General features: G+C 40.3%; 2 protein-coding genes, 1 long non-coding RNA gene, 9 other non-coding genes and 1 pseudogene across 13 annotated transcripts in view; 5 read left to right on the forward strand and 8 right to left on the reverse strand.

The window, feature by feature from the left end:
- Positions 1–9,960: 9,960 nt before the first annotated feature.
- On the reverse strand, positions 9,961–10,799 carry LOC109761954 (subtilisin-like protease SBT3.11; annotated as a pseudogene).
- Positions 10,800–11,325: 526 nt separating this feature from the next.
- LOC141039175 (subtilisin-like protease SBT1.7) lies at positions 11,326–12,096 on the reverse strand. Its single transcript, XM_073506490.1, has 2 exons — positions 12,069–12,096; positions 11,326–11,732 (listed from the first exon to the last, which is right to left on the reverse strand). Exons 1-2 carry the CDS (start codon positions 12,094–12,096, stop codon positions 11,326–11,328), a joined length of 435 nt encoding a protein of 144 aa, XP_073362591.1.
- Positions 12,097–17,264: 5,168 nt separating this feature from the next.
- On the forward strand, positions 17,265–21,243 carry LOC123494318 (uncharacterized). Its single transcript, XR_006664987.1, has 4 exons — positions 17,265–17,714; positions 19,385–19,488; positions 19,861–20,040; positions 21,081–21,243. It is a non-coding gene; the product is annotated as an uncharacterized lncRNA (long non-coding RNA).
- Positions 21,244–23,544: 2,301 nt separating this feature from the next.
- On the reverse strand, positions 23,545–23,632 carry TRNAS-GCU (transfer RNA serine (anticodon GCU)). Its single transcript has one exon. It is a non-coding gene; the product is annotated as a tRNA-Ser (tRNA).
- Positions 23,633–27,220: 3,588 nt separating this feature from the next.
- Positions 27,221–27,308, reverse strand: TRNAS-UGA (transfer RNA serine (anticodon UGA)). Its single transcript has one exon. It is a non-coding gene; the product is annotated as a tRNA-Ser (tRNA).
- Positions 27,309–28,132: 824 nt separating this feature from the next.
- TRNAG-GCC (transfer RNA glycine (anticodon GCC)) lies at positions 28,133–28,203 on the forward strand. The gene has a single exon. It is a non-coding gene; the product is annotated as a tRNA-Gly (tRNA).
- Positions 28,204–28,651: 448 nt separating this feature from the next.
- On the reverse strand, positions 28,652–28,725 carry TRNAM-CAU (transfer RNA methionine (anticodon CAU)). Its single transcript has one exon. It is a non-coding gene; the product is annotated as a tRNA-Met (tRNA).
- Positions 28,726–30,685: 1,960 nt separating this feature from the next.
- Positions 30,686–30,757, forward strand: TRNAT-GGU (transfer RNA threonine (anticodon GGU)). The gene has a single exon. It is a non-coding gene; the product is annotated as a tRNA-Thr (tRNA).
- Positions 30,758–31,264: 507 nt separating this feature from the next.
- On the forward strand, positions 31,265–31,346 carry TRNAY-GUA (transfer RNA tyrosine (anticodon GUA)). Its single transcript has one exon. It is a non-coding gene; the product is annotated as a tRNA-Tyr (tRNA).
- A 357-nt stretch (positions 31,347–31,703) lies between these two features.
- On the forward strand, positions 31,704–31,777 carry TRNAD-GUC (transfer RNA aspartic acid (anticodon GUC)). Its single transcript has one exon. It is a non-coding gene; the product is annotated as a tRNA-Asp (tRNA).
- Positions 31,778–34,374: 2,597 nt separating this feature from the next.
- TRNAC-GCA (transfer RNA cysteine (anticodon GCA)) lies at positions 34,375–34,445 on the reverse strand. Its single transcript has one exon. It is a non-coding gene; the product is annotated as a tRNA-Cys (tRNA).
- A 17,369-nt stretch (positions 34,446–51,814) lies between these two features.
- On the reverse strand, positions 51,815–51,886 carry TRNAR-UCU (transfer RNA arginine (anticodon UCU)). The gene has a single exon. It is a non-coding gene; the product is annotated as a tRNA-Arg (tRNA).
- Positions 51,887–67,744: 15,858 nt separating this feature from the next.
- LOC109761963 (subtilisin-like protease SBT3.6) overlaps positions 67,745–71,524 on the reverse strand; it is a 6,521-nt gene continuing 2,741 nt past the window's right edge. The window contains exons 1-10 of one of the 2 annotated variants that reach the window (XM_020320771.4): positions 71,355–71,524; positions 71,170–71,261; positions 70,943–71,040; positions 70,532–70,699; positions 69,819–70,438; positions 69,655–69,731; positions 69,174–69,416; positions 68,912–69,029; positions 68,649–68,820; positions 67,745–68,513 (exon numbers count right to left, since the gene is read on the reverse strand). The exon at positions 71,355–71,524 is cut by the window's right edge and continues 24 nt beyond it. In XM_020320771.4, the coding sequence (XP_020176360.1) occupies positions 67,972–68,513; positions 68,649–68,820; positions 68,912–69,029; positions 69,174–69,416; positions 69,655–69,731; positions 69,819–70,438; positions 70,532–70,699; positions 70,943–71,040; positions 71,170–71,261; positions 71,355–71,480 (2,256 nt within the window). In that variant the 5' untranslated portion in view covers positions 71,481–71,524 and the 3' untranslated portion in view covers positions 67,745–67,971. The remainder of the gene's footprint in view (positions 68,514–68,648; positions 68,821–68,911; positions 69,030–69,173; positions 69,417–69,654; positions 69,732–69,818; positions 70,439–70,531; positions 70,700–70,942; positions 71,041–71,169; positions 71,262–71,354) is intronic. The other variant, XM_073502117.1, reaches the window with a different exon arrangement.

Below are 71,524 nucleotides of genomic sequence, written 5' to 3' on the forward strand. Positions count from 1 at the left end.
GTATAATTATCTTACCCGTATGTTGTTTGTTATACATAGTGCCATGGTTTTGATATCCGTCCCCGTCGGCCCTCGTCCGTGTTATGATTCGGATGTGGTATATTCTCTTTTAAAACTATTTGTTGCATTTCGTGTTTATGACAAATTATGCAAATCAAGTTGACATAGATATTTTTAGCTAGAAGGTATGTGAACCGGAAATTCCAAAATAAGTTCGTCAGTTCAGGTTAGTTCCATTCAAATCATGCAAGTTAGAGTCCAAAATAAGGGCAAAAGTGTTTGGAAAAGTAGATACGTTGGAGACGTATCAAGTAATTACACATGTGCATGCCAAAGGAAAGGAATCAATACCACTACAGAATTACCAACGTCAACAAAAACAAGTTTGTTGTTTACAGAATTCAATGATATGGTTCCATCTTCCCTATCCACAATGCAGATATGAGCATTTTATTCAAAGGAATTTATAAAACATTGAATTATAAATCTCATGAGATTATAATAGAGACTGTTTGATATATAAGATTAGAAATCTTACAATGTTATTCTATATATCCTTTAATTTGAATGGAAAAGGTTTTTTCTCTCATCTAAAGTTGTGGAAAGTTAAATGGTCATGTATGGTTTCTTATGTTATTTCTATATTGCACTCAAGCATGCTTTTATGTGAATTTAAGAGGTGTCAACACAACCATGCAGTAAAATTGATAATATTGATTAAGACTTGGGAATCATGGTGTCCAAGCCTATGTAGTCATGTTATATGACACAAATAGGTGATAGATTTAAACAATGTATATATATAATAATACATTTCTTTCCAAATAGACGATGTTCTAGGAAACTTTCTGTAGAGTTTCTCTAAATTCTACAGTGACTTCTAACCACGGGGTTCTTGACAGCAAGGGCGTGCCCGTCGCCGAGGCGTCCGGAATGTGGGATCTCATCTCCGTCAATGATGAGCATGACTTCTCCAGCACTAAGGTATCAAACATCCAAAACCCTGCCATTCTATTTTTTTTAAAAGACATCTGCTAACGATGTTCCATACACATTGCTATAAATGCAGATCATTTAACAACCATAAAAAAGGCAATTTTATCAACTGAATCAACAGTGTAGCTTTAATGATGCATTAATAATACAATTCCAGGGCCTAACGGTTCATATATGATGTGAAACCAATTGGCATTGACATGGATAGTTGCAATAATACCCTGCATTATTTCATGAAATAAATAACACCATGCATATATTTGGCATCACAAATGCATCGCTTGACTACATATCATGACATTTTTGTTGTTGTCGAAAGAACCCTCAGAAATAGCATGAATGATGTTTGCTCAAGGAGAGAGACATCAAATCTATGCTTTGGGGAGATGATGTGTCGAGTTCGCTCAATGCAACGGTACTATAATGATCATTTTGTAAATGTACCAGTAGACCATCTTGTTGGCGGATCTTGTCTCCCCATTCCCCATCGAAGACGAGTCTTACTGCAGCAGATGCACGAATTTCCTTATTGCACATGATACATTCTAAGTTATTTAAATGTCGCACGCTATAGATGCAGGTCCACCTAAAAGCGTATACTATGCAGCAACACAACTAGTGGACCAGGAGCACCATCTGCTTATGGGGCATTGGATTAAAACTTAGGGGCAAGATCCATCTCAGAGGTGGTATGATGGCATATTTGCAAAATAAACCACATAGTGCAACAGCCCAACATGTAGTTGCATACATTCTTCCACACGAGAGCTTATCCTATGCAACGACACAACTGGTGCACTAGGAGCACCAACAACTTATGGGCCGTTGGATTTTATAATGAATGGGCAAGATTCAACGCAGATGTGGTGTGATGGCATATTTGTAAAATAAACCCCATAGTTCATTTAAATTGAGCGAACTCGTCGAACAACATCCCCAAACATAGTTATTTCTCTACCTTGCCATCTCCTGTAAGGTTGTACCACATGAGATAGGGTGAAAGGAATTCGTCCATGTTGTCTCTGTCCCTCTCAGAAATAGTAATAACACAATAATGATGTTTGTTGTTACCCAACAATACAAAAGCATCACAACAATTAGCAGGTCATGGTTATTCACATATGTGCTTATAAGATAATCAAATTAGGAAGGAAAGCGTCATCTACATAATTCTCCTAAAGATAAGCCTGGCTACGCTCTTTAAATATATTGACATTGTCTGACTCTTGTATATGCAGCCGTTCTCCACACATACATTTCGAGACAAGAGAGCAATTCCTTTCAAATCTATTTTTATTTCTAGAAACGAGTCCACACCACAAGATGCAAGAGGATGAACAAAAACTAAAACCATCTAATTGCGGACGTATATCCAAAAATAAATCAACTACATGATATGGTTGGATAAGATTATTTTATATATTCAGTAACATTCTCCCAGATGCAGAGGCCGGGGGTCATCCTCCTTAAAAAAATAAAAATAAAAAATTATATTCAGTAACATTGATGAAGAATTATGTACAAGATCGTGGTCTTTACCCCTAAAATCATTCCGAGTGTTTGATTTGAAGAGCTTGTTCTCACTTGCTGGCGTTCATCTATTGATGCAGAGGCCGGAGATCTCAACCTTCTTTCTGAAAAAAAAAACTTGCTGACAATCATTCAATTTTTTTGTTTGCATCCTTACAGTTTTCTGTTTACTACTTTAAGCTGATATGCTACAAGTAATTGACAAACTTGTAGCATGTCAGGTTATAGGAGTGAAGAAAAGGACCCTATAAAGGATAAAACCCTAGCCGTCAGACTTCCTCACCGATTCCCCACCCATCGCGTCGCTCGAGATCGCCGCTGGCGAAGCCTTGCGACTACCAAGGGCGGCGGCGGCGAAGCATTGTCGTTGAGCTCGGTTTTGGCCGTCTCGAGATTCTACTTTGGTCGTGGATGCAGGGGCCTCCGGCGTCAGCGGTGCCACCGGTGATGGTCATCTTTGGCGTGCCGTCGCCCTTCTTTGTCGTCCCTGCCATTGTTGGGACAAACCCACCAGCAACATACGCCGAACCGCCCTCCGGCGACGAACGCCGGAGGAAGGTAGAAGAAGATGAACAGAATTTTCCGGGGACGAACGCCCCGGCCGCCGAACGACCTGTATGTTGGTTTCTATTCAACTCAACTACTCAAACACACATACATGGAGGTACACACACGCAGCACAACCCCGAAAGAACTCTCACATCGATCGGGCGCGTACCACGGTCCCGACGGAGACTACATCTTTCTTAGACCTTTCCCACTCGGCTCGGCACATACTTTTACCGTGGCGCGGCAACGGACCGGCGCCCTTACATCAGTACACAATGGAAGGTTTTATACCCAGGCTAGCACACACGCGACTCGGCCACCAACTCCACGCACGCACGTCCAACACTAATCTTACTAACTAACGACATGACCCGGATTTTGCCGGCCCGGCCCTGATCAGGTGCACGCATGCTCATTGTTGTGCCGTATATATTTTCGTGCTTGGCGTTCAGCCTGTCATAGTGTGATGTCACTATCGGCGTGCTCCACGCCTCTCTTGTCATCGACCGCCGCTGTCGGTCGATGTTGAGCACGGGAAATAAACTGCCAAAGCTTTCAGCATGTCCTACACTCATAGTTGGCGTACGTGAGTCTGATTTGAAAACCAGGACGTACACACACATGAGGGTGCATACGGTTGCAGCCAGCGTCTCAGGTTCACGACCGGCCACCATTCGCCGGCCTCTTGCCGCGAAAAGACTGCATGCAGAAATCATGTGCCACCGCCGTGGCCGCAGCAGCAGCAGACGGTGAGCGTGAGATGTGGACGAGCACCGGCGTGCTCACCGCTCGTTAAGCAAAACAGGCTGAACATCCAGCTATGTGGGCTCACAATATATGCATTTGTCATCTTTCATCTCGTTCATAGTTGAATCTCCACCTCGATCTTCTCCGGCTGCTCGGTGCCCGTACGCACCTGTTCGGGGAGCACAGAAATCATGTGACACCGCTGACGGCTACTATGTTGGCAGTGCCGCAGTCGACCTGCTTTTCTTCTGGCAAGATTGGCCTAGCGGAACTATGAGATGTTGGGCGTATCAACTCGAAACTAAACCTAAGCAACGACCTCAGCGACAATTATGTAACTGAGGTGAGGTTCCTAGAAAAAGATTTATCTTTTCAGGGGTAATAATATGAAAACATCCAGGCAAGCCCCAAAAAAACTGACAAACGTTTGAAACAAAATTTGTAACGCAAACATTGAAATCATCTGTCTTGAGTCGAAATAGAAACACATAGAAAATATGAAGCTTGATGGACTAAATCCCATCAATTCTGTCTCTTTTTTTTAGATCACTCTCCCCCTTTTCCATTTCTTCCTACACCCTCCATTACCGAATGGGCCAAAGACCATCTTTCCTTTTTGCTTGTCCTTTATTTCTTATATTTTCACCGAGCGGGCGCCTAATAAACAAACAGACACCAAATCTCCCCTCCTTGTTTCTCCTCTTTACATTTTTTCAGTAAATCATTTAAAATATCTCAGTCTTGTAAAAATTATAGGTAATTCGCATGAACTCGTTCCATCTTATTATTTCATGGAAATGCTCAAAATATTACCACCTATATTTTTTATTTCATTTGCATGCATATTAACAGTAGGATTTAATCTATTATTCCCAATTAACTATTAACTTCTCATAGGAGTATATTTGGCTTTATATATCTTGAGCATTCAGGATTCAATTAAAATGATTCCACTAGTATTGCTCTTATTTTTAGTGTATGCCATGAATTTCATATCATGATCATGTTGATACCTTGGTCATAGTTGTAAATGTCTTTGCACAAACTATGTAGTCTGATGTGAAGTTTATGCTATTGTTGTCTGAAGTAGGAAAATCAAGAAGTTCATCTAGATGTTAGGAATACCTACACCAAATAACTTGACCCAAATTTGAGCTAGACCAACTTTAGTCAAATATAGATAATTTAATTCTTTTAGCAGTGTAGAGCTTTTATTCGAGAATAATTTATGTCAAGTTTATTTATTCGAGAATAATTTATGTCAAATTTCAAGTTTAACAGAGTGCAGAGCTTTTAGCAGTTCTGCGAACCTGTTTCAAGCAGGGCTGGCATGGACTTCCATTTACATAGCCTTTTTTTTTCTTTTGAGAATCCCATAACATAGCCTTGTAGGAGTCAGGAAGTGCCAAGTAGTATTCTTTCCGTTCGGGGCTCATACGGTCATGACAACTATTTATTGCATTAAGCGATGATGTGGTCGTTACTGTGCTGGCCCACTTTCACGCCCCGAACAGGCAGTATGACTAGCCACTGCGCCATGACAACAGTTCGTGACAATAGGAAGAGCGCCACCTAGTTGTACCAAGACGTGCCGGTTTCTTTTTCTTTTCTTTTTTTTGTTTTTTTCTTTGGTTATTATGTTTTTTTTGCAATATTCTATTGTTTGTTTGGTTTTCTTTTTCTTCTCCATTTTTTGTTTTCTTTTCTGTTTGTTTTTGTTTTCACTCTAAATTTTCGTATATGTCAAAAAAAAGTAAGTGATCAACATTTTTTGTATACATGTCATTGTCTAAAATCTGCTTCAACATTTTTAAAATATTTGTTCAACATTTTAATACTTATTCAACATTTTTCAAATACTTGTTCAACATTTTCAAATACTCGTTCAAGATTTTTCTGATGCTTATTCAACATTTTTAATACTTGTTTAACATTATTAATACTTATTAAACATTTTCAAATACTTTTTCAACATTTTGATTACTTATTCAACATTTTTCAAAAACTAGTTCAACAATTTTTAATACTTATTTGACCATTGTCAAATACTTCATCAACATTTTTAATACTTATTCAAAATTTTCAGACTACTTGTTTAATATTTTTCAAATACTTGTTCAACATTTTTTTAATACATCATCAACATTTTTCAAATACTTGTTCAACATTTTTCAAATGTGTTTTTGAAGAGTGTTCTTGTATATATTTTAAAGTATAAATAAAATTTTAAAAAATAAAGCAAAAAATGAGAACAGAGAATTGAAAAAAAACAGACCGTTGCCTCCCGCAGGGCTGGGCAGGCCATCTGGGCTCCCCCCAACCCGAGACTTCCCCCTGCGCTAGCTTAAAGCGAGACATAGGGGTGCTCGTCACACACCCCTGCAAAGCTTTTGATCAGTTCTTTATTTCTATTTTCTCTTTTTCTATTTGTTTTTTTTATTTTTTCTTTACTTATTTCGTTTTTTAAATTCATGAGCGTTTACAAATTCATGATTTTCTAAATTAATGATTTTTTTTGGATTCGTAACCACATAATGGAATTGGACTAATTTAGGACTTTCCACTCATTTTTTATCTTACCTAATTCTATCTACACCGAGGGGCTATAGGCAGCACATCTTTGCCCATGATGGTGCGCGTTGGTTCGATCTTTATTGTGATGAAAGTTGATTACAATACAAAATAAAATAAAGATATTAACAAAATAAAAGGTTCACGGAATCGACTGTGCAGATGGCCTTGGTTGCATGATTGGATCGACAGGGTCGATATCGACTGCTTTTACCAAATTTTACCTCGAGTCGCAGCAGTATTTTGTTTATCTTCTCCTTGATGTCAGCGTCTACGAGAACACAAGGGATGCCAACGCAAAAAATCTGCGGGAATGTTTATGGTGTTCGTCATTTCTTGCGCGAAGATGAGCCCGGGTCCTCCATGGCCCAGTACGTACATGGACACCTAGCCGAAAGCATCCATTGGTTCAAAATCACTAATGCAAAACCGTACTTCTCGCGGGATGAGAAAAAATAATGAAAATGTGTTTTTTTTTCAGTTTCCGAGATGCACGACCTTGCCTCTCGCAGAAGCAAATTTGCGCCTCTCACGAAAGCAAAACCGTGCCTCTCGCGAAAAGAAAAACAAATAGAAAACACATTTTTTTTCAAGGGCTAAGGAAGACCGGTGAAAAAACGAAAAGCCGAAAAAACTAAAAAAAATTAAAAAAGTTTAACACGCGTGCGAAAAAAATTCAAAGGCAGCGCCCAAAGCGTGACACGATGCGGCGGCTGAGAGTGCGCCAAGTGGGGCGCTCTCAGCCCACGCCAAATGACCCTTGGGGAGGCTGTGACTGAGCGCTCCTCAGCTAGTTTCTCTTCCATTGGTTTTTGTTGTTGTTGCAAAAATCTCTCCCATTGGGTTTAATGCATACACATTTCTTATTTATCCCGTATATATAACCGCGAACTGTATTTCACGCGCTTTGCATCGAAGGCATTTGACACAGAAAAGGCAGCAAGCGATGTAAAATAGGCCTGCCCATTGTAAATAGCTAACATACTACAAACACCTAGTTTGGGAACCTTATGGAAGGTTCCTAAATTAGTTTTCTTTTTCATGTTGTTTTATTTGGTGTTTTAATTTTTTTCTATTTTTTGAAGTATTTTTAAATATTGTTTGGACTTCAAAGTTTTCAAAATTTATTAGATTTTAAGAAAAAGATAGGAAATTTAAATTTTGTTCTAATTTTTTAAAATATGTTTGTAATTTTAAAAATTGTTAGCATGTTTGAAATCACTAAAATAACAATCAGATTTTACAATATTTTATTTTTGTGGAAAAAATTTCATGTTTACAATAAAAGTTTCAAAATTCTTGAAAATGTCCATAATGTTTGTGTCATAAAAATTGTTCTTAATGTTTGTGTTATAAAAAATGTTCATAATTTCCAGAAAGTGTCAAAATATTTTTCTTTAGAAAAAGTTGCAACTTTAATTTTTTTTCACAAATTTGAAAACTTTTTTCATGTTTAACTTTTTCAGAAAAAAAGGTTCAGATATTCACTTTTTTTTGCTTTTCTTGGAAAATCTCGAGAATTTCAAAAAATTCGTGATAGTTCCAGCTCGCTATAGTGTTCAACGTCTCCACAATAGTTCCAGCTTGCTATAGTGCTTTGACATATATAATCCAGATTTAGTTAGTCAAGACGACCTAGAAGCATGCGCAAATCCTATACACCGGACTTAGGGTGCATATATTTTCTGAAACAAAGACGAGGCTTGTTCATCCATATACGTCACCCTCCAGTCCCGGTCCCGGCATGCGAAAATTATGTAGCCTGTCATGTCACTACTAGCGTTGAGTCAAAATCCCTTGGGTTTAGCTCCGTTTATTATGGTGCACTTTTTTTTTTGAGGGGTGGTGCACTCTTTCAGTACGTTAGCGGAAGGCAGTTCCTTTTCTCCTCTCTTCTCTCCCATGAAAACGGAGACAAGATCCCACAATCCACCGCCGGCCAGCCTGTGGGTTCTTCGCTCCTCCGTCTGCTGTTCTGGCAGCGGACGGAGTGGAGGACCCCGGGGCTAGGCTACGGCATGTAGATAGGTTAGGGCCTAGTTTGTGCAGCGGCGGCGTTTTAATATTGGAGGCAGCGCCGTCCTTCCAGCAAATAAGGTGTCCACGGCTCTCTCCATCCAGACAAGGCTGCTTGCGGCGGAGTCGAGGAGTCGGCGTCATGTGTCTCTTGCAGCGACGGCGACCCAATCTTGGAATTGTGTTCTCCGGCTTCGTTGTCTCGATGGTGTGCGTTCCAGCGCCGTCTTGGAGTCTGGGAGATTTATTTAGGATGCAGTGGGTCAGCGTGTGTCCTCTCTTCAGGGCACGACGGTGACGGCCTGCGCAGGGCTGGTTCGGTGCATGTCAAGTGGATGGCGATGGGCAATTCCAGTGCTCTTCTGCGACTTGCTCAGATGAAGACGATGGATCTGGAGTCCAACGGGCACCGGGACGCTCCCCGGCCGACGAGCCACATTGGAGAAGGTTCTGCCGTTCGCGGCGGGCGAGTTCATCGGCTCACAAAGCGGCTTTCTCCACGATGGTGCTACTTCGGACCAAGGTATGAAGGTTTGTTGTCTCTCTTATCTCCGGCGGCGCTGCCGCGGTGGTGGAGACCGGCGGCAGTTGGGAATCTGCACAAGTACCTCCAAGGTTGTGGTTGTAATTTATCTCATCTCAGAGTGTTTTGTGCAAATGTATCAGGGCATCTGTCCTCACTTTGTCTAGTTAGGGACTGCTTGTGTTGTAAATTTGACAAATATTAACACGTGGTTACCATTTCCAAAAAAACCCACTGTTAAAGACTAATTGAAGAGTCGGACCTGGCCCTGACCAATACTCACGCTGGAAAGATAACCGACGTGTAAGCCTTATTCCGTTGTTGATGATGTCACCACCTCGCCACAAACGACGACACATAGAGCCCTAGCCAGGGCTAGAGAGATCCAAACACGAGGGTTAACCCCCAACCAGGGATCCCTAGATCGCCGGTGCCAGAAGGGACCCTGAGGCGACACAAACCCTAGTCGCCTTTGTTTTGTGAGAGGATAGTTACAAGGGGGCCATAAATAATTTAATTAATTGTATGTGTATACGAATGAATTAATATGTTTTGATGATGTATAATTTATATTTAGTTAGTCAAATTGACGACCGGAGTGCAACGTATATGGATGAACGAGCCTCGCCTTCAACGTATATGGCGACACACACACACACACACGTTGCACTCCAGTCTCTAGTCCCAGTCCCCACTTATGGCAATTGTAAAAGTGAGCAGCATGTTACAGCCTAATTAGTAGCGTATGATATTCTAATTTGGAAACCAGGACAAATACAGGCTGTTGCAGGAAGCTGCCATCAGGCTCACCGGCCGGCCTCGTTTCTCTGCGAAAAGATGTACAGATATATGCATGACACAAAAGAAGACAGCACCGTGAGGCTGAGATCGACGAGCACCGGCCTACTCACCACTCCTTCAGCATATCCCTTTTCTTATGCTGATAAGGCTGGGCATAAAGCCTAGCAAGCTAGCGGCAGACAATGGGCTGTGTGACTGTGGACTCACTCACGCTTGCTTCTTTCATACTTGCAAGGTTGCATGGTTTCCTACTCACTGTTATGTGGGCCTGAGTTTTATTGCAATTGTGGAGTGCAAATGATTTTTTTTAATATGCAACATCCGTGCAGATTTCCTGAATTGTAATCTATGCCACAACTGAAATTCTGACCACCTTTTTGGTCGTTGTGCCAATTAAGGATACCAAATGTGTAGTCCCTGGGCAACTTTGACATAGGTGACAACTTCACCTGGAACATCCGAACTTTGTTGGCAGCGTCGAACGTAACAACAAGCGGTAAGACCTCCATCTTGACTCCGGTCGGACTCTGGACTGTGGCACGCTACACAAAATTGACCTCACTAACATTGGTCACCATGCATGACACGGTGATGGGATGTCTGAGGAATAGGAACCGAGATGGATGGCAGGTTGAGGTAATATGTCGGTAGCGCGGTTGTGGCCTTGCAGGTCACATCTGTCCTTGATGAGGGTGCATTTGAATAATTTTTGGTGATCGCTTGGATCGTTGTTGTAGATGAGGTCGGGACTGCCCGCCCCACAAGGGTTGATATTCCCACCTCCGTAGTAGAACGAGTCGGCGATCTTCTGCGTTTCCCCTTCCACCAGTACCGGAATGCCGCGTTCATCATATTCATATTCAAATTCAATCACATTTCCTTGAGAAGCTTGAATGATTTTCAGCTGTCCCCCTTCATTCTTTAGTTCATTCCTCTCCTCCATGTCAGCCCTCTGTTTCAGTTCTTGCACCTTAATAAATTCCTCAACCTCCAACTCTACACTACTCGTCCTTATCTTCTGATAGTTCTTCTCTAGCACCATCTGCTCTTGAGCTTCCATTAACATGTTCGCATCATCAACAAGCTTGTTCCGTTTAAGCTCAAACTCCTTATTCTTATCTGAAAGCTTCGATTATTCCTCTGAATGAGCAAGATTGTTCTTGATTCTTCTAGTTTTGCATTCTTCATACTTATCCAAGAGCTTGGAAAGGGTCTTATGGAGTTGTGTAGGCCACTCTATATCAATCTACTTAACATGTCCACAATCTATCCCTTCCCGCAAGACCCAAACAACAATTTTCATTAGGCAATAAGCAAAACACTTCCTTTTCAAAAACATTACTTTGCGCATTGAGCTCTAACTATGTTAAACACATGGACGGTGAGCACTAAATTTACAGATGGACACTATGTAGATGTTTAATGATTAAAGAAAACTTAGTTCGTTAAATAATTTAAACACATGGACACTGAGCACTTCATTAATTATTTTAAGAACACTTTGAAAAGATGTTGAATGAACAAATATTAAACACTCATGGCCAAATAGTTTCACTACTTAACAGTACAACCTAACTCTATTTGCACAAAATTCATAAGAGAAACATGTCAATATGGATCGCGTCGTCGATGGCGCCTAGCACAGACGCCGTGGAGCCGATTCCGGCGTCGCTCCAGAGTGACTTGTATATTGCAATGCGAGCGCGTGGTGCGCCTCCCCGTGCCACCCCAGCGGCAAGGCCATGGAAGCTGGCCTCCACGGTGGAGCCCGCGGCAGTGGAGGCGGTGTGCGTGTCGTGGCCGGCATGGTCCCGGGGCGAGAGCGAGTCCGCTTTCAAGTATTTCTCGGCGACCCCGGCGGTGTAGAACCGTGCGCCAATGATCTTTCGGCTGCAGTTGTTGCTGCCCCAGTCTGGCCCAACCTGGCATTTTCCTTTCCACCTTGATGGCACTGGCCCATACCCTTGGTCGCTGAAGCTTCTCGACTCCAGCCAGATCCCTGATTCGATTGATCAGTTATTACTTACTAGTAGAACGCCCGTGCGTTGCTACGGGCTATAATACATATAAATGAATCAAACAAATGATTAAAGTTGTCTTCAAGGTCGAACATATGTCCGGGCGTGTCTGAACATCAAACGGGTACCCAACAGGATCCCCAAAATACAATTCAGGCTCTCCCAAATCCAGACCATATGTGGAGGAGAAATGTGGTTGTCCAGACTATTTATCATTTTATCTCAAACACGCGGGCCCAACAAAAGCACCACCCCGCGACACACATTTCCCTTTTTTTGCCACAACCTCCCCTTCCCGCTTGATTTTCTAGCGAGACCAGATGGCGTCCACCTCTCCTTCGCCATGGCGCCCTATGTTTTTCATCCTGCCAACTGCCCTGCTCTCCACCGTATCCAAGTGAAAAACAGAAGTAATTATGTCTTATTAAACTATATACATTCCTTGATGATATTCTTGACTACTACACAATTGCTTGCATTTGAAATTGAGAACACCCTATAGTCGGCGTGTAAAAAAATCTGTTTGTGCTGCTAAATCCCAGTAAGAAGCTGAGTACTATTCTAAATTGTTAAGCTGATACAGCAATCTTGAAAACTTCAAAGAAATCACCTTTAACCAGTTATTATTATTAAGCGCATACAACAATCTTGGAAACTTACCAAAGATAATTTTTTAACTTCTAGCTATACCAAATGGCCCAACTCCTCTCTTGTCGTTCTTCACATGATAACCTGCAAGGAAGAACATTTCAGTAGATAAAGAAGAGAGTTCATGTTTTGATGGTCCTTATTTTTGAATCCCATAAAAGCCTTGAAAACAGAACTTAACACAATATATAGCAGGACCATGAGAAGAAAATTTGTCCCCATCCTATGCTCCTTACTCTTGACCTATCTATCAAACTTTTTTGCCACACCTTTAGATGCTGACATCTTTCTCCCAAAGATAGTAGGTTCAAAATGTATTTATTGGGACTCAGTACCTACCGATAGTTCCTAGTTGTTTTTAAGTTTCAGCTTTTCTACCATACAATATATTATAGGTGATTACAATGCTTTATATGTTGATTGATTAGTTCCACACAAATACCACAATACCAATTATTTAAAAGAATGGTGTCCACTGTCCAATGACGTTTGGACTACTTTAGCAATAATAACATGTGTTGAACCTGTAAAAAACATACAGGGAAATTCTGAAATTGTAGTATAAGATTAAGTAACCTCGGACTATATTTATTCAGGTATAAAATGAAGACAATATTGTGCAGGCATAGAATGGGCATCCCCTTGTGAACATTACATCATGGAAACAAACTTGTCTTGTGACAGAAATAGTGATAGAAGGAAATACTGACATGGTTAGATAAAAAAAGATAATGGAGGCATACTTGTGAGTTGTGACGGAGGGAGAGGGAGACATCTTTCTCTCCGCTCCTCCTTCAACTCCACATTCATTCTTGTGACCATGTCTGAGCCCTATCTCTTTGAAATTTTGTACTAATACAGAATCCGTTGACCATTGAAATTCAACCAGAGACCACCCAATCTGAAAGGTTTTATGTATATAAGTAATAGGTTCCAGAACTAACAATAGATTGTTAATAACCACTCCTATTTACGTATAACAAAAACAGTATATCACCAAAATCTGTATCGTCATCGATCAACATAAGCACAAAGATCAATCATACATAGCTTGAGTGGAAAATTCAGTAGACTTGCAAAGATAATCAATTCCTCTGTTCATTCCTCAGCGAAGAACCAACCAGTCCACAAGAGATAGGCAATTCCTCTGCCCATCAAACTCGTTGCCACCCGAGAGTAAAAGGGTAACACCCAAGAGAAAAAAGCAGGGAAGAGGCCAGCCGTGGCTCAGGCTGCTCTGCTCCCAACCGAATCAGCTGCCAACAACCTTTCATTGACTCCGCTCCCTGCCAAATCGGCCGCTGCCGCTTGTTATTGACACTGCTACTTGCGCTGCTCCTCTTGATCTCGTCTCCTTCCGCCACCTCGCTACTCCTCCTCCCATCACCGTCATCAGATCGGGAGAGACGGGAAAGAGGTAGCGGCGTCCGACTGAGAGAACGATCGGATCGAGAGGGAGAGAGAGATGTGGGAGTGGCGGCGGCGGCGTCGCGCAGATGGCCGGCAGGGCGAGTGTGTCAGAAGCGGGAAGGAGGTGAGAGTGAGACGCGATGGGTATGGTGCCACAAGTAGAAAAAGAGGCTTCCATACGCCCCCATTAGTCCCCAAAATAATAGAACCGGTCTAAAGGGGTCTTTAGTCGCGGTTCGGGAGGAGACCCGCGACCAACTATCTGGGCCCAGCGCGCTCGGTCGACAGCTGGCGGACGGGAGGGGCTTTAGTCCCGGTTGGCCTGGCCAACCGGGACTAAAGGTCCTCAGGCTGGCCCGAAGGCCATTAGTCGCGGTTGGCCAGGCTAACCGGGATTAAAGGTTAGACCTTTAGTCCCGGTTGGTCTGGCCAACCGCGACTAATGGCCCGAACCTTTAGTCGCGGTTGCGGTTGGCCAGACCAACCGGGACTAAAGGTTAGACCTTTAGTCCCGGTTGGTCTGGCCAACCGCGACTAAAGGGATTTGAGGCCTCATTTTCAAACTCTACCCCCCCCCCCCCCCGGGGATCGCCTTTTCAGTTTTAGAAAAAACAAAAGAAAATGACGGAAATGTCAAAAAAATAAAATAAAATAAGTTTTCCCATAACTTTTGCATACGAACTCGGATGAAAAAGTTTTTTATATGAAAAATCATCTACTCGAAAAGTTACATCCGAATTTAACTGGGGGAACCCCGTTAAACATTTTTAGAATCCCCAAAAACCTAACAGAAAAAAGATACGGGGCTTTTAAGTTTTGGAGAGGCAAAAAAATTCAAAAAATTTCAAATTGTGGTCAAACTGTGGTCAAACAATGGTCAAACTAATTATTCTAGAATATTAGTGTTACTAAATAATTATTTCAGTTTTTTTAAATTTTGGTCAAATCTGGTCAAACTGTGGTCAAAAAATGGTCAAACTAATTATTCCAGAAATATTAGTGTTACTAAATAATTATTGTTTTTTAAAACAATAGTTTCAAACTCAAACAGTGAAATGTGTCACTTCATGCTCAAGCTAAATACCTGAGGGTTAATAGAATTGACATCCTACTATTGTTAGGAAAACAACAAGTGCAGACTTGGAAACGAGGGAGAATAGAACCCGGAAGTTAAGCGTGCTCAGGCTAGGGGAGTGGGAGGATGGGTGACCGTTCGGGAAGTTAGATGATTTGGAATGATGAGGGATGATTAGAGATTAGAGGATAAATTGAGCAGTGATGAGGGGTGGTGATTAGAGATTAGAGGTTAAAATAATTCAGAAATTTGAAAATTAAAAAATTAAAAAAATTCGCAAAAAAATTTAAACCTGCGGAGGAGGCCTTTAGTCCCGGTTAGGCACGAGAACCGGGACTAAAGCCTTTTGTCGCGGTTCGTAAGAGGCGCGACTAAAGGGGGGGGTCTTTAGTCGCGCATATTTAGTCCCGGTTGCACAGTCGGGACTAAAGGCCTTTGCGAACCGGGACTAAAGGCCTTTTTTCTACCAGTGTGCGTACGGCATATCGACCGAAGATGGTGGCGGAGCCAGGCGATGGTGGTCGTCACCTTACTCCAACGGAGGCCTAGGACGGCGTGATCCGCTAAACCCATCACCGACCACGAACCGCAGGAGGGCCGGGGTGTGGTAGCAGGCGACTGCTGCTGGTAGTGGAGATCCGGAGACCAAGTCTCGGCATGCGCACGGCGAGCTCCCACGAGGGCTGACGGGGAGCGGCCGCGCTGGGATGGTGATGGCGGCGGCGGCGGCTGCTCGAGGTCGCGTAGGGAGAGTGCCCCTTGATCGAGGGGATCGAAAACGAGGATGGGGCTCGTGGGGATCATGGCCAAGGAGCGGGTGCATCGTGAGGCTCGCGTGGAGAAAAGGGAGTGGGATCGATCGTGGGAAAAAAGGATCAGTTTCATGTACGTGAGCTGAGTTGGCATGTTTTTTTGGGCCGGTGCGATAGCGGCCCTCGCGCGACGCTCAGAGATTTTTATCGATGGCTGTTGTAGGTGAGAAGGAGAGGTTAATAGTAGAGATTAGTTGGTTGCGGGCTGCCGGATTCGTTCAAGGAAGCTGAAGTGATTCCTCTCCGTAGTAGCTTGCCTGGCCGGCGTATGGCAGTTGAGCTCTGGAAGTGGTACTGCTGCGTGTACCGCCCACGCGCACGGATTGCTTTTCTCGCAAACAGCGTCCTCTACTCGAGCGAAGCATGGACGGGCACGCGCGCGTGGAGCCAAAGTCCCACAACAAGCAAACCAAACCAAACCTCGATTCTTTCTTTCTTTCTGGTGGCATGCACGTGTACGCGTCGCGTCGAATCTCGTCTCGGAGGGATCGATTCAATTTTTTTTTTCTGTGAGTGTGGATCGATTCTTTCTTCGTCTTTCTTTTCTTTTTTACAGCACGTCGACCGAAACAATCATCGACCGTCGGATATGGTGTTCAAACTTCAACATATTTTACTGTGCGTGATGACATGAAGTCTCGACCGTCGGATATGAAGGACGGATGGCTAGCTCGGACCGCTTCATGAGAGGACCCAATCGACCAATGAAAATGCACATCGAATCCTCCAGCCCGAGATATCGGACGCTCAATTTTCCCGTTTACCTAGTAAAAAACTGACTGAAACCACCCCCCTCTGAAAACATTTCAAAATATTCTCGATCATAGAGTTAAAAAGCGATGGAAGCCAAAAAAAATAAAATCCTCCTCCTCCTGGAGCTCATGGAGCTCATTGGGCAGCACAAAGCTTCTTGAGCACAACACGATACATGCTTCGACCGAATGTCTTTCTGGCCAAGTTTGCCCGGTTTTGGGGCATTGTCGACTCAAGGGCCCGGTCCGATGAGATGCACGATGCAAGTCTTTGCGCAGGGAAGAAAAATAAACAATACTCCCTATGTACCAAAATATTTGTAGTTTTACCAGCTCAATTTGATTGAGCTGCTAAAACTATAAATATTATGATGGCAACCCATTACCCATCGCCGGTAAACAATTCTAGAGGTTGCAATTAAAGATCAACTTTTTTTTTGTACTTTCATATATCTATATTAAAATTGTTTTCTAGTTATATTTTTTTAGATTTATAATAACCCATCAAAAAGTAAAAGTTGAGGCAAGAGTGTATCTGGTTTTGCTGGGCGTGATCCGCGTGACATGAAGTCGCTGCCGTTGGATCTGAAAAAGATGAACGGATGAGATCGGTCTGAGAGGGGCAATCCACGAGAAATCCAAATAGACCAATGAGAACACAGACCTTCTCGCGTCTTCATGAAAAATATCCACAGTGCATAACCCCCAAGTCCCCAACCAACCCACCCGATTCCCCACCCTCCCACCACAACCCCAGACCCGCCGCCGCCGCAGCAGCAGCTCCAGCCCCGGTGCCGCCGCCGACCTGAGGCTTGATCTGAACCACAACCTGATGATCCTTCCTTTGTTTATTTATTATATTAAGAAAAGAAAAAGATTACTATTTGGATCCTTAGTTCTACCGAGAAGCAGATCAATCCAACCTAGCTTGTGTTGTTTTTCAATTCCAATTCACGGTGAAATAAATAGATGGGTACAGAGAGAGACGGGGCACTTTGTTGATGCAGAAATATGAATCTGCTTATGTACTGGACTGACACTTCACAGTTCAGCATGCTTGACTTATCGTATCTTTACTTTTTTACTAGTTCAGTGCTGGAATCCTAGCTCTGTTTTTTTCGTATAAGGCATCATCGCCGCTCATTATCTTGTTTGTCGTCAGGATTCAAGGACTCCATCTGCTTCTCATGGACAAGCTGCTGCTGGGAGAGGACGACGACGATGCGCCTGGCTGCTAAGACCCTGCTAGTATTGACGCCATGGAAGGTCTCTCTCTCTCTCTCTCTCTCTCTCTCTCTTCCAATGAGAGTTTGCTGCCACCTACCTGAGGGTTGTACCGTTGGTAGAGTGGTTTGTTGTCGATCTGAAGCAAAACCACCTAATCAGCCCCTTCATTTTTTGTTTTAAGAATAAATAGGGTGTATGTAGTATCAACGCGGTTATTAGTTGGATCCATAGTGGCTGCTCCCTAAACATGGATGTGTGGGTACTCCTGCCTGACCCCAGCTCTAGTAATCATTATGGATGTATCAGGTTCCATCAAGAAAAGAAAAGGGAACACGATCAGTTTGTTCATTCAATTTTCAGTTTTTCATGTGACACCGTAAATGCCGGTTAACTGAACCGTTTATTTATCCTCACAAGAACACGACTGATTAACTGGATTTACTTGAACATACTTGGCGCCGTTTGTCCTGACAGAAGAACATTTCTTTTTGGTCCGCGCTTGTTGATTAATCTCGTAAAAGCAGGAATAGTTTGCTCACACCAAGAGCAAGCTGCTTCCGTTTGGTGTCAAAAACAAATGTCACACTGCTAGCCAAGTGCTGTGTAGAGTAGAGCATAAAGCGCTTTTCATTCCTTGAATGCTACTGTTACTTCATATCTATTTCAGTAAATGAAGTAGAGGGCAGTAGTAGATGAGTGGTTTTGTAGGTTACCTCATGAAAGGTGTGTCCCACCACAAGTCAGCTTCCGTCAGTCAAGCAATCACAACACATATAAAGAATTCTTTCTCTTCATCTATGGAGGCGTACATGCAGGATCTTTTTTTACTTCATTTCTGAATATAGTAGCTTCAGCCTCTCATGTGTTGAAAAAATGGTAAAACCCTTGCTGCATTATGCTGACAATCTGCGGTTTGCATTTTTTTAATAGCAGCCAACTGAAGTTTTTTTTAAAAGAAATATAACGGTTAATGTTCTGCCACACCGACCCATTGAAGATGTACAAAAGTACCAATGCCAACGAGAAGCCGAACGAATACGTGTAAAAGTCCAGATGTAGGCTATAATAGTATTAACCAGGTTCATGAATAGCAATGTTGTCCGTGATTATTATGTATAAAAAAGAGAATAAAAAACTACTTGCCACTACACATTTTTTCTGGAGCATTCATTGTTTGTTTCCATTGCAAAGTTCTGATGGTTGTAATTTCTGGTATACAACTAGTTAATCTGAGGTTCTAATTTATTGAAGAAATATTGAACCTTTAGTGAACTGTCATGTGATATTACAGTTTTGATTTTCATAGACCCACATGAACCATTGTCAGATATCACATTAGCTTTTTACTTCATAGAAGAAGATTCCTCTTCTTTACATATGTCAAGGATACTCCACTGTCGGGTCGGAGTCTCTACTGTCCAGTGGCCATCATGTAGTACACTTCTTGTTTGTTTATTCTACTCTGACTCGACAGATGTTACAGTGACTAGCCAGCTACTACCTTACATATTGGTAAAGTAGTTATATAGACGGGGATCTTTGTTGATGCAGAAATATGAATGTGCTATGTATGTACTGGACTGTCACTTCACAATTCAGCATGTTTGGCTTCTCGGATCTTTACATTTTTACTAGTTCGCTACTGGAATCATAGCTTTATTTTGTTAGTATAAGGCATGCTTGCCACTCACTGTCTTGTTTATCGCCAGGATTCAAGGATCCCATCTGCTTGTCATGGACAAGCTGCTGCTGCGAAAGGAGGAGGACGGTGCGCGTGGCTGCTCCGACCATTCTAGTGCCGACGACATGGGAGGTCCTCTCTCTCTCTCTCTCTCTCTCTCTTGGGTTCAATTTTTATTTTCCCTCTTTCCGATGAGAGTTTGCTTTGAGTTGTACCATTGGTAGATAAATTTTTACAGATATATCATGCCTGACCCCAACTCTAGTAATCATTACAGATATATCATGTTTCGACAAGAAAAAAGGAAACAGTCAGTTCGTTTGTCAATTTTTCAATTTTTCATGTCACATGCTAAATGCCACATTCCTTTTAAGACTACCCAGTTCACGATACATTAGGATTTCCGCATAAACGTAGTGGTGGTTTTGTCGTTCTGTTGAGCGCTCTATTAAATATTTATTATTCATGAATGAAATTGCCAAACAGCTATTGGTGTACATGCAGATCGTGGTGGACAGTCCAATAACTCATGCCATGGCCTCTCTGTCTTTTAGGCAGGACCATGGCTCTCCTCAGGTCTAAGCTGTACATAGGAGCTGTATTGCTAGGGGTATGTCCAATGGATCTGTTATCATCGTCCCAAGCAAATTTTCCATCCATCAAGCTGATGATATAGATGCAAAGGTTACTCATTGCCTCCTTGGTGCTCGCGTGCATATTGTTTGCTTGGTCAAATACTATATGGTTTATTGGTATGCTTCAGATGTTGGACTTCAAGATGTTTCAGTATTAATTATGTGGTATACACTTGAAAAGCTGATTCATTAGATAACACTGAGTCGTAGACATTACTTGGGGTTACAATTTTGCAATAGTTGTAGACATCACTTGGTGTTACAGTTTGCTGACTTCACCCCTTAGTTGACCTGTAGAGAAAAGTGAGAAGAAAAAGATGTGGTCATATATGGTGAGCATACAGGAGCTGTTCAGGTTTCGACAAGAAAAAAAGGGAACAATCAGTTTGTTTGTTAAATCTTCAATCTGTCATGTGACATGATAAATGCCATATGCCTTCTAAAACTACCCAGTTCATGACAAAATAGTTTTTTCCCCATAAATGCAATGGTTTTGTTGTTCTGTTGAGCGCTCTATTAGATATTTATTCACGAATGCAAGGTCCCTGCTGGAGCTAGGACTAGTAACCGACACTAGCACCTTGTGAATAGACGGCCATGGCTTAAAGAAACCCTGATGTGCCTTCTACTCCCTCCGTCCCATAATATAAGAGCGTTTTTGACACTAGTGTCAAAAACGCTCTTATATTATGGGACGGAGGGAGTAGCACCTTATGCTAAGTTTTAGCTCAGCAACCTTGGCTACCCAACGATTTTTCTTTGGAGTATTGTCAGTGAACGACGATTTTTCTTTTCATAAGAACTGTGATCTTGATTTGTTATTTTTCTTTGGAGTATTGTCAGTCAGTTGTAGCGCACCCGTAGCAATAAGTTCATGTGCATAACCAGCAAAACGTGTGTAGCTGTAGTTAGTCCGTCCTTGTACTACTACTTGTATGCTCTAATTACAGATACACATGAATGAATGAAGCTTTCCAGTATTCAGTTCCTCTCAATTTAACAAAAACATCTTAATTTGTTTCACTTAGTCACACCATCAAATATTCTCCTTTAGCTACCCGCTGATGCAAATGCCCTCTTAATTTGTAGGGACTTGGTGTACCACAAGGGTGTCCACAGCTTGCTTCTTTCGGTTTGAGGGAAGGAATCAATTCGATCTTTCACCGAGCTTTGAGTGTGATGGATTTGGTTGTTCCATTCAAAGCAGCAGGCGCCCTCCATGGACGACATCTGCGACATCCACCTCAGCTTGATGGAGGTATGATGCTTACAACTTCTTTCCTTTTGTTGTACAAAAAAATTCCTTATGTTGAATGGATCCACTCTCAGCAATCATTCATGAAGATGATTTACATACTGCATCGTCTTCTTAGCAGTAATGGCAGACGGTTGGCTAGTATATATATATGATACTACAGTCTCCATTATCCTTTTTTACAAGAGTGCCCAACACAAGTTACAAGAGGGCACTTCTGTCTGAATTGTGAGATGTGTTTTTTTATGCTCCTGTCCATGGTTTTTGAGTCGCGACTAGTCAAGTCGCCGCCAGCCCTGCGGCTCGGCGATTAGTCGACCCAAGTCGCTGTATAGTCGCGAGTCGCTCTGATTTCTAGAAAACGACTTGGCGATTAGTCGGCGACTATACAGCGACTCAAAAACCATGCTCCTGTCATGATAAGGAATGATTTTTTTTCCCTCTTTAAACTCACCTTCGAACATATCAATTATTTGTTCTTGATACATCATAGTGCTTGCAGCTATTTAATTGATAGAAGATGCCTCTTTTGTACATTTATCAAGCATGAGATTCACTTGATTATCTGTTCGGGCTTTATGATGTATAACTCAATTTTCTTGTGTTTTGTGTTTTATAATCATAGAGCATAGTGCCAGAGAGTGGCGAAATAGCGGACGAGCTCGCGTGCTCCCGCTTGGTCGACCAATGGTACGGCGAGGCGTGGGAGGTTGCATTTAGTGCTGATGAAAGTACGGCCGAAGATACCAGGTGGGAACAGTTCGTGTACGGTGTGTGTACGCATATGACCTGGCAACGGCGCCGTGATGGACTAACGGTAATCCTAGAAAACGTTCCATCGGTACAGAATGGTGGAAACGCGCATCGACGTGAACGAAATCGCTCAACACTCTCTCCTTCACTCATCTCCCACCCTCAGCACCACACACATAGCACACACACCAGGGGGACGCACGCACGCGCACATCGCCGCCCACGTCCCGCTTGCTCGCGCGCTTGCCGGACTCTTTAATAAACTTTTGTCTCGTACGGAATACTATATGATTTCACCGTTTGTTTCATCAGAAACAATCTGGGACGGAAGGATTCGAACCTCCGAGTAACGGGACCAAAACCCGCTGCCTTACCACTTGGCCACGCCCCATTTCGGGTTTTATGCGACACTAATAAACACTAGTATGTTTATTTGTTATTCGTCAATACCATTTCAATTACATAAAAAAGGAGGGATATTCTCTTGCTAGTATTCTACACATGCGGATAATATAGAATCAAAAAAATGCATTGATCATTACATGGAATTCTATTAAGATATTATATGAAAGTCGAATTTATTCCACTCTCATTTGAGAGTGCAAATACAAGGAGGTATTTTGTGTTTGGGAAAGTCCGAAGAAAAAAGATTTTGAATCTGCCTTTTCCTTCTTTCCCTTAAAAAAATAACTCAAGAAAAATCCAATTATTTACTCTACAAGAATGAAATGCTTGTTATGCCTAATATACTTAGTTTAACCTGTATCTGTTTTAATTCTGTTCTTTATCCTACTAGTTTTTTCTTTGCCAAATTACCCGAAGCTTATGCTATTTTCAATCCAATCGTGGATATTATGCCTGTTATACCTCTATTCTTTTTTCTATTAGCCTTTGTTTGGCAAGCTGCTGTAAGTTTTCGATGAAATCTTTAGTACTCTGTATGCCAAATTGAATGATGTGTTCATTCCAAAAAAATTTAAAAATGGGTAAAAGCCGAGAAGTTTTATATTTTTATATTATGAACCTTCGATTCTAAAATTTAAATTCTTCTACATTGAATGGGTAGCTACAGCAATAAATTTGGATCAGCCTTTCTACTCCCCTGCACCTAGGTTGAGCAGGTACCTAAAGGTACCTACACAATACCTAACCACCTAACCCTATTTTTGCTATTGATAAGAGTGCTTATTATAAAAGAATTCTTGCAATTTTTTTCAAGAATTCTTTTTTGCATTTTTAGGTATAAAAAAAACCATCCTAGTGGATCCGTGTGGTAAGGAAAAACTGGTAATCTATTCCTTAAAAAAAAATCTTGGAGATTATGTAATGCTTACTCTCAAACTTTTTGTTTATACAGTAGTGATATTCTTTGTTTCACTCTTTATCTTTGGATTCTTATCTAATGACCCAGGACGGAATCCTGGACGCGAGGAGTAAAAATTCAGTTTTTTTTTTCTTATTGGATTTGTTTCGTACATTTATCTATGAGAAAATCCGGGGGTCAGAATTCTTTCCAATTCGAAAGTCCCAAATGATCCAAGGGAGCGGAAAGAGAGGGATTCGAACCCTCGGTACAAAAAAATTGTACAACGGATTAGCAATCCGCCGCTTTAGTCCACTCAGCCATCTCTCCACGTTCCAAAGCGAAAGGTTTCCGTGATATGATATAGGCAAGAAATAAGAAATAACGGTTGCAAAAAACCCCCTTTTTTTCTTTCAAAAGTCTATAAAAATTATATTGCCAATTCCATTTTAATTATATTCTTTTTTCTTAATGTTAATAAAAAAAGAAGAAAATTCTTGTTTTTTCTTTCTAAAAATCGATATTGGCCGAGAGACAATCAAATAGATTTTCTCTTTAGCGGGCATTTCCATATAGGACTTGTTATAATTATAATAAAACAAGCAGGTTATATAAAAAAAACGCTTTTTTTGTCGATTATTTATCAAGAAAGCAAAAAGGGTTCTTATCAAATCCACCATAAAATTGGAAAGAAGCATAAAGTAAGTAGACCTGACTCCTTTAATGATGCCTCTATCCGCTATTCTGATATATAAATTCGATGTAGATGAAATTGTATAAGCGAATTTTTTTTATTTCCTTAGACTTAGACCGCGCAAGACAAGAATTTTTCGCTATTTACGATTTCATATTCTTGTTACTAGATGTTCTATAGGAATAAGAAGAAATCGCAACTCCTTTGCGCTACACATAAAATTGGATTTCGAAGGTCCATTTTTTTCTTCAGAATCCTCTATTTTAGTTCTTCCACCCATGCAATAGAGAGGGAATGGGAAAAGAAGGGTTACTTTTATTTTCATTTTTCCCTTAAAAGATATACTTTGAAATAGGAGTCTTGGAATAATGCTGAATTCAAAGGTTTATTTCTTTCTATAGTATAAGAAAAACAATTTATTTCTATTTCTATAGTATAAGAAAAACAAATCGAATCAAATTCATGGATTTACCACGACCTTGGTTGTGACTGTGACTCCATAGATAAAAATGGGAAATTTCTCTCTTCGAGACCATTGAAAAAGGGCATTGAACGACAAAGAAATCGTCCACAGATAATAAAACTATCATATGCCTTGGAAAGTGATATGAGGTGCTCGGAAATGGTTGAAGTAATTGAATAGGAGGATCACTATGACTATAGCCCTTGGTAGAATTCCTAAAGAAGAAAATGATCTATTTGATACTATGGATGACTGGTTACGAAGGGACCGTTTCGTTTTTGTAGGATGGTCTGGCCTATTGCTCTTTCCTTGTGCTTATTTCGCTTTAGGGGGTTGGTTTACAGGGACAACTTTTGTAACTTCTTGGTATACCCATGGATTGGCTAGTTCCTATTTGGAAGGTTGTAATTTCTTAACCGCAGCAGTTTCTACCCCTGCCAATAGTTTAGCACACTCTTTGTTGCTACTATGGGGGCCCGAAGCACAAGGAGATTTTACTCGTTGGTGTCAATTAGGCGGTCTATGGACTTTTGTAGCTCTCCACGGGGCTTTTGCACTAATAGGTTTCATGTTACGCCAATTTGAACTTGCTCGGTCTGTTCAATTGTGGCCTTATAATGCAATCTCATTCTCTGGTCCAATTGCTGTTTTTGTTTCTGTATTCCTTATTTATCCACTGGGGCAATCTGGTTGGTTCTTTGCGCCGAGTTTTGGCGTAGCAGCGATATTTCGATTCATCCTTTTCTTCCAAGGATTTCATAATTGGACGTTGAACCCATTTCATATGATGGGAGTTGCCGGAGTATTAGGTGCGGCTCTGCTATGCGCTATTCATGGAGCGACCGTAGAAAACACTCTATTTGAGGACGGTGATGGTGCAAATACCTTCCGTGCTTTTAACCCAACTCAAGCTGAAGAAACTTATTCCATGGTCACTGCTAACCGCTTTTGGTCCCAAATCTTTGGTGTTGCTTTTTCCAATAAACGTTGGTTACATTTCTTTATGCTATTTGTACCCGTCACCGGTTTATGGATGAGTGCTATTGGCGTAGTTGGCTTGGCTCTGAACTTACGTGCCTATGACTTTGTTTCCCAGGAAATCCGTGCAGCGGAAGATCCTGAATTTGAGACTTTCTACACCAAAAATATTCTTTTAAACGAGGGTATTCGTGCGTGGATGGCAGCTCAGGATCAGCCTCATAAAAATCTTATATTCCCTGAGGAGGTTCTACCACGTGGAAACGCTCTTTAATGGAACTTTCGTTTTAGCTGGTCGTGACCAAGAAACCACCGGCTTTGCTTGGTGGGCTGGGAATGCCAGACTTATCAATTTGTCCGGTAAACTGCTTGGAGCTCATGTAGCCCATGCCGGATTAATCGTATTCTGGGCCGGAGCAATGAACCTATTTGAAGTGGCCCATTTCGTACCAGAAAAGCCCATGTATGAACAAGGGTTGATTTTACTTCCACACTTAGCTACTCTAGGTTGGGGAGTAGGGCCAGGGGGGAAGTTCTAGATACTTTTCCGTACTTTGTATCTGGCGTACTTCACCTAATTTCCTCCGCAGTCTTAGGCTTCGGTGGCATTTATCACGCGCTTCTGGGACCCGAGACTCTTGAGGAATCTTTTCCATTCTTTGGTTATGTCTGGAAAGATAGAAATAAAATGACTACAATTTTGGGTATTCACTTAATTTTGTTAGGTCTAGGTGCTTTTCTTCTAGTACTCAAGGCTCTTTATTTTGGCGGTGTATATGATACCTGGGCCCCTGGGGGGGGAGATGTAAGAAAAATTACCAATTTGACCCTTAGCCCCAGTGTTATATTTGGTTATTTACTAAAATCTCCTTTTGGTGGAGAAGGGTGGATTGTTAGTGTAGATGATTTAGAAGATATAATTGGTGGGCATGTATGGTTGGGTTTTATTTGTGTATTTGGCGGAATTTGGCATATTTTAACCAAACCCTTCGCATGGGCTCGCCGTGCATTTGTATGGTCTGGAGAAGCTTACTTGTCTTATAGTTTAGCTGCTTTATCTGTCTTTGGTTTTATCGCTTGTTGTTTTGTATGGTTCAATAATACAGCTTATCCGAGTGAGTTTTATGGACCCACCGGGCCAGAAGCTTCTCAAGCTCAAGCATTTACTTTTCTAGTTAGAGACCAGCGTCTTGGAGCTAATGTGGGATCCGCTCAAGGACCCACAGGTTTAGGTAAATATCTAATGCGTTCCCCAACTGGGGAGGTTATCTTTGGAGGGGAAACTATGCGTTTTTGGGACCTTCGTGCTCCATGGTTAGAACCTCTAAGGGGCCCCAACGGTTTGGACTTGAGTAGGTTGAAAAAAGACATACAACCTTGGCAAGAACGACGCTCAGCAGAATATATGACCCACGCTCCTTTAGGCTGTTTAAATTCCGTGGGTGGCGTAGCTACCGAGATCAATGCAGTTAATTATGTCTCTCCTAGAAGTTGGTTATCAACTTCTCATTTTGTTCTAGGATTCTTCTTTTTTGTGGGCCATTTATGGCATGCAGGAAGAGCCCGAGCTGCTGCAGCAGGTTTTGAAAAGGGAATCGATCGTGATTTGGAACCTGTTCTTTACATGAACCCTCTTAACTAAGATTTTCTTATTTATACCTGTTCTACTTTTTTTCTGTTCTGGCTCGGTTATTCCATCTAGCCGAGCCATTCATTCCTTTTTATGAAAGAAAGATAAGGGACAGAAAAAAAATGAAAGAAACAAACGTATTCAATAAGCAAAAGGAGAGAGAGGGATTCGAACCCTCGATAGTTCCTAGAACTATACCGGTTTTCAAGACCGGAGCTATCAACCACTCAGCCATCTCTCCACAGCCTAATCCTTATTTTACTCCTACAAATAGAACATAGCCATATAAAAAATAAAAAGATTTATTAGCCTCTAGAAAGATATCAGATACAAGTTCCTTTTCGATATATCTCTGTATACTGTATACACGGATACAGGATCCGCTATACCCGCTTGTGAAATAAAGAGTAAATAATCTCTTCTCACCCCCATATCCAAATAAAAAAGCGGTTTAAGTAATAAATTTGAATTAAAGAGAAGAATCAATGGATTCATGATTAAACCCCTCCTACTTCTTGTATTTTTTTACAATTTTGGTTTAAGTGAGGGATCAAATATGTAGTCAACTTTATTTGATGGTAGCTTGGAGGATTAGAAATATGACTATTGCTTTCCAATTAGCTGTTTTTGCATTAATTGCGACTTCCTCAGTCTTAGTAATTAGTGTACCCCTTGTATTTGCTTCTCCTGATGGTTGGTCAAATAATAAAAATGTTGTATTTTCCGGTACATCATTATGGATTGGACTAGTCTTTCTCGTAGCTATTCTGAATTCTCTCATTTCTTAAATGAAATTTGGTTAATATTTATTAACCCCATAAAAAAGAAATAATAAAGGCCATTTCTTCTAAAAAATTAGAATAGTGAGACGTATTAAAACGCAATTTGCGTTCCGAATTGCTAGCTCTTCTCTTTCAGTATTATGAAATTCCATTCCCATTAGAATATTCATTCACAGATAATAAAAAAAGGAAAACTCTAATATAATAGAAAATGAAATGAAACGGTCGACCCAGACATAGAAGGTCGACCCAGGCGGATATACGCTATAAAATATATACCGTAGCGAGCGTAGTTCAATGGTAAAATATCTCCTTGCCAAGGAGAAGATACGGGTTCGATTCCCGCCGCTCGCCCGCTTAATTTATCAAAGTACTATGATAAAAAGTTTAGTCTAGTTAACTGTTTAACTACTTATATTAAATTAAGTATTAATTAGGTGTTAGTCTAGTGCCGTATCCCTTACTATCTTACCCTTCCTTTGCATCCCACTCAAAAAAAGACGGCGCTCCGGAGGCAGAAATAGAACTCGCCAACAGAGCTCCAAAAATTGGGTATTAACTGAGACAAACAACGGGCAAACTTTTTTTAAAGGGAAGAGAGAGGTAGACTGTCCCTTTCGTTTCATTTTTATTTTCTGCAGGGTAGGGAGAAGCCTTGCGCCTTCTTTTTTTGAAGGCAAGTGACTTCGCAAACTGCTCAATTTTGCCCTCTAGGGCCGGGAACTAATGAATAAAAAAGGGTTGGATACGCCCCTCTACCATATCTAGAGAAATAGAATAGTCCTTTTATACAGACTGCTAAGTGCGGAGACGGGAATCGAACCCGTGACCTCAAGGTTATGAGCCTCGTGAGCTACCAAACTGCTCTACTCCGCTCTGGAGTACCAGAAACTGGTGGACAAAAAAGGCTTGAATACAAGCCTCTAACATGTCTAGACAAAGAGAATACTCCTTTTATACAGAATGGAGCGGGTAGCGGGAATCGAACCCGCATCGTTAGCTTGGAAGGCTAGGGGTTATAGTCGACGTTGGTTGATTATTTTTAACGTCTCTAATTCAAAACCGAACATGAAATTTTGATTTCATTCGGCTCCTTTATGGATATTCTCACCACTTAACATCTATGTCAGCTTTTCTATTTGAATGGAACCAAAGCTCTCCACTTTCTAGATGATCCTTATAGAGTAGGAGATAGAAATTCTATCTAAATCCATCTAATCTACTTACTTCGTTCCCTAATTTCATTCAAGAGATCCTGAGGAAAAGAATTGGGTTTCCACCGAGCTTAAACAATATGCGGATGGTTCTAGTAAACCAAAACTATCGTTTTTTAGCTATTTGGCTTCCTTATTCCTTATTTTAAGAAGATTTAGTTACGATTGGAAATCAACTTTTTTGTATCTTCATCCATAGATCCTTTACTCATATTTTCAAAATTGGAATACTTAATCCAATGCAAAATTATGCTTCGCGACTCTGTACTCATAATCCTATTTTTATTTTGGATGCAATTTAAATTAGTCTTTGGATACAAATCGCCAGAATGTATATTCTTCCTCAATATGCTATTGAGAGGAAAAGGATTTAATCCTTTATAAGAACTAAAGTTTTCATCGGAATATAAAAATAAAAAACTTAAGGATGCCTTAAGTATATCATTTCAAATTCAGTTATTATATAGAACGAATCACACTTTTACCACTAAACTATACCCGCCACATTGTAGATTATGGTATAAATGGTACCCTTTGTCAAGGATAGCCATTTGACAAGAAGGCTAATTCCCCCTTATTGAATCAGACGGAGAAGGTTCATGACACTGAGCCGTTGGTACTTCTACTTCGATCGCTCGCCTTTACTTTAGGATTTAGATAGCCCCTCTGGTCTGTAAAAAAAATCTTTTCTTACCATGCTAATAGCGCCTGAACCAAATGTATTTATTTTGATTAGGATCCTATTCTACGGTTACGACTACAATAATAATTATTTACTTTGCAAGGACGTAAGTGTGTCAGACTGCTAAATTGTTTTATTATTCCTACAATATAAACTAGGGGATATAGGGGGTAACACTGTCCCTATAAATTCCTTTTTCCTTTTCTTTTTTGTCCAGAATTGAACAAAAAAGAAATTATGGAAGATGTTTTCTTCCCCCATTAAGTCCGAGCCATAGAGTAAGAGTGAGATGAGTTTTCCAAATTCATCATAGACTTTCCCTATGGCTTGATAGAAGTAAGCAGCAAAGAGTCGTAACTTAAAGAAAAAAACGGACAGGGCCGACAGATTTACCTGATGTAAAGAAGATCCTAAAAGTCTCTGATTAGTCGACTCTCTCCATTTAACACTTTCCTCTCTCTCCTTTTTTCCACTGACTCAATTCTAGTTTATTAGATTCTTGTTTAAAAGAATGAAAAAAGTTCAATAGAACTAAGAACACATAAAAAATAGCATAGAGGATCAAGGCCATTACCAAAAGTTCCTCCCAAGGATCCTATATCCTATTGGGTATCTGTTCCCCGCCTTTTCCCGCTAGGATCGGAAATCTTATATTTTCCATATCCATATACCGTTGAATCCTTGGGGTTCCAGAATCCGCCTATTTTACTAGTCTTCGGAAACGGAAAACCCTGAACCAAGAAGAGTTGGATATGTTATGTAGGGTATGTTTTTTTTATTAATTTTATTTTGAGCTCTCAAGATATCGATATATACATATACAATCTCTACATAATGTCTCTCTCTCTCTATCTCTATATATTATATATATAATATGTACATTATGCAGTAGACCCATAATGGGAAATCCAAGTGGCTAATTTTTGAATTAAATAAAAAAGCCCTTTTAACTCAGTGGTAGAGTAATGCCATGGTAAGGCATAAGTCATCGGTTCAAATCCGATAAAGGGCTTTTTAAATTAGTGGTAGAGTAATCTCGTGCTAAGACGTAAGTCGTTGGTTCGAATCTGATAGAGTACTTTTCTACAAAATTGATTCACTTTTGTTCTTTGTTTTTGAAACTTTCTCTATATTTTTAGAGAATTTTATGACTTAGTGCGGGATGGATGCATTTTTGGTCTGAACACTAAATGAAGCACGGAGAATTAATCTATAACGATCAACTAAAAAAAATCCTAGATGAAAACATAACAGAAAAGTTGGAAAAACTCTTTGCTTTGGATCTATTTATACTTTTCGAGTATATTGACAATTCCAAAAAACTGCTCATACTATGATTATAGTATAATCACGAGCGGTTGTATATGGCCCTATCGTCTAGTGATGCCCCTATCGTCTAGTGGTTCAGGACATCTCTCTTTCAAGGAGGCAGCGGGGATTCGACTTCCCCTGGGGGTAGGGAGTATTATGAAAGGAGGTTAATCATAGATTAGCAAAAACCCTAGAATAAATTCTTCCTGGGTCGATGCCCGAGTGGTTAATGGGGACGGACTGTAAATTCGTTGACAATGTCTACGCTGGTTCAAATCCAGCTCGGCCCAAACCAAAAATCTAGGGCTTCGTGAGTATGAACTAAATCCTTTTGTTTTTCTTCCATAAAATAAAATGTCTGATCTATAGAAATAAAAGATAAAGAAAAAAGGGAATTTTTTTTTCTAATCCATATCTCTCTCATTCCTTTGTTACAAACAAAAGAGTTTTTCTTATTGAAGGCTGGATTATTATCCATTTTTAGTGATAAAAAATCACGACATACTAGTTATGTCACTCTCACTATACCCACGTATAATATAATATGTGGGTATGTAGTATATGATTCGTCTATTTCTTAGAGTACGAAAGACGAATCGAATCTTCTTATGGTTCTATTTAAGAATGGGTATGCCATACACCCCGCGGGGATTGTAGTTCAATTGGTCAGAGCACCGCCCTGTCAAGGCGGAAGCTGCGGGTTCGAGCCCCGTCAGTCCCGAACTAGGGTTCAATGAATGGAGAAATTGATATTTCCTTTTTCCATGAAAAAAAGGGGCAGGGAGCAAGATCAAATACCCACAGGGCACCCTTACTTCACTTTTTTATTTTGCATCCCTCATTAAAGAGGGAGGGAAGGCATATAGGAATTTTTTTTCACTACTCCCGATCGATAAAGATAAAGAAAGACACACATACGATATGTGGATTAGTAGAATTTAGGATATTATATTACTCTATCTTTCTTTATGATGATACCATCCTCATCTTAATTTCCTATTCCACTCTTATGGAATAGAGTACCGGTATTTTACCGGAATCCATACATAAATCGTATTCCCTTTTTATTTCAGACCTCTTTTCCCCATCTCACTTCTACTGCTTATTTGGATGTCTATGTGACCCATAGAAAGTTGGTCATATAATACATACATAATTGTATGTATAACTATAAGAAAAAGGAAGGGAAATTGTATAAGATTAAGAAAGTAGAAGATTAAGAAAGCTCGTGGGTTAGAGATATAGAAAAGAAAAAGTAGAAAAGGATTAAAAAAGAGGGAATTCCTAATCCAATCAAAAAACCCATTTTGGTCTTAGTGTGGATAGAGGATCTTCCTATGTTATACTATATAACTCTCATCCGTGAAATATAACTCTCATCCATGAATTGATTTGATAGATCCGATATTCATAATATTGAATTGATTCAGTATTATCAGAATGCAAGCCCTACCCTTGAATTTACAAGATACCCCTTTTTCCTCTCCATGGGATTACATCCCGAGTTATTGTGAAAATAAAAAATAAAGAGGTTATGGAAGTCAATATTCTCGCATTTATTGCTACTGCACTGTTCATTCTAGTTCCTACTTCTTTTTTACTTATTATTTGTAAAAACAGTCAGCCAAAATAATTAATTGGAATTCCAATTAATCATTGAAGAAATTAAAAAGGGATTAAATAAAAAAAATCCAAGTCTTAAATGAAAGGATCTGGTTGGAATCTTAAAGTGTGGTAGAAAGAACTACATATAGTTTTTTCTACGACACTTTAGATTCTTTCTATTATATTATCTTTGAATCTACATAGAATAGATTAGTAGATTGAAATAGTTAAGTAGTCTAATTCAATTTCTTTTTTCATTGCATCCACTTAATTTCAATCAGGTCAAAATAAAAAAATCTAAGACAATTCTTGACCAAAGAATCCATGGAAGGAAAGAAAAATAATATTAAGAATAGACTATAGTAAAAAGTAAAAGGAAATGGAAAATGTGTGATATGCCGTGAATAGTTCCGTGGAAGAAAGTCTAATTTTCTTATGTATAGAACTTTTTTTAACCATTCGTCATTTCTAGTAGAAATTATGAATTGGTATAATGGCTCTTTCTTACATTACAACTTACAATACAAGAGTTTCTTACAGGAGTGAAACAAAACTAAAGAAAAAGATTAAAGAATAACGTTTGACAAAATGATTAATGCAAAATGATCCATTAATGAAAAGAATTGATACAACAATTTGATTACTTAATCAATTAGTAGTATCCCTAGAGTCCACTCCTTCCCCATACTACTAGTGAAAGAGAAAATGTAAAGACTACCATTAAAGCAGCCCAAGCGAGACTTACTATATCCATCTAAATTATGTCTCCTATTTCTATGAAGGGATTATTCTATTCTACTATTGATCAATAATCATAGTGGAATCAAGGGTACAGAGTCAAAAAGGGATTCCGCCCTAAGGCCATGGATCAATCAGTTCAAGGAATTTACTCCTAACAAATTCTTATAGGAATTCTGGTAGAATTAGAGAGCATTAAAAATACGATACTATAGCCCTTTTTTCCTTAAAAAAGAAAGAGTACGGGAATGATGTCCTGAATAGAAGAAGCGGGAATAGGAAGATTTTTTATTCCTTTTGTTACTCTTTTTTTTAAGCAAAGGACGCCCGAATATACCATAAAATTAACGATAGATAAATATTTATTGGATACCTACCTTACCTAATGTTTATTTTTGACCTAAACCCTGCAGCCTTGCTTTGTATCATTCTATGAAAGAATGAAGAGGAAGAGATTTTATCCATAACACAACTCCTAAATTGATTTTTGATCGACCTATTTAATCTGATTCTCGTTAGAATTAAGTAGTCCTTACTTTAGTGTATGTAGGTAACATAAGATGTACGATAAAAAAATGTATAATAATTAGTAAGTCTTGATATTCTTTCGTGGAGTCCCTTCTTGAATCTTAGATTGAAAAAAAAAGAATGCCCCTTAGGGACCTTTCTTTGGATACCAAGATTTCTGACATCTTATCCTCGTATTTTAAAATTATCAAATCGAATCTCAATTAAGAACCAATTCAAATTCATATAATAAAAGAATAAGGAAACACTACCTCACCCCTATTGATAACCATTTTGGCCACTACCGTCAAAACAAACCCTAACCCTAGTTTGAGGATAGAACTATGGTATGGTTTCTCTAAACCCAGTATCGGCAGGCCCAGTTACTCTCTTGCCCGAACTTATGCGAAGTAAAAATTGATCGAATTCGATCAGCACTATAAAAAAAACCTAAGTATTTTATTGATCAGGCGGCACCCAGATTTGAACTGGGGATAAAGGATTTGCAGTCCCCTGCTTTACCGCTTGGCCATGCCGCCAAAAAATCCGATCAAAAATCTAGAAAACAGCAAGTATTCATCCATGTTTTCTTACGAAAAGCCCCTTTTATTTTGAATATAATTCTACTTACTTTTTTCCAATCTTTTTCAAAAAATCTATTCCTGCTTTTTTTGATCCGGTTTCTATTATTCTCCTCGATAGATTCTATCTTAAAACATACATTGTTAACACAATAAAACTTCCCATTTCTTTCTATTGAGATGAAAAAGAAGAAAAAGTGGATTTCTATTCACAGGCTGCAAAATTCAGAATAAATTGGAACCGTTAACTAGAATTCTCTTTTTTTTTATTGCAGTAGTGAACTACTCTTAAATCGGTATTATCTCCCCCCCCTTCAATGGCATAATAAAATAGTATGACTTTATGCTTAATCCGTGTATAGGTAAACTTTAGGTCCGAACAGCATTATTATCCAAAGATCCCCTTTATGTACATATCTCTATGGAGAATCATGCTTTAATTTTTCAAAGTATTAAATTAAATATCTTGAATAAAAAAAGGAAATTTGCTCTGATATAGAGTATAACCTTACTATCTTGGCCTACCCAAGTGAAATTACGATAAAAGAAAAGCATGGATATGGGGAGAGGTGGATAACTAGATTGGCATGTACTTAAAAAAGGGACTTACTTGATTTTAGAATTCCACAATGAAATACTGAATTTTCTAGCAATTATACTACTCCGATCCGAAATAAAAAAGAACCCTCAAATTATTTTGAGAAATTAAAGTAAGCACGCTATTCTAAATCGAAGTAAAGTCAAACTTTCTAGTATATTATATTACGGCTTTATTACATTCATAGAAAGGAGATAAAATGAGAAATCTTTGCCATCCAATCTGATTAGAATATCATAACATAAAGTATAAGTGGCATAATTTTTTTTTAGGAATGTTTTATCAATTCATTTTCATTTCATTTGTACCCCTGGCAAACTCGAACTTTCGTCCAAATGGTCTCTATTCATATGTATGAAATACATATATGAAATACGTATGTGGAGTTCCCTAGAATTTCATGTGATTCAGTAAACAGAATATAGATTCCATGATTGCTAGATCGATCCAGAGGGATTGATGAAGAGTGAGCTGATAATGGAATTTTTCTTTGATAAACAGGAAACTTAAGATTAATATGCTCCGGAATGGAAACGAGGGAATGTCCACAATACCCGGATTTAGTCAGATCCAATTCGAGGGATTTTGTAGGTTCATTAATCAAGCCTTAGCAGAAGAACTTGACAAGTTTCCAACAATTAAAGATCCAGATCACGAAATTGCATTTCAATTATTTGCGAAAGGATATCAATTGCTAGAACCCTCGATAAAAGAAAGAGATGCTGTGTATGAATCACTCACCTATTCTTCCGAATTATATGTATCTGCGAGATTAATTTTTGGTTTCGATGTGCAAAAGCAAACCATTTCTATCGGAAACATTCCTATAATGAATTCCTTAGGAACCTTTATTATAAATGGAATATACCGAATTGTGATCAATCAAATATTGCTAAGTCCTGGTATTTACTACCGCTCGGAATTAGATCATAAGGGAATTTCTATCTACACTGGCACTATAATATCAGATTGGGGGGGGGGAGATCGGAATTAGCAATTGATAAAAAAGAAAGGATATGGGCTCGCGTGAGTAGAAAACAAAAGATATCTATTCTAGTTCTATCATCAGCTATGGGTTCGAATCTAAGAGAAATTCTAGATAATGTTTCCTACCCTGAAATTTTCTTGTCTTTCCCGAATGCTAAGGAGAAGAAGAGGATTGAGTCAAAAGAAAAAGCTATTTTGGAGTTTTATCAACAATTTGCTTGTGTAGGTGGGGACCTGGTATTTTCGGAGTCCTTATGCGAGGAATTACAAAAGAAATTTTTTCAACAAAAATGTGAATTAGGAAGGATTGGTCGACGAAATATGAATCGAAGACTTAATCTTGATATACCTCAGAACAATACATTCTTGTTACCACGAGATGTATTGGCCGCTACGGATCATTTGATTGGAATGAAATTTGGAACGGGTATACTTGACGATGACGATATGAATCACTTGAAAAATAAACGTATTCGTTCGGTTGCAGATCTGTTACAAGATCAATTCGGATTGGCTCTTGGTCGTTTACAACATGCAGTTCAAAAAACTATACGTAGAGTATTCATACGTCAATCGAAACCGACTCCCCAAACTTTGGTAACTCCAACTTCAACTTCAATTTTATTAATAACTACTTATGAGACCTTTTTTGGCACATACCCGTTATCTCAAGTTTTTGATCAAACGAATCCATTGACACAAACTGTTCATGGGCGAAAAGTGAGTTGTTTAGGTCCTGGAGGGTTGACGGGGAGAACCGCAAGTTTTCGGAGCCGAGATATTCATCCGAGTCACTATGGGCATATTTGTCCAATTGACACGTCTGAAGGAATCAATGTTGGACTTATTGGATCCTTAGCAATTCATGCGAGAATTGATCACTTGTGGGGATCCATAGAGAGTCCGTTTTATGAAATATCTGCTGAGAAAGCAAAAGAAAAAAAAGAGAGACAGGTGGTTTATCTATCACCAAATAGAGATGAATATTATATGATAGTAGCAGAAATTCTTTGTCCTTGAATCAAGGTATTCAGGAAGAACAGGTTGTTCCGGCTAGATACCGTCAAGAATTCTTGACTATTGCATGGGAACAGATTCATGTTAGAAGTATTTTTCCTTTCCAATATTTCTCTATTGGGGGTTCTCTCATTCCTTTTATTGAGCACAATGATGCGAATCGGGCTTTAATGAGTTCTAATATGGAGCGCCAAGCAGTTCTGCTTTCTCGGTCCGAGAAATGCATTGTTGGAACTGGATTGGAACGCCAAACAGCTCTAGATTCGAGGGTTTCCATTATAGCCGAACGCGAGGGAAAGATCATTTCTACTGATAGTCATAAGATACTTTTATCAAGTAGTGGGAAGACTATAAGTATTCCTTTAGTTAACCACCGTCGCTCTAACAAAAATACTTGTATGCACCAAAAACCCCGGGTTCCACGGGGTAAATCCATTAAAAAAGGACAAATTTTAGCAGAAGGAGCTGCTACAGTTGGGGGCGAACTTGCTTTAGGAAAAAACGTATTAGTAGCTTATATGCCATGGGAAGGTTACAATTTTGAAGACGCAGTACTAATTAGCGAACGTTTGGTATATGAAGATATTTATACCTCTTTTCACATCCGGAAATATGAAATTCAGACGGATACGACAAGCCAGGGCTCCGCTGAAAAAATCACTAAAGAAATACCACATCTAGAAGAACATTTACTCCGCAATTTGGACAGAAATGGAGTTGTTAGGTTGGGATCCTGGGTAGAAACTGGTGATATTTTAGTAGGTAAATTAACGCCTCAGATAGCGAGCGAATCATCTTATATCGCGGAAGCTGGATTATTACGGGCCATATTTGGCCTTGAGGTTTCCACTTCAAAAGAAACTTCTCTGAAATTACCTATAGGTGGAAGAGGGCGCGTTATCGATGTGAAATGGATCCAAAGGGACCCGCTCGACATAATGGTTCGTGTATATATTTTACAGAAACGTGAAATCAAAGTTGGGGATAAAGTAGCCGGAAGACATGGGAATAAAGGGATCATTTCCAAAATTTTGCCTAGGCAAGATATGCCCTATTTGCAAGATGGAACACCCGTTGATATGGTCTTCAATCCCTTAGGAGTACCCTCCCGAATGAATGTGGGACAAATATTTGAAAGCTCGCTCGGATTAGCGGGGGATCTGCTAAAGAAACATTATAGAATAGCACCCTTTGATGAGAGATATGAGCAAGAGGCTTCAAGAAAACTTGTGTTTTCAGAATTATATGAAGCCAGTAAAGAAACAAAAAATCCATGGGTATTTGAACCCGAGTACCCGGGAAAAAGCAGAATATTTGATGGAAGAACAGGCGACCCCTTTGAGCAACCTGTTCTAATAGGGAAGTCCTATATCTTAAAATTAATTCATCAAGTTGATGAGAAAATTCATGGGCGTTCTACTGGGCCCTACTCACTTGTTACACAACAACCGGTTAGAGGAAGAGCCAAGCAAGGGGGACAACGAGTAGGAGAAATGGAAGTTTGGGCTTTAGAAGGATTTGGTGTTGCTCATATTTTACAAGAGATACTTACTTATAAATCTGACCATCTTATAGCTCGCCAAGAAATACTTAATGCTACGATCTGGGGAAAAAGAATACCTAATCATGAGGATCCTCCAGAATCTTTTCGAGTGCTCGTTCGAGAACTACGATCTTTGGCTCTAGAACTGAATCATTTCCTTGTATCTGAAAAGAACTTCCAGGTTAATAGGGAGGAAGTTTGATCGGAATAAATATAAATTCTTTTCTTATTTCTATTTTATGATTGACCAATATAAACATCAACAACTTCAAATTGGACTCGTTTCCCCTCAACAAATAAAGGCTTGGGCTAACAAAAACCTACCTAATGGAGAAGTCGTTGGCGAAGTCACAAGGCCCTCTACTTTTCATTATAAAACCGATAAACCAGAAAAAGATGGATTGTTTTGCGAAAGAATCTTTGGACCCATAAAAAGCGGGATTTGCGCTTGTGGCAATTCTCGAGCGAGCGGAGCTGAAAACGAAGACGAAAGATTTTGCCAAAAATGCGGGGTAGAATTTGTGGATTCTCGGATACGAAGATATCAAATGGGATACATCAAACTCGCATGTCCCGTGACTCATGTGTGGTATTTGAAAGGTCTTCCTAGTTATATCGCGAATCTTTTAGATAAACCTCTTAAGAAGTTGGAGGGCCTAGTATACGGCGATTTCTCTTTTGCTAGGCCCAGCACTAAAAAACCCACTTTTTTACGATTACGAGGTTTATTCGAAGAGGAAATTGCATCCTGTAACCACAGCATTTCTCCCTTTTTTTCTACCCCAGGCTTTGCAACATTTCGAAATCGGGAAATTGCGACAGGAGCAGGTGCTATTAGAGAACAATTAGCAGATTTGGATTTGCGAATTATTATAGAGAATTCTTTGGTCGAATGGAAGGAATTAGAAGACGAGGGGTATAGTGGAGATGAGTGGGAAGATAGAAAAAGACGAATAAGAAAAGTTTTTTTGATTAGACGCATGCAATTGGCGAAACATTTTATTCAAACAAATGTAGAACCAGAATGGATGGTTTTGTGCTTATTACCGGTTCTTCCTCCCGAATTGAGACCTATTGTTTATAGGTCTGGAGATAAAGTAGTGACTTCAGACATTAATGAACTTTATAAGAGAGTTATCCGTCGGAACAACAATCTTGCCTATCTATTAAAAAGAAGTGAATTAGCGCCAGCAGATTTAGTAATGTGCCAGGAAAAATTGGTACAAGAAGCCGTGGATACACTTCTTGATAGTGGGTCCCGCGGGCAACCGACGAGGGATGGTCACAATAAAGTATACAAATCACTTTCAGATGTAATTGAAGGTAAAGAGGGAAGGTTTCGCGAGACTCTGCTTGGGAAACGGGTCGATTACTCGGGGCGTTCTGTCATTGTTGTGGGTCCTTCGCTTTCATTACATCAATGTGGATTACCTCTAGAGATAGCAATAAAGCTTTTTCAGCTATTTGTAATTCGCGATTTAATCACGAAACGCGCCACTTCTAATGTAAGGATTGCTAAAAGGAAAATTTGGGAAAAAGAACCCATTGTATGGGAAATACTTCAAGAAGTTATGCGGGGACATCCTGTACTGTTAAATAGAGCACCTACCCTGCATAGATTAGGCATACAGGCCTTTCAACCCACTTTAGTAGAGGGGCGTACTATTTCTTTACACCCATTAGTGTGTAAGGGTTTCAATGCGGACTTTGATGGAGATCAAATGGCTGTTCATCTACCTTTATCCTTGGAAGCTCAGGCAGAAGCCCGTTTACTTATGTTTTCTCATATGAATCTCTTATCTCCCGCTATTGGGGATCCTATTTGCGTACCAACCCAAGACATGCTTATCGGGCTTTATGTATTAACGATTGGAAAGCGTCGAGGTATTTGTGCAAATAGATATAATAGTTGAAGAAACTACCCAAATCTAAAAGTAAATTACAATAATAATAATAATTCTAAATATAGGAAAGATAAAGAACCCCATTTTTCTAGTTCTTATGATGCACTGGGAGCTTATAGACAAAAACTAATCAGTTTAGATAGTCCCTTGTGGCTACGATGGAACCTGGATCAACGCGTCATTGGGTCAAGAGAAGTTCCGATTGAAGTTCAATATGAATCTTTGGGGACTTATCATGAGATTTATGCCCACTATCTAATAATGGGAAATAGAAAAAAAGAAATTCGTTCGATATACATTCGAACCACTCTTGGTCATATTTCTTTTTATAGAGAAATAGAGGAAGCCATACAAGGATTTAGTCAGGCCTATTCATACACTACCTAAACAAGAAAGTTAGATTCGGCGATGCCCCTCCCCTTTCGGGGGGCATTCCGATTTCCCTAGTATCATCATTATTTGCCACGCGAATCCAGATTGAGATTGAGGCAAGTTAATTAAATTTTCGAATCAGTGACTCAGGCCCATTGTCGAATCCTACTCAGCAATTGTCGAATCCTACTCAGCCGAAAAGGGGGTACTTATGTATGGCGGAACGGGCCAATCTGGTCTTTCATAATAAAGAGATAGACGGAACTGGTATGAAACGACTTATTAGCAGATTAATAGATCATTTTGGAATGGGATATACATCCCATATACTGTATCAACTAAAGACTCTGGGCTTCCATCAAGCCACTACTACATCGATTTCGTTAGGAATCGAGGATCTTTTAACAATACCCTCTAAGGGATGGTTAGTCCAAGACGCGGAACAACAGAGTTTTCTTTTGGAGAAACACTATTATTATGGGGCTGTACACGCGGTAGAAAAATTACGCCAATCTGTTGAGATATGGTATGCGACAAGTGAATATTTGAAACAAGAAATGAATTCAAATTTTCGGATAACGGATCCTTCTAATCCAGTCTATCTAATGTCTTTTTCAGGAGCCAGAGGAAATGCATCTCAAGTACACCAATTAGTAGGTATGAGAGGATTAATGTCGGACCCTCAAGGACAAATGATTGATTTACCTATTCAAAGCAATTTACGCGAGGGACTTTCTTTGACAGAATATATAATTTCCTGCTATGGAGCCCGCAAAGGGGTTGTAGATACTGCTGTGCGAACAGCAGATGCTGGATATCTTACACGTAGACTTGTTGAAGTAGTTCAACATATTATTGTGCGTAGAAGAGATTGTGGTACTATCCGAGGTATTTCTGTAAGTCCTCAAAATGGGATGACGGAAAAACTTTTTGTCCAAACACTAATTGGTCGTGTATTAGCAGACGATATATATATCGGTTCACGATGCATTGCCGCGCGAAATCAAGATATTGGAATTGGATTAGTCAATCGATTCATAACTGCCTTTCGAGCACAACCATTTCGAGCACAACCAATATATATTAGAACCCCCTTTACTTGCCGAAGCACTTCTTGGATCTGTCAATTATGCTATGGCCGGAGTCCTACTCATAGTGATCTGGTCGAATTGGGAGAAGCCGTAGGTATTATTGCGGGTCAATCAATTGGGGAGCCAGGGACTCAACTAACATTAAGAACTTTTCATACTGGCGGAGTATTCACAGGGGGTACTGCCGACCTTGTACGATCCCCTTCGAATGGAAAAATAAAATTCAATGAGAATTTGGTTCACCCCACACGTACCCGTCATGGGAAGCCTGCTTTTCTATGTTATATAGACTTGCATGTAACTATTCAGAGTCAAGATATTCTATATAGTGTGAATATTCCCTCAAAAAGCTTGATTCTAGTGCAAAATGATCAATATGTAAAATCCGAACAAGTAATTGCGGAGATTCGTGCCGGAACGTCCACTTTACATTTTAAAGAAAGGGTACAAAAGCATATTTATTCTGAATCAGACGGCGAAATGCACTGGAGTACTGATGTTTACCATGCGCCCGAATATCAATATGGTAATCTTCGCCGATTACCAAAAACAAGCCATTTATGGATATTGTCAGTAAGTATGTGCAGATCCAGTATAGCGTCTTTTTCACTCCACAAGGATCAAGATCAAATGAATACTTATGGTAAAAAAGATAGGGAAATTCTTGATTATTCAACGTCGGATCGAATCATGTCCAATGGCCATTGGAATTTTATCTATCCTTCTATTTTTCAAGATAATTCAGATTTGTTGGCGAAAAAGCGAAGAAATAGGTTCGTCATTCCATTACAATATCATCAACAAGAGAAAGAACTAATATCCTGTTTTGGGATTTCGATTGAAATCCCCCTTATGGGTGTTTTACGTAGAAATACTATTTTTGCTTATTTTGACGATCCCCGATACAGAAAAGATAAAAAGGGTTCAGGAATTGTTAAATTTAGATATAGGACCCTAGAAGAAGAATATAGGACTCGAGCGGAAGACTCAGAAGAGGAATATGAGACCCTAGAAGACGAATACAGGACCCGAGAGGACGAATATGAATATGAAACCCTAGAAGAATCTAAATATGGAATCCTAGAAGACGAATACGAATATGAAACCCTAGAAGACGAATATGGGAGCCCAGAAAACGAATATGGGAATCCAGAGAACGAATATAGGACTTTAGAGAAAGACTCAGAAGAGGAATATGGGAGCCCAGAGAGCAAATATAGGACCCAAGAGGACGAATATGGAACTCTAGAGGAAGACTCAGAAGACGAATATGGCAGCCCCGGGGAAAGCGCAGAGGAAAAATATGGTACTTTAGAGGAAGACTCAGAAGAAGATTCAGAGGACGAATACGAGAGCCCAGAGGAAGATTCCATCTTAAAAAAAGAGGGTTTGATTGAGCATCGAGGAACAAAAGAATTTAGTCTAAAATACCAAAAAGAAGTAGATCGGTTTTTTTTCATTCTTCAAGAACTTCATATCTTGCCGAGATCTTCATCCCTAAAGATACTTGACAATAGTATTATTGGAGTGGATACACAACTCACAAAAAATACAAGAAGTCGACTAGGCGGACTGGTCCGAGTGAAGAGAAAAAAAAGCCATACGGAACTCAAAATATTTTCCGGATATATTCATTTTCCTGAAGAGGCGGATAAGATATTAGGTGGCTGTTTGATACCGCCAGAAAGACAAAAAAAAGATTCTAAGGAATCAAAAAAAAAGGAAAAATTGGGTCTATGTTCAACGGAAAAAAATTCTCAAGAGCAAGGAAAAGTATTTTGTTTCCGTTCGCCCTACAGTGGCATATGAAATGGACGAAGGAAGAAATTTAGCAACACTTTTCCCGCAGGATCTCTTGCAAGAAGAAAATAATCTCCAAATTCGACTTGTCAATTTTATTTCTCATGAAAATAGCAAGTTAACTCAAAGAATTTATCACACAAATAGTCAATTTGTTAGAACTTGCTTAGTAGTGAATTGGGAACAAGAAGAAAACGAAAAGGCTGGTGCTTCCCTTGTTGAGGTAAGAGCAAATGATCTTATTCGCGATTTCCTAAGAATTGAGTTAGTCAAGTCCACTATTTCGTATACACGAAAAAGGTATGGTAGGACAAGTGCAGGACCGATTCCCCATAATAGGTTAGATCGCGCCAATATCAATTCTTTTTATTCCAAGGCGAAGATTGAATCACTTAGCCAACATCCAGAAGCTATTGGCACTTTGTTGAATCGAAATAAAGAATACCACTCTTTGATGATTTTGTCGGCATCCAACTGTTCTCGAATTGGTTTATTCAAGAATTCAAAACATCCCAATGCGATAAAAGAATGGAATCCTAGAATTCCTATTCGAGAAATTTTTGGGCCCTTAGGCGCTATTGTAGCTAGTATATCGCATTTTTCTTCATCTTACTATTTACTAACGCATAATAAAATCCTGTTAAAAAAATATTTGTTCGTTGACAATTTAAAACAAACCTTCCAAGTACTTCAAGAACTTAAATACTCTTTAATAGATGAAAATAAAAGGATTTCTAATTTCGATAGTAACATAATGTTGGATCCATTCCTTTTGAATTGTCACTTTGTCCATCATGATTCTTGGGAAGAGACATTGGCAATAATTCACCTTGGACAATTTATTTGTGAAAATGTATGTCTATTTAAATCGCACATAAAAAAATCCGGTCAAATTTTCATTGTAAATATGAATTCCTTTGTTATAAGAGCAGCTAAACCTTATTTGGCCACTACAGGAGCAACTGTTAATGGTCATTATGGAGAAATCCTTTACAAGGGAGATAGGTTAGTTACGTTTATATATGAAAAATCGAGATCTAGTGACATAACGCAAGGTCTTCCAAAAGTGGAACAAATCTTTGAAGCGCGTTCAATTGATTCATTATCCCCGAATCTCGAAAGGAGAATTGAGGATTGGAATGAGCGTATACCAAGAATTCTTGGGGTCCCTTGGGGATTCTTGATTGGAGCTGAGCTAACCATAGCCCAAAGTCGTATCTCTTTGGTTAATAAAATCCAAAAGGTTTATCGATCCCAAGGGGTACAGATCCATAATAGACATATAGAGATTATTATACGCCAAGTAACATCAAAAGTGCGGGTTTCCGAAGATGGAATGTCTAATGTTTTTTCGCCTGGGGAATTAATCGGACTATTGCGAGCGGAACGAGCAGGACGAGCTTTGGATGAATCGATCTATTATCGGGCAATCTTATTGGGAATAACAAGGGCTTCCCTAAATACCCAAAGTTTCATATCTGAAGCAAGTTTTCAAGAAATTGCTCGAGTTTTAGCAAAAGCTGCCCTACGAGGTCGCATTGATTGGTTGAAAGGCTTGAAAGAAAACGTAGTTCTGGGGGGGATTATACCTGTTGGTACCGGATTCCAAAAATTTGTGCATCGTTCCCCACAAGACAAGAACCTTTATTTCGAAATAAAAAAAAATCTATTCGCGTCGGAAATGAGAGATTTTTTGTTTCTCCATACAGAATTAGTTTCTTCAGATTTTGACGTAACAAACAATTTTTATGAGACATAAGAACCCCCATTTAACATTTAACCCTATATCATTTAAGGATACATAAAAAATATTTTTTATTTCAAGCTATTTCGGATCTTTCTTAATCTTCAAAAAGAACTAAATTCCGTAATGGAATGCTAGGGTTAAAAAAAAAGGAAGTGTGGAAAAAATGACAAGAAGATATTGGAACATTAATTTGAAAGAGATGATAGAAGCAGGAGTTCATTTTGGTCATGGTATTAAGAAATGGAATCCTAAAATGGCCCCTTACATTTCGGCAAAGCGTAAAGGTACTCATATTATAAATCTCGCTAGAACGGCTCTTTTTTATCAGAAGCTTGTGATTTAGTTTTTGATGCAGCAAGTCAGGGAAAAACTTTCTTAATTGTTGGTACCAAAAAAAGAGCAACAGATTTAGTAGCATCAGCTGCAATAAGGGCTCGTTGTCATTATGTTAATAAAAAGTGGTTCAGTGGTATGTTAACGAATTGGTCGATTACGAAAACTAGACTTTCTCAATTTAGAGACTTAAGAGCAGAAGAAAAAATGGGAAAATTCCACCATCTCCCAAAAAGAGATGTGGCAATCTTGAAGAGAAAATTATCTACCTTGCAAAGGTATCTCGGCGGGATCAAATATATGACGAGATTGCCAGACATTGTGATCGTCCTTGATCAGCAAAAAGAGTATATAGCTCTTCGGGAATGTGCCATTTTGGGGATTCCTACTATTTCTTTAGTCGATACAAATTGTGACCCGGATCTCGCGAATATATCGATTCCAGCCAACGATGACACTATGACTTCAATTCGATTGATTCTTAACAAATTAGTATTTTCAATTTGTGAGGGCCGTTCTCTCTATATAAGAAATCGTTGATTAAGAATATATAGTGAATTCTTGGGCAACTGCGTAAATTTATGGAATCACTTACTTTACTATATCTTTTTTTTTGCATAGAATTTTTTTTGCATAGAAAAAAGAAGGGGAATATTGATATATATTAGAGGGTATTGATATATATTATGATCTGATGTGCTTTCTTGGTATCCTAAATATAAGATTAATACTTCAAGTTGCTGAGTTGAGAAAGAGATGGTTGAATCAAAAGAATTCCTTTTTTGAAGTTCAATTTTTATCAGAGGACAATATGAATATTATACCTTGTTCCATTAAAACACTCAAGGGGTTATACGATATATCGGGTGTAGAAGTAGGCCAACACTTCTATTGGCAAATAGGAGGTTTCCAAATTCATGCCCAAGTACTCATCACTTCTTGGGTCGTAATTACTATCTTGCTAGGTTCAGTTGTCATAGCTGTTCGGAATCCACAAACCATCCCGACCGACGGTCAGAATTTTTTTGAATATGTCCTTGAGTTTATTCGAGACTTGAGCAAAACTCAGATTGGAGAAGAATATGGTCCCTGGGTTCCCTTTATTGGAACTATGTTCCTTTTTATTTTTGTTTCGAATTGGTCGGGTGCTCTTTTACCTTGGAAAATTATAGAGTTACCCCATGGGGAATTAGCAGCGCCCACGAATGATATAAATACTACTGTTGCTTTAGCTTTACTCACGTCAGCGGCATATTTTTATGCTGGTCTTAGCAAAAAAGGATTGAGCTATTTCGAGAAATATATTAAACCAACTCCAATCCTTTTACCAATTAACATCCTAGAAGATTTCACAAAACCATTATCGCTTAGCTTTCGACTTTTCGGGAATATATTGGCGGATGAATTAGTCGTTGTTGTTCTTGTTTCTTTAGTCCCCTTAGTAATCCCTATACCGGTCATGTTTCTTGGATTATTTACAAGCGGTATTCAAGCTCTTAGTTTTGCAACATTAGCCGCAGCCTATATAGGTGAATCCATGGAGGGTCATCATTGAATTGACTCTTTTTGGAAATAGTATTTTTTTTTGCAGCTTAGCTCAATTCATGCATGGTTCCAGATAATCTGCTTGGTTGCAAAAAAATAGTTAGAAATGCGTATGAATATATAGCCTAGAGTTGTAGGAGAGAAAATAGACTATATTATGGAATTTTCAAAGTATATATGCATTAAGGAGGGTGGAGTCAGGCTAGATCTATACTATAATATCCTTAATGTTTATAAGTGGAGTCCTCTTTTATGCGGGTTTCCACTTTAAGCAATGATTTTAGAATCCGATTCAATAGAAAATGAGAAAATATGCAAACAAAATAGAAGAAACAAATGTATATATATAGGATATTATATTATATATTCCTAGGTTAGATTCATTATCTAATCCGATATATGGATATGGAATTCCCTTCTATGTAGTTCGGACAATTCACATTATCATTTCAATTTGATTTCAATTTGTACTTTTTAGTTACTTTACTTCTCCCCAATAGAGCTTAGAAGTAAGAATTTATTGGTTGATTGTATCCTTAACCATTTCTTTTTTTTGACACGAGGAACTACTCACCATGAATCCACTAATTGCTGCTGCTTCTGTTATTGCTGCTGGATTGGCCGTAGGGCTTGCTTCTATTGGACCTGGAGTTGGTCAAGGTACTGCTGCAGGACAAGCTGTAGAAGGTATTGCGAGACAGCCAGAAGCAGAAGGTAAAATACGAGGTACTTTATTGCTTAGTCTAGCTTTTATGGAAGCTTTAACAATTTATGGACTAGTTGTGGCACTAGCGCTTTTATTTGCGAACCCTTTTGTTTAATCTTAAAAAAAAATTCTTTCGATTTCGATTAGATACTTTTTTCTTTTTTTAGTAAATTGGTATTTGCTTCCGCAATTCCAATTATATCAATACTTTATTTAATTTACTCCTATTTATTACTCCTGGAATTATCTATTTATCGGGACAGATAATACCCCATTCTAGGAAGGGCTGAGTTGAGTATTATTAATTTAGAAGATATGCTCACCTTCTTATTTCCCGTCCTTAGTTTAGGAAAGTGGAAAGTTTTTTCCTTTTATTTTAGGAATTTTGGGAACAGAACATTTCAACAAAGGAAGTCTTTCACCGGTCAAACAAGACGTAAGACTTAATCTAAAAGAAATTACTAGATTGAATCTATTTGCATTAAAAAAACCGATCAAAAAAGGGCGAGCGAAGTAAGTGATCGAAAAACTTTGTTCTTTGTTCGTCCTATCTATAAGAGGAGAGCATATGAAAAATGTAACCCATTCTTTCGTTTTTTTAGCTCACTGGCCATCCGCTGGCAGTTTCGGGCTTAATACCGATATTTTAGCAACAAATCTAATAAATCTAACTGTAGTGGTTGGTGTTTTGATTTTTTTTGGAAAGGGAGTGTGTGCGAGTTGTCTATTTCAAGAATAGATTGGATCTATCTGGCTGCACTTTATAATATTTTTTAGTATTTTTCGGATAAATAAGAAAAGGGTGCACGATCTCGACGAATTACTTCTGAATAAATTCAGAAATCATATGGAAGAACCATAGCATTTCGCGACTCATTGGTAAATCAACTTTGATTCTCTATAAACCAAGAATGTGAGACCATTAACACGGTTAAAGCTAAACTGCTTGAAGTCCAGGCAAAAAGAGGTACTCTTTCTACAACTATATTAGTATTAGTACCGAATTTAAACGGGAAATAGCTAATGTAAAATTTATCTGATATAGAACACTCATATCGATAAAATGGTTTGAACTATTTACTAGAAAAAAAAAGGGGGCACCCTGCCCTTTTTTAACCAATGCCGAATCGACGACCTATGTATAAAAAAGAGAAATTTTTTGGATTTGAAGAAAAAAAATAAAAAAGAATTCTATTAATTTTCATTTTCCATTTATTTAGTTAGTTTTTCTTAATGAAATTGAAATTATTAACTAGAGGGCAAATAAAAATAAAGAAACAACTTTGCTGACCATGATATATTTTTATCTAGGCGGAAGAGTCCTCTTAATATTTATCTAGTCTTATATAGGTTTCGGTATATTGAAATAGAAACATAAAAAAGAAGATAGAGTATAGGCTCATTACTTAAAAAAAAAGATATGGAAATAGCTATAGAAAAAAAAAGGAGCGTGAGAGCCAAATGAATCGAAAGATTCATGTTTGGTTCGGGAAGAGATCATAAAAGTTGTAAACTTACAAAATAATCTACTTTCATTAAAAGATTTATTAGATAATCGAAAACAGAGGATCTTGAGTACTATTCGAAATTCAGAAGAATTGCGTAGAGGGACCATTGAGCAACTCGAAAAAGCTCGGATTCGATTACAGAAAGTCGAACTAGAAGCGGATGAGTATCGAATGAATGGATACTCTGAGATAGAACGAGAAAAAGCAAATTTGATTAATGCTACTTCTATTAGTTTGGAACAATTGGAAAAGTCTAAAAACGAAACCCTTTATTTTGAAAAACAAAGGGCAATGAATCAGGTCCGACAGCGGGTTTTCCAACAGGCCGTACAAGGAGCTCTAGGAACTCTGAATAGTTGTTTGAATACCGAGTTACATTTCCGTACGATTCGTGCTAATATTGGCATTCTCGGGTCCCTGGAATGGAAGAGATAATTAAATTAATTAGGCCTTGAACTTCTACTTTCGTTTAGAATTTAGGCATTATTTTTCCCCTTGCTTCCGAAAAAAGAGTCAAGAAACACTAATGGCAACCCTTCGAGTCGACGAAATTCATAAAATTCTCCGCGAACGTATTGAACAATATAATAGGAAAGTAGGGATTGAGAATATAGGTCGCGTAGTTCAAGTGGGGGATGGGATTGCTCGTATTATAGGTCTTGGTGAAATAATGTCAGGTGAATTAGTCGAATTTGCAGAAGGTACTAGGGGTATTGCTCTGAATTTGGAATCCAAAAATGTTGGGATTGTATTAATGGGCGATGGGTTGATGATACAAGAGGGAAGTTTTGTAAAAGCAACAGGAAGAATTGCTCAGATACCCGTGAGTGAGGCTTACTTGGGTCGTGTTGTAAATGCTCTGGCTAAACCTATTGATGGGAAAGGCGAAATTATAGCTTCCGAATCTCGCTTAATTGAATCTCCTGCTCCAAGTATAATTTCCAGGCGTTCCGTATACGAACCTCTTCAAACAGGGCTTATTGCTATCGATTCGATGATCCCTATAGGGCGCGGTCAGCGAGAGTTAATTATTGGGGACAGACAGACTGGCAAAACAGCAGTAGCCACAGATACAATTCTCAATCAAAAAGGGCAAGGTGTAATATGTGTTTATGTAGCTATCGGTCAAAGAGCATCCTCCGTAGCTCAAGTAGTAACTACTTTCCATGAGGAGGGGGCTATGGAATACACTATTGTAGTAGCTGAAATGGCGGATTCACCTGCTACATTACAATACCTCGCTCCTTATACGGGAGCAGCCCTGGCTGAGTATTTTATGTACCGCGAACGGCATACTTTAATAATTTATGATGATCTCTCCAAACAGGCACAAGCTTATCGCCAAATGTCCCTTCTATTAAGAAGACCTCCCGGCCGTGAGGCTTATCCAGGGGATGTTTTTTATTTGCATTCACGCCTTTTAGAAAGAGCCGCTAAATTAAATTCTCTTTTAGGCGAAGGAAGTATGACCGCTTTACCAATAGTTGAGACTCAATCTGGAGACGTTTCCGCCTATATTCCTACTAATGTAATCTCCATTACAGATGGACAAATATTCTTATCTGCGGATCTATTCAATGCCGGAATTCGACCCGCTATTAATGTGGGTATTTCTGTTTCCAGAGTAGGATCCGCGGCTCAAATTAAAGCCATGAAACAAGTAGCTGGCAAATCAAAATTGGAACTAGCGCAATTCGCAGAGTTACAAGCCTTTGCACAATTCGCCTCTGCTCTCGATAAAACAAGTCAGAATCAATTGGCAAGGGGTCGACGATTAAGGGAATTGCTTAAACAATCCCAGGCAAATCCTCTCCCAGTGGAAGAGCAGATAGCTACTATTTATACCGGAACAAGAGGATATCTTGATTCGTTAGAAATTGAACAGGTAAATAAATTTCTGGATGAGTTACGTAAACATCTAAAAGATACTAAACCTCAATTCCAAGAAATTATATCTTCTAGCAAGACATTCACCGAGCAAGCGGAAATCCTTTTGAAGGAAGCTATTCAGGAACAGCTGGAACGGTTTTCTCTTCAGTAACAAATAAATTTTGCATGTCTACTCTTGTTAGTAGAATAGGAATCGTTGAGAAAGCTTTTTCATTTGAATCATGCAAAAAAGTTTTCTTTGTTTTTAGTTTAGTATAGTTATTTAAAGAATAGATAGAAATAAGATTGCGTCCAATAGGATTTGAACCTATACCAAAGGTTTAGAAGACCTCTGTCCTATCCATTAGACAATGGACGCTTTTCTTTCATATTTTATTCTTTCTTTTATTTTTTTGCTTCTTCCGAGAAAAAACTGTTAGACCAAAACTCTTTTAGGAAATCAAAAAATCCAGATACAAATGCATGATGTATATATTATATCATGCATATATCATAAAGAAGGAGTATGGAGCCGGTAGTGGGAATCGAACCCGCAACCCCAAGGTTATGAGCCTTATGAGCTACCAAACTGCTCTATACTCTTAAACTAAAGAGGGGTAACTAGTGGATAAAAGAGGGTTGGATACGCCCCTCTACCAATATCTATACAAATAGAATAGTCCATTTATACATAATGGTAAAGAGGGCTCCTCTATGATTATCAATTCCAGAAATCCATACAAATACGAAAGGGTATTTTATCCTTACCAACTGGATCTTGTTGCACCCGGTAACAAACACTCATAAACCATTTCTCGAAGTACGTGTCCGGATAGCCCAAAATGTCGATAGTTAGCTCTAGGTCTTCCGGTCAAAAAACAACGTCGATGAAGGCGTGTAGGTGCACTATTACGCGGTAGGGATTGCAATTTTTCTCGCATTTTCGTTTTTTCACTCAAACTCAAGGGAGAAACTTTGCTTCTTATCTTTTTTTTTAAGATTGACGAATCAAATGATATTTCTGTTCTAATTTCTGCCGCTTCTTCTCCCTCTGAATCAAACTTTTTTTTGCCATAATGTGTCGTTGCTATTATTACCAAGTATACGGTTCTAATCCTAGATGGAAAAATAAATAGAAAAAGAAATCTAAAAAGGCAGATCCTCCCTCTCTATCAAGAGTAATGAACTAGGTGCTGATACAGTACAAAAAAACAAACTAAATTAACCAAACTTGCCTGATGTTGAGGCAATCAAGAAAGCTGCATAAGTGAATATATAACCCACGGAAAAGTGAGCTAATCCAACCAATCTTGCTTGCACAATGGAAAGAGCCACGGGCTTATCTCTCCAGCGAATTAAATTAGCTAAAGGTGTGCGTTCATGAGCCCATGCTAAAGTCTCAATTAATTCCTGCCAATACCCCCGCCAGGAAATTAAGAACATAAATCCAGTAGCCCAAACAAGATGTCCAAATAAGAACATCCACGCCCATACCGATAAACTATTCATCCCAAAAGGATTATATCCATTGATAAGTTGTGAAGAGTTTAACCATAGGTAATCTCTTAACCATCCCATCAAATAAGTGGAGGATTCATTAAATTGTGAAACGTTGCCCTGCCATAATGTGATATGTTTCCAATGCCAATAAAAAGTAACCCACCCAATGGTATTTAACATCCAGAAAACTGCCAAATAAAATGCGTCCCAAGCAGAAATATCACAAGTACCGCCGCGCCCTGGGCCGTCACAAGGAAAACTATATCCAAAATCCTTTTTATCTGGCATTAATTTGGAACCGCGTGCATCTAAAGCGCCCTTTACTAAAATCAATGTAGTTGTATGCAAACCTAGAGCAATAGCATGATGAACCAAGAAATCCCCAGGTCCTATTGTTAAGAAAAGCGAATTACTATTCTCATTAACAGCATTCAACCATCCGGGCAACCATAGGCTTCGACCCGCATTGAAAGCGGGGCCATTCGTTGAAAATAAGAGTATATCGAACCCATATGTCGTCTTGCCATGAGCAGATTGTATCCATTGGGAAAATATAGGTTCGATCAAGATTTGCTTTTCTGGAGTACCAAAAGCAAGCATGACGTCGTTATGAACATAAAGGCCCAAGGTATGGAATCCTAGAAAGAGGCTAGCCCAACTTAAATGAGATATGATAGCTTCTTTATGGTCTAACATTCTTGCCAATACATTATCCTCATTCTGTTCCGGATTGTAATCCCTAATGAAAAAAATAGCTCCATGAGCAAAAGCCCCTGTCATGATGAACCCTGCAATATATTGGTGATGAGTATATAAAGCAGCTTGAGTAGTAAAGTCTTGTGCTATGAATGCATAAGGAGGTAAAGAGTACATATGTTGAGCTACTAAGGAAGTAATAACCCCTAAAGAAGCTAGAGCAAGACCTAACTGAAAATGAATCGAATTGTTGATTGTGTCATAAAGACCCTTATGCCCACGCCCTAATCGACCCCCCGGAGGAGGAGCAGCAGATGACCGACGCCTCGCCTCGGCCAGCCAAGTAGCCGCTGTTGGGGTTCGAGCGCCGAAAATTGCTCCCGAATCCCATTGACCGAGGCGATTCTAGAAACAAATTGTGTTTTCTAAATCATGGCAATTGTTGAAACAAATAGTTTACATACATGCCAACTTAATATATATCGCCATGTTCACATGAAAAATACAGGTATTCTTTATTTGCGAGTAAATACAGGTACTCTTGTTTGAATTGTACCATGACAAAAGCAAATAAATAAGTATTTATCATGGCATTTTTATTGTAGAGACAATGCCAAATTGTCTTTTTATTGTTTTTATAATGGCATCTGTTTTGTAAATACCTTCGCAATCGAGTCAGCTTTACGGAAGAGAATTTTTTGTCATGCCTAGTTTATAGCTAAATTTAAACTGCCCATGACAAACTTTCTGATGTTTTTGCCATGGGCAGTTTAAATTTTATACTACATTTCAATAAATGTACTTATGGGGAATTTACTGTATTTGACCATGACAGATTTATTGCATTGACCTTTGCATTTTTATTTGTGGCTACCACCGTAAATTCTTATTTTTGAAACTTAGCATGTCAAATTTATTTGTACAAAATCAAAGAATTTTTCCATGTTATTAATTCCCATCATTTTAGAAAACATAGGGAAGTGAATTTGCGATCGCCTGAAAAGCATAACAGAAAATTTTGCAGTTGCCATGGTCCACTATGTAGTTTTGCCAGCAAAGTCAATTTTTTTTACCATGGTGTAAAAATAGTAGGGGTGTTTCAAGAATTGCCTTGCGTTATAGTGAATTGTTTTTCATAAATTACCATGTGAACATTACAAAAAAAATATGAATGTGCGCTCTTGTATGGAAACAGCAAAAAATAATTCTGAAACTTTCCAATATTAGAGAAGTTGTGGACAATCAATCAAGCTGCATGGATGGAGTAGTTAGCTAGCTCTGCGCACACGAATAAGTGTACCGGTGTATGTGTGTGTCTCAATCGCATGGCAAGCCTATTAGCCAGATATGTGACGGACATCGAGTCTCTGTTTGTGTCGTGTGACTTTGTTTAATCTAGAAAGAGTAATATTACTTATTTCGCAGCTACGCACACCTGCTTCATGGAGCAGTTTTTTTTTTTGACAGTATGCTTCATCAAGCAGGTTTACAATGCGGGGTGGCTAAAATGAGCGGTCCCGGTGTGCCCCAGTCGCAGTTGCTGACGTGCACGGGTCGCCCGTTACGTACCGTCTTCAAGTAAACGCCCGTCCGCTATGCACATGGGTCCACCACCCAAAAATAAGGATCTTATAGAAAACCTATACGGCCGAAGATACCTGACCCAACCCATATCCCGAAGGAAACGAGCGCCTAGCGATTCCGAGAGCGTACGAGCTCGTCCGCGCTTGCTAATTTTCGCATAGTGCCATTCTTTCGAATTTCCTAGTGTATGCTGATCACTAAATAGCAGTAGCTTAGCTCCAGCTTGTTGATGACATAGCATTCTCCTTGTTATTAGCTTTTGCTCTGTGGAGTTGAAGATAACCTTCAAGTTCTATACAAGGATCTCCTCACAAGAACAGATGTAAAAAAAGATTGATTTCTTTATTGCCTACAAGTGTTTGCCTGTGAGGTGTGAGCTAGAGGAATTTAGTGCATGCAAAGCCATCGTTTTTCTTTGCCTACAGGTGTTTGTATATGAGTGAAGTTATCCATTTGCACCTATTGTTGTTGTGCTACCTCCACATATCCCATTGAAAAGAGTGTTGCTTGGAGTTCTAGTCTCCCTCAGATCCCCTAATTATTTGTTGGTTTGATTTGGAGCAGCTGGCGCCCTCCATGGACGACATAGACGAGGAACATGTCGGACCACACCCCCAAGCTGTAGAGCTTGGCGAGGACATCATCAGGTCGTACCTCAATCTCGAGGCAACGGCGATGCTGGCTCCGTGCACAAGGTTGCTCTTTGCTCCACCGTCCAACCAAGTTGCTTTTTTTTCCAAGTTATCGATGCTTTGCTCTAGCATTGTTTCTAGACACTCGCATCATGCTTCTCTTCACACAGTTTGGTTCGGTTCTCTAAAAACTGAAAACATTGCTTGTTTTATGATCTCAATCTATGGAATCCAACATTGCTTGTTTGGTTGAAAATAAACATTGCTCTTTGTAATTTCCAGTGGAGAGGGCTGTTTTGTTCATTAGTCATCATCAAGAATATCGATTGTCTATATGTTGAATTTAAGTTCCAATCGTATGTCACTTCCACTGGATATGTAATGTTGAGGTTTTCTTCCGTGTTGATCTGCGGAAAAGAGCAACTTGTGATAATTCAGTGTCCATTTTGCAATAAATTTATAATTCAGATGTTTGATTTACTAGTTGATAGTTTAACAAAGAAGGTACAGCTTTGTATCATCATACTCCAGCTTATACATTCTTTATTCACTAGAAACCGGGCATTAGAATTAGTATTTAAGTATGTGGTGTTGACAGAATGCTAAGAACAGTAGCATTGGTATTTTGCTGCGATTGCATACCCTCCTGGTCCCTTTGTTCTGGAATCAATATTTGTGAGGTTTGGGATCAAAAAATGCTGAGTTTTTAGAGAACCGAACTTTTGAAATATGCTCTCTGGAATCCAACATTGCTTGTTTTATTTTCTAATTGTTGGTGAAGCTACAGAGGCGGGGTACTTTATTGAAGAAGAAATATGATTGAAAATAAATGTGCTTATGTACAGGATTCAAGGATCCCATATGCTTGTCACTCACTATCTTGTTTGTTGCCAGCATTCAAGGATCCGATCTGCTTGACATGGAGAAGCTGCTGCTGGGAGAGGAGGACGGTGATGCGCGTGGTTGCTCTAACCCCGCTAGTGCCGATGCCATGAAAGGTCCTCTCTCTCCGGCTGAGTTTGTTTTACTCATTTCCAGTGAGAGTTTGCTTAGAGTTGTACCGTTGGTAGATTGGTTTGCACATGTTGATCTGAAGCAAAACCCTGCTTACTTAATGAGCAGCCCCTTCCCTTTTTTTGTTTAAAAATAAATAAGGTGGAGTATCAACATGGTTACTAGATGGATCCGTAGTGGCTGTTTCCTAAACATGTGTGGGTACTCCTTCCTGAACCCAACTCTAGTAATCAGTACAGATGTATCAGGTTCTGGGAAGATAAAAATGGAACAATCAATTTGTTTGTTATTTTTTCAATTTATCATGTGACATGATAAATGCCATATGTCTTTGAAGTTCTAAGACTACACAGTTCATGACAATTTAGGATTTTCCCCATAAATGTAAATCTTTTGTCATTCCATTGAGCGCTCTATTAAATATTTATTCATGAGTGGAAGGTCCAACCAGCTATTGGTTACATGCAGATCGAGGTGGACATGTTTGATGTTATGGATAAGCCATGTAGCTGCACATGTTTACAACGTGTGGCATTTTATACTTCATTTATATCTGTTGACAGTTTACTGGAATTTGAAAACATGCTTTTGTCCTATTTTTCCCATTGCTAGATTGATGATGCATTAGTGAATCTCCTGACCAGTCACTTGCAAAGCTAGTTTGATAATGTGTTTGTTGTTGTTGTTGTTTGCATGTGCATACTTGTGGCTGCCAAACATTCATCGAAAAAAATGATCCATTGATTTGCCATTGCATATCTCGATAAAAAGTGGTGCCTTTGTAGTTGTTTGGCTTTGTCTTCCTCTTGTGTTTTCGTTTGTAGTGTTGATTCTTTGAGATTAATTAATTAGTTTTGTTCCATCACTCTCTTTGCCTAGGTATGGGCTTGGAGTCACAGCCACAGGAAGGCGAGGAGATTAATTCGTGTTTGGGAGGTTGAAACTGGTTGCACTTTTAAGGTTGTCAATGATGGTGCTGATTTGCATCATGTCTTGTGGAATCATTCACCTGATAGGGGTAATCTTTCTGTCTGCTATTGTGTATGCCTTCTCCATTCCCAAAAATGTATACTTTAATTTTGGATTTAAGCATTCTCACCATTCATCTTATTATTTGGTGCAGTGGTCATGTTCTTCTGCTTCTTAATACAATGTTGGTGTTAGTTTAGTTCTTCTGTGTGTTATCTCCTAGTGCTGCAAGTTTCCTGACATCGCCAAATAATTTTATTATTCTGACTTGGCCTAAAAGCAAGTTTCTTTTCCTGCCTAGATTATTATCATTGCAATGTACCACATGATGCACTCGGAACCATTAATTCTGTACGCATCTTGCAAATTTGTTTGGTGTTGCACTTGGATTAGCCGGTCACAAATTATATATCCTACTCCAAGTATGATCACTTCTCTCTCGTGATGATGTGCCTGTTATGTTGCACTGGGTAGTGTTCTCTTAAGAATAGGGTTGTCATGCTTGAATGCATGATATTTGAAAACGATTGAGTTTGTAATCCATCTCTATGTGCTGTTGTCTTTGTAGTTGCGTCTCTTTCTTCAAGCAACCATGACCCTTCTAAGGGAATAGTAATGTTAATTTAGTATTTCTATAACCATGAGGTCAAGGGTTCAAGTCCTGGAAACAACCTCTTACAGAAATGTAGGGAAAGGCTGCGTACTATAGACCCAAAGTGGTCGGACCCTTCCCCGGATCCTGCGCAAGCGGGAGCTACATGCACCGGGATGCCCTTTTTAGTTTTTCTGTAACAAAATCTTATAGTCAACCATCTCTGAGTCGCTTTTGTGCTTACCATGTTCAGCTGCAGATCCATGGCTTGCTGGAGCCATCCATATCTGGCGTCCTCCTCGCTGCCGTCTACAGCTCCTTATGCCGCTGCGTCTACTTCCACGAGGTAGTTGATATGGCGCCCAAGACGTTTTCACCCCCTTATCCCCTCCCCTCATGCATGAGGCCATGCCAGAGGAGGTGTGTGTGGATGGACGAGCTGACTGATGGTTGCCTCCTCCTGACGCCGCCAGGCCAGAGTTGGTGTAGGAGCTCTTCGCCCCTGACTCATGGCGTCTCCCTCCCTCCTTTTCTGCAAGTGAGGTACCCCCCTACCCGTGGCATCTTTTTTTTTGATGCCACGAGATTTAATTCTAGATGAATGTTTAGTTATTCAACATGCTTGAAGTCTAAACCTTCTGTGTCTTTATTTTTGTACCTCAAAGTATGCTCAACTTCTTTGGAAAGTAACTGCTGTTGTAGTGTTATGGTCACCGAGTTTCCTCTTGGTCAGTAGACGAAATGGTGGTGATGATTTTAGACTAAAACGCTATGCTGGTGCCCTGGTTGAGATCGATACAGTCACTTAGACAATCTGTCTCTGATGTTCACCACTAGGAGGGTGGGGGATTCGATTTAATTGTCTACTTAGTTTCTTGGTTAGATTTTGCTGTTCATGCCACAGTGCAGCCTCCTGTACCATTCCAATTATATCGAGTTGTGCTGTTTTTTGAGTTTGAGTGCCAAAAGTGCTGCTCTGATATGCACCTAGGTTTTCAAATTACGAATTGCTTCCTTTTAGACTTGAGTTCCCAGATAGATGAAGCCCACCTCCGTGTTGTTTTTCCCTGCGTGCCGAGGTGGTGATTCTGTGTCTGGAACTTACCCGTGACTCTTAGTAGATGCAGGCAGATGCCGATCTCCACACCGTCCGATTCAGAACCGATGGGCAGATCTGCGTGAACAGTACCACATCTACAGTACGTTAGTCTACAGTGCGGCCTGCAGTACTTTCTGCTACAGTATTTTGATCTGGACCGCCCCCTGCATCCAACGGCTGCCGGCCCGCCAGTTACGGCATGATTGGCTGTGGGCAAGTCACTGGATTCCTGTCCCATTTCCTGATGCTTGCGAGTCTTTTTATTATGCTGCTCCACTGATTTTAGAGTCACATTTGTCTGCAGTCTATCAATTTGACTCTCAAAGTTTGTTGGCATCTGGATATTTTATTTGGGTTTGTTGTCTGCTTGTGAGTCCATGGCGGTTGATGGCCATGATTTGCTCCTATCTCGCTGCACCTGCTCTCCATCAAGCTAGCTGCCTACTTTGTGTGCTGTGGATCGTGGTGTTTGTGTGTGTGTTTTACTGATGGGGTGTGCTGCTTGGTAGGGATCATGGTAGAAGAGTGGGCACTGCATCTTTTGCATCTCTACACCAATTTGCAACTTTCATTCTAGTTACAACTCCACTGCCAGATTCTGGAACAAGCCTGTATTCTTGCATGATCGGCGGTTCTTGTCATCTTTGATTAATTAACAATGTTATATTGCATATGCACCTTTTTTTGACAAAGGGTGGATTTTATTAACTCAAAATGAAGCATCAAGGGGATACAAACACATTGAGCACACACCCGGCCTCTGCATAACCAGGATGCACACAGCCAACACCAACACACATAAAAGAAAAAAAAAGCCAGCAAAGAGCAAAGTCATACAAGACTCAAGCTATGCCTAAGCGAGGGAAAAGAAAAAGAAAAAACACTCTGAAACGATCAAAACAACGGTTGATAAACTACATCAACGACCATATCCGCACCAACCATCTCTTGACAGAACAAGCGCAACGAGAAAGTTTCTTCAACATGCACCTAAAACAGGATATTCTGGAACAAGGTCCCTCCTCCCCCTCGACTTGGCTATGTTTGTTTGGATTTGGCCGCTCCACTGCCTCCGTACAGCTTTTGTATTTGAATTGAAGAGATCTGAGAGCATTATTGGTTTGGTGCCAAAAATTGGCATGCCAATGGCATTGTGCCAAATATTGGCTACAACTAGGCTATCACTGAATTACCTCTTCGTCCACCCCGGCGCATTGCCCACATCACCTATGTTGTACTCCATGGCCGCGTCCAACAGATCTGACTCCGCCTCACTCAGTTTTTCTAATGCATTGTTTGCCACCCAATGAATGCCCCGAACGGACACACCACGGTAGCAAGCCAGCGGCATTGCTGCCAATCTGCTGAGCCGCATCACCCCAGTAAATTCGACCAGAATCAGACCGTTTCTGTTCAAGATAATGTACGCTAGTGCCTGGTCCCAGCTCTATTTTTCGTCCAAGAATTTTGGAACAGGAACAGAATTCAGCAGGTCCTGGTTCCTTTTCCCTCGCAGAATTTGGAATCAGAGCAGAACTCAGGGAAACAAGAGAGGGCAATGATATGTACAAGTGAATCCCTCGCCAGCCAACCTAATTCAAAATTTCTCCAACAACCGAGACAGGACAACAACAACAGGGCAGTAAAATCACTAATTATACAGATCATGTCCACATTTCCATCTTTGGTTTGATTAGGCATGCTAGTATACTGAACATATGTGCTTCCTAATCAGGGCCGGCCCTAGAATTATGAAGGCCCTAGTGCAAATGAGGTATTAGAGGGTAACATAAATACTTTCACCGGTATATACTACATATCATGAAAATTATTATAAAAATATAAAAATCAAAAATACAATTTATTGGCCAATAAAGTCTTACTACACCATATATATGTGATTACATTAAATAATAATTATAAGATACATGTACTTAGACATAAACAACTTACCGAATAAATACGATGTGGAGAAGTGCAGGGGGGGCAAATGCCCCCGTGCACGGATAACAGTTTTGAATATATGTTTCGCAAAGCACATTTTTTCTAGTTTTATTTAGGTACGTATATATAGTGGGCCCTTATTTGAGATGGGCCCTAGGCTGCCGCACCTTTTGCCATGGCCTAGGGCCGGCCCTGTTCCTAATTACCTAATAATTATTAAAATACAGAACAAGATCGCATCATCAGAATACAAACCGAATTTGCCTGGTTACTCAATTAGGAAGATCAAGAACACATCACCAAAAAATACAAAAGAAAATACTATCATGCATCTAACTGCATCATCCTAGAACAGATCATGAATAGATTAAGAACAGATCAAGAACACAATGGACAGAGAAGGTCTCGAAATCCTAACCTCACAAGATCTGCAAGAGAAGGAGGAAGAGATGGCGTGGATATCCAGAGATTGGCCTTGGTGCCCCTTGGCGGCGGCATCAAGGGTCCATCCTCGTCGGAATGGGATCCTAGTTGAGATGCAGGTCGTACCCGGTGCTTGGTGTTGCACGGATGTGCTGGCACTGGACGAGGAGGAGAGGATCAAGGGGAGGCGGAGGGGGGCTCGGAAGGCTCGGGGAGGCGGCGGCGCCGCCGCAGGACGAAGTGGAGGGACTCGTCGGGCGGTGCTGGGCTCGTGGAGTCGTGGGGGTAAGTTATGGGCCCGTAGGTGCGTCATGTACCATTGGAACATATGTACGTCTTGCCGCCACAACATCGTCAAATCGAAGGGCGGACTCACCGTATCCCACTGTTCAGCGCTACGTTCCTTCCTGCTGCCCCACATACTCGCATTCAATGCACACCACGACGCGTCCTTGTTCTATTCGTACACGAAGCGAGAGCAAGCGAGCTCGTCCACCGCATCGCCGCTCTCTTACTTACGTCCAGTTGTTGACATGGTTTAAGCCGAGCCTTGAATGTCGAGTGTGACACTCGATCTATACTTTGCCGAGTATGTTTTGGCCTTAGCCGAGTATTTGGATACTCGTCTTTTAATGTTTTCTCTCTGGTGAGTTATGAGGGAATCATAAGTTAATTAATTGCATGTATACACAAATCCAATAGTATTCTTTTGATGACATATAATACATACATATTTGGTTAGTCAAATCGATAGCATGGAAGCACACACAAGCTCCATACACCCATCTTAGAGCAACTATAATAGGGTGATGTAGGTGGGCTATAAAAGAGGCCACATGAGATTTTTGCCTAGTTGAAGTAGAGAGGAGAGCAGAGAGAGAAGAGCGGCGGGCTGTAGATTTACGTCCTGCTGTACTACCTGCTCCAACATATTTTGTAAGAGAAGAAGTTGGACCACATATTCGTGTTTCTAGTGACAAGGGCATTCAAATGAGATACATTTTGAGTATATTTTGACGAGTTTTTAAAATTTCTTTAAGTTTCAACTTCCGAAACTTAGTATGAGAGACCAACGAAATCGTATGTTTGATAACATGTGATGACAAAATTGTAAGTTTGAAGTATCAACTCTGAAACTTGGTACGAGCGACCTATAAAATCGTAAGTTTAAAAACTCGCGACCGGTAAAGTCGTAAAGATTCAGAAACTAAAACTTAAAACTTGTTATGCCCTCGTACGGGAATCAACAACATTGTGGATCGTGAGACAATCAGATGGTTAATGCGGCTGGGCAGGTGAAAACTTCCGATGCACCCTATGCGGGTTTTTTCATGGGACCAGCAAATGGGACCAAATGATTCCTACAATGAAACGGCAGCATGTGTGCCTTGCAAAAGCGGACGGTGCAGATAAAGTCGAGGCTCGTTCATCCAAATAGTATGTCGCACTCTAGTCCCAGTCCCCACGTACGGAAATTAGTAGCGTATGGAATTCTAATTTGGAAACCAGGACAAAGACACGCATGCGCGCTGTTGCAGGCAGCATCAGGTTCAAAAAAAAAAGAAGGCACGTTCTCAAAGTGGCGAAAAGATCTGCAGATATATGCATCACATAAAAGACGATAGCACCGGGCGGCACCGTGTGCGTGAGATGGACGAGCACCGGTGTACTCACCGTTCGTTTGCCATATCCCTTTTCTTACGCTGATAAGGCTTGTCTTAAAGCCTAGCTTGCTAGCGGCAGGCAATAAGCTGTGTGGGCTCACTCACACTGCCTTCCTTCATAGTTGAGTCTCCGCTTCGTCTGCGTCCCCGGCCGGCCGTGTCGGTTCCTTGGTGGTGACACCGTATGTCCCACTCTTGGTCGGTGGCGGGGGCGCTGTAACTTTTCTGGTCGGTGCACCTGCGCGCGTGCACTGAATATCTGGAGCAACAGAACGGCCGGCCGACGAGGAAGTAGTGGACTTACCTTCTCGCAACAATGATCAACCGAAACTGTATGGTGTTCTTCAATGTGGATGTTTCAACTAACAACTAAAAGCTAGCAACGTCCTGGTGATGTGACGCGCAAACCATGCCGTCACCAGAGATTCCAGGCCTTTGGGTCTGTCGATCCACTAACCAACCAAAGTTTATGTTCCCTCGGCACAAGGGTTCACGCACAACAGTGTCAACACCATAACGATCATGTAGTTAACGTTAGATCCCTTGGCCGATTGGTTACTGTAGCCCGGGCATGGTGGAGTCGATGCCCTGGATTTCACTTTTGGCACCGGACAAGAGCTCATTCCCTGTCGGAGCCTCGGTGGCTCCCTCGCAAAGCTCTTTGTCAATAGATGTTCGCGGGTGGCAAAGTTAGATAACACCATTAGCATCGTCAACAAAGGTCGATAATGATCGTATATGCTCTCCGAATGAAAACTCGTGATCTAGGGCGGTGGCATTCGGTGATGTCCGTCACAACTATAATGGTTTTATGCGATTACCTCCCGAAAGAGATAGTGTGGTCACTTCACTAGGAGATGGCCATACGAAAAAGGGTGGGAACGACCGAAGCCAATGCCGCCAGCGCCCACCAAGTGCACGCCTCTTTCTTCCTGTGAAAAGACTGCATAAATACATATCACGACGTCCACACACGGCACACTGATAAAAGAAAGCACGACATCATGAGCATCATGATGTGGACGAGCACCAGCATTCCCAACCGCTAGCTAGTTAAGCAAATGGAGCAGTGTGTAACGAAATAATGTATTCTCTTTGATGGCGTCCCGTATTCGCTGGGGTGCTAAAAGCCTAGCTAGCGGCAGGCAATAAGATTTGTTCCCTATGTGGGCGCAATCAATCCCTTGATAACAAATTACCATCTTTACACTCCATTCGTGCCTTGATTATATTGGCCTCTTTTGGTGAGCAAATAGAATAGTGGGCTATAAGCTCGCTTACATGACACTTTTGCCTATGTGAATAAGAGAGATATGGAAAAAGGGAAGGGGTGGACTCTCATGCAAGAGCCAGCCTCTACACATGCTTCTAGGTAAAAATATTACTAAATCTTGATGGCATGGCATGTCTATATAGCCAACTCTATTGTATGAGTAATTAATATTGCTAAATCTTGATGACATGGCATGTCTATATAGCCAGCAGCTGGCTATATTATTAGCCATGCTCTAAAAGATAGCGAGAATGCATGCGTGCAGGAAACCTTGTCCTAAATGTTCTTCCTTCAGGCCCACATTGGGAGGCCCAACACAAATACATCCAATAATATGCTTCATATTCAAAGAAAGAAATTCACCACTGGTGGCACTGTCGCTCTCTATCTTATGCCAACTAGGTTGACGGTTATGTTATATACTACCTCCGTTCGGGTTTATTAGGCCCCCTCTCGTTCTGGGCTAAAATTTGACCATCAAATTGAACTAATAAAATGTAAACTATATGTCATAAAAATTATACCACCGAAAAGCTCTTTTAAATACAAATCCAACGGCATACTTTTTGTAAAATATATTCTATATTTTATTAGTCATATGCATGGTCAAAGTTTGGCTCAAAATACTAGAGAGCTAAATAAATCGGGCCAAAGGTAGTACTCATGGAGAACACGGGACTACTAGTGAACTTGCTTTTATCCGACCTCTCGGTGGTGCTGATTGAAAGCACTCTAGTGGCCGGCCGCCTGGGCAAAGATTCCAGCCATCTGATGTTGCCGGGCCCATTAACCAACGAAAGCATTCCCTCGGCACAAGTGCACAATGGTTCACGCACAACAGTATCAACACCGTGACAATTATGTAACTATATATGGTGTGATGGTAGATGCTGATGATGCGCAATGTTATTTAGAACACACACAGTAGGCAGTAGAACAAGATAGACAATGCAACAATGGCATGCATGTCACCGGGAAAACATTGTGTTAAAAAAATGTAAATGTATGTTTCCATTTTTTCCATTGATTAGAAAAAAAACAAAGGAAAGAAACTACTACGATTGCCTCCGTAGACTAAATTCTTTAAACCCGTGATATTATTACACAATCAAATGTATGTTGCTCTGATTTGCTCTACATATACGTGGCATGTCCTGTTTGCGTGGTGATTTCCACGTTAGGGATATGAACGTGTACGGTTGTTGAGGTGTAATGACATGGCTCGCAGCAGTGACTTCTTCATTGACAGTGGGGGCGACAATACAGGGTGACTTAAGATTGGTGGTGCTTTTGAGCACATGGTCTCGAGCTCCGGAGTAAAAACTCTAGGTTTCACCTACATTGGTTGTACATGGCAATGGTTGTTTCTACATCATACCCTTGTTGGAGGCATTGTCTGGAGTTTACTCAGACTTATTCTTTGAGGTGAAAACCCAAGATCTAACTGACGTGGGTGGATCTGGCGATGGCGGCACTCGCATGTTGTTCCCTTCCTGCAGTCATCATTGTTAAAGCACTTTTCTCACAGTAGTATGGGTACTGTCATCGGTGGCGGTTGATGTTGATGGTTGCACTTGCATGCCCGAGTTCACTTCAACAGGACTTTCAGAGGTCACTTTTTTTTCTTTGTGTGTGTGCATTGGTGTTGTCTGTGTGCATCCTAGTTCTGCAGAGGCTAGGTGTCTTCATGATGATTGTATTTTCTTGATGCAACATTATGAATCAATAAAATCCACCCTTTATAGAAAAAACATTTTGAAAATTTATGTTTGCATGGGAAACCACAAACATAGGCAAGATCCAATTCTTTTCGGAAAAGGTCACACCTTGTGGTCTTTTTGCGCCGAACACTTACTTCATACTGACGTCAACAAATCAACATATTCAATGTTGCTTATTCTCTTAATATCTTCTTCGAATTGTTTGTTCCCATTTTGTATCATGCATATGTAGTGATGAAGGATCAATATCAGTGTCACATGCTACTATGTATACTAATGAAGTGAAGTGTTGTATGATGTGGCTATATCAGTGAATATTTACAAGAAACAAAATCATGTAAAGTACACCATCATATTAATCATGCAACCAAGTTGTCTATCACAATCATTATCAGCTGCTTCCACCACCCAGAGGGAGTAACTGTGCCAAAACTGCGAGAGCATATTCGGCGCACTAGACACACATATGTGGTGTACTAATATACTATACAAGATGATTGCTTAGTGTCCTTAGTGATAATGAAAAACCTTAAACTTTTGAAAACATTGTCACAACATATATCTATCATGTGTCTCAATTTTTTTGATCCAAGTCCAACTAAAATTCAGGGAATAATAATAACAAATTCAACTACAAACAACTATATGATAGTATTCACTCTGTTTGAACTTCCTATTGTTACCTGATTTGCCTTATTTGTTTGTCAACCTACAAATTTAATTGGGACATGAAATTCTATGGCATAATATTTGTGCATTGTGTTATCTCATGATTTTAAAATTTCTATGACGTTTAGATGTTTTTAGTTTTGTGTAATAGTACACCTATAATAATGATCGTAGACCTTAAGTTTTTTGGCTATGTTCACAAGATCGTATCTATTTTCACGCATTATTTTATGATCATACACCTTAGAAACCAGAAAATATTTAGTGGACTACCACAACATATCGCATTTTTTTCTTGAATCTTGATCACATTTCTTAGTGTTTCGATTAGCATCCAACCATGCCAACTCATTCACAACTTACAAAAAAAATTGCACTGTCATTTCACTACAGACACACATCTTGCAGTAGTGCAATTTTTTGACTTAGTAGTCTGAAATTCAATATGACCAAAATATTCAAAGCTCTAATGGAACTCAAAATTAGCAAAAGCATATTTATAGTTATCGTTCTGGTAACTGGAGCTCAATTCCTCTTCGGTAATATAATTGCAAACACCTCATGCCGTTAGGGGGGGGGGGGGGGGGTACATATCAGGTGGCATGTTTTCCTCATCACTGCCATGCATATCTGCTTTTTATTGTTAAGTGTGGAAATGATATTTTTATTTTATTACGCAACAACTCAGTAGAATTCTTCAATTGTAAGTCGTGTCACAATTGGAATCCTCACTGTCTTTTGGTCGTTATGCCAGGTAAGGCTACCAAATGTGTAGTACCCGTGCAACTTCCACATAGGTGATAGCTTCACCTGATACGTCTGAACTTTGTTGGTAGCGTCGAACACAAGAACGGGCGGGACGACCTCCATCTTGACTCCTGCTGGGCTCTGGACTGCGGCATGGTACACAGAATTGACCTCGCCGACATTGGTCACAGTCCTGGAAACGGTGATGGGATGCCTGAGATCGGGAACCGATATGGATGGCAGGTTCAAGTAATACGCTGGTTGCATGGTGGTGGTGTTGCAATCCACGGGTGTCCTCTTGTTGCTGATGGTGCATTTGAAGAATTTGCTGTAATCACTTGGATCGATGTCATATATGAGGCCGGGATGAGCCGCCCCGCAAGGATTGATGGTCCCGCCTCCGTAGTCGAATGGGTCGGCGATCTTCCGCGATATTCCTTCCGCCATTATCGGCATGCCACGTTCATCGGTTACATGGGCTTAATTTATTTTTAACATGCAAAACCAACAAATTAAGCAGAGGTAAACAACACAAGTGCATGAACTATGAATTTGATGCCATTCTACTTGTATCGAGTTAAAGATATGCTAGATGATGTCTTGTTATTACGAACCAGTGGTAACCATGGCAGATTTTATTGCCGCAGGAGACCAGTATGGGTGCAGAACTTTGAGTAGCGCTGCGATGCCCGCTACATGAGGGGCTGCCATGGACGTCCCTGACTTAAATACGTAGCCATCTTGTTTTGCTGCCAGGATGTTGGCTCCAGGTGCAGCTATGTCAGGCTGTTACAGAACCAAAGGCCGCCGCAGCAGCGTGAGGTGGGATGACATACTACTGTATACAACAAGGTCATGCAGCTGGCACGGTACACACCTTGAGAATGGCGGGGTAAGTAACAGATGGGCCTCTGGAGGAGAAGATGGCCACTTTTGGGGCCAGTATCTCCTTGCCCGTAACGGTGCCCGCCGGTTCAATCTTTGCCTGGGCAGAGCTGTTTACAAAACAAAATCAATGGCATCAAACGTAAGGTTATGACTGTGTGGATAGGTCCATGCATGCAGAGCTGTTTTGAATTGGATGGCATCTCCACTTTGATTTTTTTTAAATGAAGTTTATTGTGCGTGTATGGTTGTACCTTGTGTCCTCGGAGTATTGGCACATCCTCTCCGCGTCGTCAATGTTGACAACTACACAGGCGATGCCTTCGCAATCTGTCACGGGTCTCATGTCGTCCGTCGTGGATGACACGATGATGAGTCCAGTTCCTCCTCTATCCATGAGGTATTGCGCCGCCGGGAATAAAGCTTCCCTTTGATCGTTGCAGAGGAGGATCGCCCCTTTCAGGTCTTGGGCGCCGTCAAAAACCTCTGCGGTACAACTGAATTCACAAAAGCAAATTGAAGCATGTATTTGGATTGCTGGGCTGTTATGTGCATCGTGGTAGGGGTGACTTTAGGGTACCTTTTAACCCTCTTTAGTTCAAGCAAATGACTAGTTTTTCATTTCTTTGAACTAAAAAGAGTTAAGGGTACGCTAAGGAAATCACTAATTTGCACCCCCTACGTTGCAATATTCATGGTGGATATTGCTGAGGTCGTTAGAGTTTATTTTCTTACGATCGTAAACATCCAAAATCTCCGAAACTGCTCCTGGATGATGAGCTCTTCTTCCCTTGGTAATAGAGAGATTGTCCCTGCAGAATAACCAGCGTAGCACACACATTATATACTCGCTTATAATTTTGATGGAGAGTGGTTGCGTTACCGTTACATCCACATACCACTATTTGTTGCTTGTTTCCCAACGTGATCACTGTATCGAACGAGCGATCGATGTTGGTCGCCGCGACGGTGATGGCCCACGGCGAGGTGTCCCTGATGGTCTGCATATGCGGCCCAGCGTTGCCAGCGGTGTGCACCATGACGATCCCCTTCAGGACCGCATGTAGTGTACCGTATGAGTTCTCGCTCATTTCCAGGGACAATGACAGAACGTCCACCCCGTCATGGATGGCGTCGTCGATGGCGGCTAGCACGGCCGGCGTGGGGCAGTGGCCCTCCTTGCTCCAGCAGGACTTGTACACTGCGATGCGAGCGTGTGGCGCGCCTCCCCGTGCGACCCCCGCGGCAATGCCATGGAAGCTGGCAGCTTCCTGCCCCACAGCCGAGCCAGCCGCGGTGGAGGCCGTGTGTGTGCCGTGGCCGGCATGGTCCCGTGGCGAGAGTGGTTCTCCTTCGAAGTATTCTTTGGGGACCCCGGCGGTGTAGAACCGTGCGCCAATGATCTTTCGGCTGCAGTTGTTGCTGCCCCAGTCTGGCCCAACCTGGCATTTTCCTTTCCACCTTGATGGCACGGGCCCGTACCCTTGGTCGCTGAAGCTTCTCGACTCCGGCCAGATCCCTGATTCGATTGATTAGTTATTAGTTGGTTGCGGGCTGCCGGATTCGTTCAAGAAAGCTGAAGTGATTCCACTTTAACATAATGTATACTTACCGGTGTCAACCACACCGATGATTATATCCTCTCCGTAGTTGCTTGCCTGGAGTAGCTCACTGGCCGGCGTATGGGAGGACGGGTAGTTGAGCCCAAGAAAGTCCCAGCTCCGTGTGGTGGTGGTCCTGTATGTTTTGCTCCGTTCAACACTGATGACTCCCGGAAACTCTGCACAACATCACACAGTTCATACCAAAAAATGAGTTAGTTTTGAAAGCTGTAAATTGTTCTTTCAAATATTTACATTGGAAGCTTGGGGAAATAGTATATATATTTGTCTCAAAAGCATTCTTCGAGTGTTTTTTGTTTGTTTCATCTTGTGTTCCAATATAAAAAGGGGACCAGAACTAGAGGTGGTAGTTAATTAGTACTATCTTGCAAGCAAAATTGAGATGATGACAATCGATGGACCTGCAAGCCTTGTTGCTTGGTCCGCGGTGAGCATGGCGGCAAAGCCCGAGAAACCATGCTTGTAGTTGTAGACCATGGAGGCCGAAGCATCCTCCTTGCTACACATGTTCAAAGTAGTAGAACAAATTAAAGGCCATTTAATTTCGTTCTGCAAACCTTGCTAGTAAGTTACTTTAATTAGCTAGGGACGAGCTGAAGAACAACCTTGCTAGTAATTAGTTACGCACCTTTGGAGAAGAGTGGTGAGCATGTCATGGTGCGAGGCGACGACCTCGTCCGGGTGCCCGTGCTTCACGTCGCCTAGGTAAGCTACATAAACCTGAAGAAGCAGATATGCATGGTTAATTAGGTAAGCTAGCTAGCTCGGAGCACGTAAACAAGAGTTGTGCGTGCATAAAATCTAATTACGTGCCTTGCGAGACTCTCCTCCATGTGCTCTGGTTAACACCATGGAAAAGCAAAGCAGCGGTAGGAGCACCCAAGCAGCCACCCGTGCGTGCTGCGAGGAAGAGGAAGAAGAGCACATCTGCAATCCCATATCGTTTCACCTAACTAGTGCTAGTGGAGTGGAGGCGTACTACG

This window comes from Aegilops tauschii, chromosome 1 (genome assembly GCF_002575655.3).
Source record: "Aegilops tauschii subsp. strangulata cultivar AL8/78 chromosome 1, Aet v6.0, whole genome shotgun sequence".
Taxonomy (NCBI): domain Eukaryota; kingdom Viridiplantae; phylum Streptophyta; class Magnoliopsida; order Poales; family Poaceae; genus Aegilops; species Aegilops tauschii.

What these genes read in the sequence shown, in the direction of transcription:
- LOC141039175 (XM_073506490.1), bottom strand. Translation starts at nt 12,096, where the DNA reads ATGGCGAAGGAGAGGTGGACGCCATCTG. An exon ending in GGAGAGGTGGACGCCATCTG is followed by an intron (nt 11,733 to 12,068) that starts GTCTCGCTAGAA and finishes CAATCGAATCAG; the next exon opens with GGATCTGGCTGGAGTCGAGA.